The sequence below is a fragment of the Morus notabilis genome, unplaced genomic scaffold, assembly GCF_000414095.1.
Source record: "Morus notabilis unplaced genomic scaffold, ASM41409v2 Scaffold112, whole genome shotgun sequence".
Taxonomy (NCBI): domain Eukaryota; kingdom Viridiplantae; phylum Streptophyta; class Magnoliopsida; order Rosales; family Moraceae; genus Morus; species Morus notabilis.
In genome coordinates, this window is record NW_010367100.1 from 32,690 (window position 1) to 103,133 (window position 70,444).

At 33.4% G+C, this 70,444-nt stretch overlaps 9 protein-coding genes and 1 pseudogene across 10 annotated transcripts in view; 3 read left to right on the forward strand and 7 right to left on the reverse strand.

The window, feature by feature from the left end:
* Positions 1-1,356, forward strand: part of LOC21399809 — a 5,023-nt gene extending 3,667 nt beyond the window's left edge. The window contains exons 3-4 of the mRNA XM_010111852.2: positions 225-336; positions 822-1,356. Coding sequence (XP_010110154.1) covers positions 225-336; positions 822-1,063 — 354 coding nt within the window. The 3' untranslated portion in view covers positions 1,064-1,356. The remainder of the gene's footprint in view (positions 1-224; positions 337-821) is intronic.
* A 3,442-nt stretch (positions 1,357-4,798) lies between these two features.
* LOC21399810 lies at positions 4,799-11,435 on the reverse strand. Its single transcript, XM_010111853.2, has 4 exons — positions 11,116-11,435; positions 8,412-11,014; positions 5,649-5,959; positions 4,799-5,449 (listed from the first exon to the last, which is right to left on the reverse strand). Exons 2-4 carry the CDS (start codon positions 10,820-10,822, stop codon positions 5,091-5,093), a joined length of 3,081 nt encoding a protein of 1,026 aa, XP_010110155.1. The 5' UTR covers positions 10,823-11,014; positions 11,116-11,435; the 3' UTR covers positions 4,799-5,090.
* A 3,564-nt stretch (positions 11,436-14,999) lies between these two features.
* Positions 15,000-17,940, reverse strand: LOC21399811 (sm-like protein LSM3A). Its single transcript, XM_010111854.2, has 4 exons — positions 17,796-17,940; positions 17,336-17,499; positions 15,934-16,029; positions 15,000-15,318 (listed from the first exon to the last, which is right to left on the reverse strand). Exons 2-4 carry the CDS (start codon positions 17,453-17,455, stop codon positions 15,238-15,240), a joined length of 297 nt encoding a protein of 98 aa, XP_010110156.1. The 5' UTR covers positions 17,456-17,499; positions 17,796-17,940; the 3' UTR covers positions 15,000-15,237.
* A 2,240-nt stretch (positions 17,941-20,180) lies between these two features.
* On the reverse strand, positions 20,181-20,985 carry LOC21399812 (annotated as a pseudogene).
* Positions 20,986-22,387: 1,402 nt separating this feature from the next.
* On the reverse strand, positions 22,388-27,114 carry LOC21399813 (cytochrome P450 704C1). Its single transcript, XM_010111856.2, has 5 exons — positions 26,551-27,114; positions 25,611-25,895; positions 24,400-24,738; positions 23,366-23,566; positions 22,388-22,676 (listed from the first exon to the last, which is right to left on the reverse strand). Exons 1-5 carry the CDS (start codon positions 27,073-27,075, stop codon positions 22,488-22,490), a joined length of 1,539 nt encoding a protein of 512 aa, XP_010110158.1. The 5' UTR covers positions 27,076-27,114; the 3' UTR covers positions 22,388-22,487.
* A 6,519-nt stretch (positions 27,115-33,633) lies between these two features.
* LOC21399814 lies at positions 33,634-35,110 on the forward strand. The gene is made up of 4 exons (XM_024174636.1): positions 33,634-33,912; positions 34,313-34,423; positions 34,617-34,697; positions 34,901-35,110. The coding sequence occupies exons 1-4, from the start codon at positions 33,670-33,672 to the stop codon at positions 34,973-34,975; spliced, it is 510 nt and encodes a 169-aa protein (XP_024030404.1). The 5' UTR covers positions 33,634-33,669; the 3' UTR covers positions 34,976-35,110.
* A 2,265-nt stretch (positions 35,111-37,375) lies between these two features.
* On the reverse strand, positions 37,376-44,912 carry LOC21399815 (acyl-CoA-binding domain-containing protein 4). 2 transcript variants are annotated; one of them, XM_024174625.1, is made up of 16 exons: positions 44,835-44,912; positions 44,605-44,702; positions 43,241-43,379; positions 43,114-43,142; positions 42,916-43,012; positions 42,769-42,824; positions 42,552-42,659; positions 42,362-42,418; positions 41,939-42,030; positions 41,257-41,341; positions 40,709-40,861; positions 39,221-39,318; positions 38,494-38,673; positions 38,294-38,397; positions 38,075-38,165; positions 37,376-37,608 (listed from the first exon to the last, which is right to left on the reverse strand). In XM_024174625.1, exons 1-16 carry the CDS (start codon positions 44,894-44,896, stop codon positions 37,549-37,551), a joined length of 1,509 nt encoding a protein of 502 aa, XP_024030393.1. In that variant the 5' UTR covers positions 44,897-44,912; the 3' UTR covers positions 37,376-37,548. The 2 variants fall into 2 exon arrangements, with proteins under 2 accessions (XP_024030393.1, XP_024030394.1); XM_024174626.1 differs by lacking the exons at positions 43,114-43,142; positions 43,241-43,379.
* A 4,419-nt stretch (positions 44,913-49,331) lies between these two features.
* On the reverse strand, positions 49,332-51,251 carry LOC21399816 (beta-D-glucosyl crocetin beta-1,6-glucosyltransferase). The gene is made up of 2 exons (XM_010111859.2): positions 50,516-51,251; positions 49,332-49,963 (listed from the first exon to the last, which is right to left on the reverse strand). Exons 1-2 carry the CDS (start codon positions 51,249-51,251, stop codon positions 49,332-49,334), a joined length of 1,368 nt encoding a protein of 455 aa, XP_010110161.2.
* A 9,527-nt stretch (positions 51,252-60,778) lies between these two features.
* Positions 60,779-66,613, forward strand: LOC21399817. Its single transcript, XM_024174621.1, is given in 6 exon segments — positions 60,779-61,174; positions 61,771-61,897; positions 62,099-62,523; positions 63,811-63,928; positions 63,931-64,167; positions 65,322-66,613. Coding segments are annotated over 6 exon segments (2,064 nt in total). The 5' UTR covers positions 60,779-61,139; the 3' UTR covers positions 66,444-66,613.
* A 605-nt stretch (positions 66,614-67,218) lies between these two features.
* Positions 67,219-70,444, reverse strand: part of LOC21399818 (zinc finger protein BRUTUS) — an 8,031-nt gene continuing 4,805 nt past the window's right edge. The window contains exons 9-15 of the mRNA XM_024174629.1: positions 70,366-70,444; positions 70,033-70,233; positions 69,232-69,369; positions 68,114-68,354; positions 67,945-68,004; positions 67,523-67,711; positions 67,219-67,440 (exon numbers count right to left, since the gene is read on the reverse strand). The exon at positions 70,366-70,444 is cut by the window's right edge and continues 45 nt beyond it. Of these exons, the coding sequence (XP_024030397.1) occupies positions 67,219-67,440; positions 67,523-67,711; positions 67,945-68,004; positions 68,114-68,354; positions 69,232-69,369; positions 70,033-70,233; positions 70,366-70,444 (1,130 nt within the window). The remainder of the gene's footprint in view (positions 67,441-67,522; positions 67,712-67,944; positions 68,005-68,113; positions 68,355-69,231; positions 69,370-70,032; positions 70,234-70,365) is intronic.

Consider the following 70,444-nt stretch of genomic DNA (forward strand, 5'->3'; position numbering starts at 1 on the left):
ATTGATGATTTGTTGCGAGATACCAAATGCTTATGATATATCATACATATCAGTAACATATAGGCAATTTCATCATAGATTCTTATATCGATGTATTTGATTGCCTTCGTCCATGTTCATCATTTTTTTTTTTTTCATTGTATTCGGCCTTTTATATTCATCATTTGAGGTTATGCTGATTGGGCTGACATATGTTCAATCATCTTTGACGGTTCCACTGGCAGCTGTATCAAGGAAGGAGAACATTGGTTCCGAAGCCTGCCATTCGTAAGAAAAGATCCTTCAATCGACAACCAAGCCAAGTTGGAAGAGGCAAACAATCCAGTTTCTTGCAAGGTATTTTAATTTCTTTTTTTCCCCCCTCAAAGATTGTTAGTTATGAACTACTTATTTTTACTCTCTTTGTTAACTTTTATCTTAATTCCCCATGACATGTATTGTAACATATATATATATATATATATATATTAATATATATTTTAAACCAAATAGGTGGCTTAACAATACCCGCGCTTCATCCTTTATGAAGAATTTTAACATTCAATCGTATTTTGATTGTTAGTTATCTTTCAAATTGGAAGCTGTGGGCTGTGTAGGCTCGGTGCAAATCGTACCTAAGATAGACTTATGTGATTGTAGATAGGATTTATTATAATGCTCTGATATTCATCTGTTGTTACGTTCAAATTATCTGGTAATCAAAGCCACAATATTCAAACCCTCTTTTAAAACGACTATGCAACTTGTGTCTTCTTAATATTATTTCTGGGTACTGCTTATAAATTGCTAAAATGGTATCTGATCTTGTCTGATGATTGCAGCAATGGTAGCTGAAAGAGACGCCGCTGAAGAACAGAACGCGATGCATAGGGTTGAAGAAGCTAAAGCCTCGGCAAACAGATGCGTGGAGCTAGCTGTTGAGAGCCGTCAAAGGGCTCAGTTACTTATGAACAACGCGGATCTGGCGACTTACAGAGCTGCAATGGCACTTAAAATTGCTGAAGGAGCTCAAGTTTGTGAATCATTGGATGCCGCTGCTGCTCATTTATTACTTGATGATTGAATCTTTTGTGGATTCCTGAAAACGACCCATTTTTAAAAGTTAAAAGGGGATGGATTTGTCATTACACAATGCATTCTCTATGGCTTGTTTGACGTGGCTGTTGGGGAGATGTTCCTGGAAGAAAAGTATTATAATTTTGTATAGGTTTTTTATTGGTATTGTACATTCTGTATTAGTATAACCTCACACCAATAGTGTACAAGTGGAATTAGTTGATTTCCTTTTGGCCGAAAAAAAGATGGGAAGAAAAAGTAAGAAAAAATTACATAATACATTTGAACCTGAGATGAGTTTCTGCCTTTTCTGGTGTTTCTTTTAGAAGTTCGCTGAATCTTTTAATTCTCAGTTTCTTGCACTTGTTCATGAATGTGGTTGAATGATTGATTCAAGTTTTTTGACATTTTAGTCCTTGAGTGCCGCTATGGGGCTCTGGATTGTACGCATATAGTGGGTTTCGACGTTGGGACTCACTCTGTGGGACCCATCTTATGGAGCTCAACAAAGCGGAGTCCTACCAGGCCACTACACTACAATTCCTTGATTTGTCTGCAAGCGAAAAATTCTTGATTTCTCATGTGTAAATGATTGGTAGCTGTGATAAGAATTTAATTTTAATAATTATTATAATTTTTTTAGTCTTAATTATTTAATTTATCGCAATAGTTGAATTAATATTTTATAATTAAAATAATGATACATTAAATTAATATTTTATAATTAAAGTAACGTTGAATTAATATCTTATAGTTACTTATTCAATTCATATTTTATAATTAAAATAATAATATTTATTGATAGATAAATAATAAAGTATATATATATATATATATTTGATTAGTGCGACTGGGGAATTTAGTATAACAGCAAAACTAGAAGACGTTCGGCAAGTGCTAACTAAAAGTGTTATGAACCACCTATACAAATCACCGTGGCCACATACGGCCAAAATACGACACTGTTTGCTAATTAGTTATGGAGCATCATATATATTACCTTTCCAAATAATACCGACTAACAAAGTCGGTCCCACTTCAGCAATTCACATTTTATGATCGTGAAAAAACGAAAATAAAAAGAAACATGCAAACAATATAGAGGACGGATGAAACAGTTTTTGCTAGAGTTTGTCTAATCCACGCACAAAAAACTATTTTATGCTATGCATTATAAGCATATAAAAAAACGGATAACATCATGGGTTTGCACGTTTTCAATATTTTACCTTTGAATTTCAATTTTCAATTTCATATCAAAAATATACCTTCTCCTTGGTTAGCTACTAGTTTAAGCTATTGCCTCACAACTAGTGATGTTGTCATTTAAATAGTCAAAATCAGCATCTGATTGAGAGAAGCTACAGATTTAAAATGAAATTTACAATATTGAGAACATTCTTTAGTTTCCTTCTAGAATTCTGACATTTTTAAACGACCTGAAACAATCAGTTCCTACCACGCAATCACATGCAACTGTTCATCTTGGATCTCCATGGTCACCAATCAATGGAGGAATAGTACTCCATTTTTCTTAGTGGGGTCTGTAGAATTCCCCCTATACATATATATATATATATAGATATATATATATATATATATATATACACACACACACTAATTTATGGGAACACCAAGATGATGGTAGGGTAATATTTTCGAAAAAGATGATAAATAAATGAGTAAATAAAGAAATAGGCTTAAAGAAATGCTTCTGATTAGCACTGGAAGTAGAAGAGCAAGAAAGTTTTAAAAAAATGGCGATAGTATTTATTTAATATAGTTATATATTTCAATTAAGTGGGATACAATTCGTAGAATCCCCTGTATATATGTATTTACATACTTTGTGGGGACACCAAAGACTCAATGAAGTAATAAATGTTGGAGCAATATTCTGATTGAATAATATTTCTCTTTTCAAGCCAACGCTGTACGCTTTCCAAATAAAAACTTTAAAAGTTTGTTAGGAAGATTGAGATTCCATAAAAATTTACACCAAGGCCTGATGCATTTGTTATCAATGATCCAAAGAAGCAGAAAGCCAATAGAGACCTTTTGTGGTGATAATGCCATATGAGCAGAAAACAAGTTGAGAGGAACCTGTGAGAATAAAAGTTACACGGTTACCTCCTGAATTATAGGTCTCGTTACAAAATATTCCTAAATTTTGATTTATAACATATCTTTTCTCTGAACTGTAAATTTCCTACTGTTAAATTATTGACAGAAATTAACACGTGACACTTATTTATAACAAGAGTACTAGTCCTTAATGTGTAATTACAAAGCTGTCCTTAGTAATTGATCAGCCATCTACAGTTCTCCAGAGCCGATTTATTTGTTTGGGTGTCCGATTGCCATACTTAGAAAATAGTTTTTCGTTTTATTTTTTATTTTTATTTTTTAAGACTTATTGTTGATGAATTAGTGCAGTGGGTTCATTTTAGTTTTTTCTAGATGCGTGATTTTGGTATTATATCTGGCTGAGATGATTTCTAAAACTGATGAATTGAAGTTTTTGCACTCCTTTGTCAAATGTAATTGAGGTTAGCGATTTAAGAGTGATCAAGGGGAAAAGAAACTTTGATTAAGTAATCAATACAAATCAATATTTTCTTCTTCCAGTATCAGACTATGAATCAATGATTTTATGAATGCGTTTTCCCAAAGTGAAGGATTTGGATCTTTCTTTCAAACCAAGTTAATTACACAGAATGAACAAGTTATGAGATATTTTGTGTTTAGTGCTTCTTTTACTAAAGTGCCCTCAATTCCGTTAAAAATTAAAACAGATGGGGAAGATTCGCAAGACTTCTAAAGTTTACGGGAACGAATGTTACAAATTGAAGTTGAGAGACATTTTGTTACACAACCTATAGTTTGATGGGCAACTGAATAATTTGTCTTAAAAGCTATATATTATCATCTTTTGTCAAAGAATAGATTAAGCTCTATCAAACAATAAAAATAAATAAAAAAAGAAAGGAATTGATTGAGTTTATCAAGATCCCATGTTCTCTGTTCAGTGATAAAAATCAGAAACTGCAGTAGCCATACTAAAATTAGGAGAAAGCGTATGATTCGCTGAATGTAGAAACTGATTCACCAGAACCAAATTTCCAACGCAAAAAACCATGAAGAGATTTTCCCTATAAAAGAGCGAAGACAAAGCGCACCTACTTGTTCTGGAGTACAAAGTTTCTTCCAACAAAACCAATGAAGTTTATTGTTTCCCTGAAGAACCCTGCCAGAACTTTACCATTAAAGATATCTTATGACACGATTCTTTGGGCAATCTGAGACATAACGTAGCATAAGTAGGAATTGCTTATAAAACAGCTTCAAAAGGACTTCTTCAACACCTTGTGACCAATTCTCTCTTTCCAATTGGAGAGTTGATTCATGATCATGATATTGCTGAAGCTGAATAAACTTTTTTTTTTTTTTTAATTTTTTTTTAAATGATTTTCCAGAAATAGATGGAAGACCCAGGCATGAATTGCCAACACGTTTTTACTCAAACGAAATCTAAATATTACTATTCTCAAAAGCCAAAGATAACCAGGGTTTTTCCCTTTTTTTTCAGCCACAAAAAAAAAAAAAAAAAAAAAGGTGATAGAGCTGGAAACATCTGAACCATTCATGGTTTGAAAATGACAAAGACAACCTCAATACCATAGGTAATATTTATCACACGGTAGGTTTAATAATAGACATAATATGTTCCAAAAGGAAAAAATAAAATGAAGTTACATCAAGTTTGATATTAGGTAACTTCAAATGTCACTGAGACGCTTTTATCTACAGCAAATCACTATCAAATTAGATCACCACTATATTTATCCGAATTCCTATTAGAGAAGAAAACAGAAAAGATCAACATAAGACAGACAAACACCTCTCCTAGCACGATGGAACGAGGTGTTTCTATGTAGAGGGTTTTTTTTTTTTTTTTTTTTTTTTCCAGATATTCTTGCTGCTTATGGAAATAAAACTTAAAGCATAAGCCTAATCTTACTGGAGCAATGCTGCTAAGTCTCCTCAGGTTTGACAGGAGCATTTGCCAGGTCCAGAATCTCCTTTTTGCTCTTTACTAAACCGGTGTTCCTGGTGTTGTAATCTACTTTGTCCAAGTCCTCGGAAATTCCCAGGTACCCATATAACATATGCTCTTCAACTATTCCTGCTTCCCCGTTGATGCTGATTTCTCTGTTATTTGACGTTGCCAGCTCCAACTCTAGTCTTCCGCGGTTACACTCTGCAAAATACTTGTGAAGTTTCTCTGCGTCTCCCAGGCCGGTAAAAGTCCCCAAGAACTTCACCACCATAGTACTTTGGTCAGCTGGCTTTCCCAGGACAACTTTGATTCTTCCCCTGATAAGACCTTTGCCTGCCATTTCGTAGAGCACTCAAGAGAGCCAGATTATTATTCAGTAACAGAAAGGTTGCCACATTTAAACACATATTCTTGTCATTTTAATTTTTAACTTGTTATAGAGTTTTGGAGATCCTGGTTTATTTTTCAATTCCATGAATATATGTTTCTTAAGAAATTGTATCATGTGATGTAATGTCAGAAAACCACGCACCTCTTATGAAGGCCTCAAGTGCTTCCATGGTTACAACCTTCCACTTTTCAGGATTATTGTGCGACAAAGATATGTTGTGGATGATAATGACGGGAGGCCAAAGAATTAAATCCTCCTTTTGAGCCAAAGCTTCTTCCTTGGGCAATACCTGGGGAACCCATGTTATTGTGTCATCGGGAACAACAGTGCTCCATCCCAACAGAACAGAAATTGCCCTGTGCAGACCCAAGTGTTCTGCTCTCAGCCCAGCCTTGTGAGACATAAAAGCATGTGTCACCAACCGTTGAGTGTCCATGAACTCCTTCGAGGCACTGTAATAGAAAAGATAAGCAAGAAGTAATGAAGTGAGTTATGACCTACAAGAGTTGCTAGACTTGTAAATAAATAAATAAACCATGACTTAAGGTATCAATGCCTCCACAAAAAGGTACCATGGGGAATCTCAATTTTTCAGATTCTTGAACACTAATGATTAGAGTAAGAACCATGCAAGTACCTAACTAATGATTAGAGTAAGAACCATACAAGTACCTAGCTATGATTCACCTAAAATATATCTATTCTACAATCTTGCATACTTATGCTCCTCTAATTTATCAAATTCAATACATATTCACTTTATGTGTGTGTGTGTGTGTGTGTGTGTGTGTATACATATTCACTTTATATATATATATATATATATGTATATTATATACAAAGAAGAATTCCATCAACGAGCTAGAGTAAGTGAGAGTAAAGTTACTAATAAGAAAGATGAACAATTTCCCAAGTTCAGATGAAAACTCTGATGCTTGGAATAAATGATCTTGCAAATCAGCACAGCTTTACAAACTTGGGAGTAAAACAAGATATCCACAAAAGTAAAGATGGTTCTGACCAAATGCACTCCTAACATTTGGCCAGACATAACCAAATGCACTCCTAAGGTATGTGTGTGTGTGCGCGCACGTGTGCGTGTGCGTGTGCGTGTGTGTGTATGTGTGTGTGTCAGTGCGTGTGTGTTAGTGTAGAATAGGCAGAGAATGTGTGTGTGCATGTGTTGGCAGATAGTGTGTGTTAGTGGAGACTAGGCAGAGCATGTATGTGTGTGTGTGTTGGCAGAGAGTGTGTGACTGTGTGTTAGTGGAGAATAGGCAGGATATAGACGGAATTGAGAGATGAATGCTGAAGATAATACTAAAGTGAAAAGAGAGAGACCGGCAGATGGAATTCAAAGATAAAACAATTGTGAACAGGCCAACATTGATGCTTCTATAAAATAGACCCACTACATTCATCAAAAAGAAAGGTAAACCCACTACAGAAAAACCTACTTCTGAACTTAGCAGCTCAAAGAAGTCAACCATTCCCACACATGGTTCACAGTACTTTGATGGCTACCAGAACAAGGCATCATCCTTGCAGCAAATAACAATGATTGACATTAGAAATTCCCTACGGTTTACAACAAAAGTCATAAACTCCACCTCATGATTCCACCGAAGACCCATGTATTAGAATTGCTGGTCTCTGAGACTGACCAACACAACATAACTTCTTTAACATAGGCATGTCCACATAATAAATTGGCCAAACCCAAAAACTTCATAACTAATTTGACCGTTGAACAAATCTGAAAAACAACCATTTTTCCTTTTCCCCCAAATATTCCATTTACTTCCTGCAGATCCAACGTCCATGGCTAAATGGTTTTCCTTACCATTATAAATCTATACCATCTCCATAAACAACTACTCCTTATTCCAACATCTGCCCAACACATAAGGCTTTAGTCTTACAGGAGAGTCTAAATCTCTGAAACATCTATACCAGCATTAGGTAGCATCTTATTTTATCACTCAAATTTTCATATATCTCATTCGATCGTAAAGGCAATCTCCTATCAATAAAATGATCATAAGTCACTAAATTTTGTTCCAAACACCTATATGCAACAACTATCCCTATTTAGTCAGGCTTGGGCTACATATAATTCCAACGTATGGTAGACAACAACCTTGTTGAAGTTGAAGTAGCCACCACTTCAGGGATATAACATGAGAACCGTACAACTCTTAATCAGTAATTCTATATTTTTACTTTCACAACCTTCAAATGGAATGGTTACCAACATCCAAACACATTAATGATACACGCATATATACAATGGCAAACTAAACAAATACGCTAAACATTTTTTGCAAGGTGCTTAGGATGTATTTGGTGTAACTACAATGCAATTAGAATTTGTTTGGTGTAACTACAATGCAATAAATATCTACATGCACTAAACTCAGTATAGAAATACAAAAACCTAACACGACTACCACCTGTACGGATGTCCTTTATCACCATAGCTAAAATGTGTTTGTTGCTAATACTATTACGCCCCATAAAAATAAAGATTTCACTTTGTAGTCTCAAAAGCTATTGCTAATATTACTACCACCACCAGCATGAGGAACGGACAACAGTAATTACATTCCCTGAAGGTCTATAGTTTATGAACAATTATTACAAGGATAACCAGCCCATTAAGATTCAAAGTGCACTACCTCCGCACTTCAGTTATGTCTCTATACCATGAATGATGAATGTGCCTATATACAAACTCCTAATGAACGTAACTCTGCTAGTTGCCAAAGAATGCACGCATCTCATACACCAATCTTGAGGGTAAGTCTACTTACTTGACAGCATGACTAATACCACAAGCGCCTGAATGAAAACATGTAAAACGTGCCCCACTTTAAGAAAGAACTTACAGAAAAGAATACACACCTTCTTCCACACACAATGCAGAACAAACTACCAGCTTTCCCTTCTTCCTTGTATCTTCTCTGAACAGCTGGGTTCACATTCACCATTTTAGAGTATTTTAAAAAAGCTTCATGTACCAGTTGCTTAAACTCCTCAGTGTCCTCAGTGGGCTCACTCTCTTCAGGGTTCACCCAATCTTCAGATGGATCACTGTTATTATTGCCATCTTCTGCATGAAACTCTTCATTATAGCCATCATTTCTTTTCCAAACTTTGTGCTGTCTGTAATGCTGATTTTTTCTATCATACTGGTTGTACTGTCTGTAAACAGGTTTTCTTTTGTCATACTGGTTCTGCTGTCTGTAAGGATAATCTTTTCTATCATAACGTTGTGAGTTATGATGCCTTATATAACCAGGTCTTCCGCGACCCCTTATATGTCGACCATAAGGTTTAGAAAATCCAACAGAATGTTTACGTGCATGTGGCAACTCCTGAGATGAGAGCCACTCATCAGATACAAAATCTTCAGGAACATCCTGTACATCATATTTCCTCTCAGCCCTTCTATATCCTGCATGCTCAAATCCCGTCGACCTGGCTGCATATAAATCATCCGCCTCCTCATCAATCCACTCCTCACCAGTTTCATAAAAGTCCTCGTACTGTCTAGATGAATACAACTTACCTGACAAAGTTGTTCGAGAATTGTAGGCACTTACATCATCCTGAATACTATATTTTCCTTTGACCACTCTATCATGTGATTTATACATTCCATGCTCATCCCTCACATTTTGCATTCTTGCATTTGGCCTATTCATTTCACTCTGATACTTAGGAGCATGTGTGTAGAGCAACCTTCCTTCTTTAAACTGTGGACCAGCATTGCTACCAAAACCATAATTTGCTTCTAAACCTGTAATTTGCTGGTCTTTTGATGCTCCTGTATGCAAAATTTCACGATCTTGAGGCATTGTCCTTCCAAGCTCAACATGTGTAAATCCAGAACCCAAATACTCTCCATCCTGCTTTGATATATGTGGCGCTCTTCTCATATCAAAGTAGTCTGGATCTGTCTGTTTCTCTCTTCCCATATCAAAGTAGTCTGGATCTGTCTGTTTCTCTCTTCTCATATCAAAGTAGTCTGGATCTGTCTGTTTTTCTAAAGCAGGATGGTAGTATGCATTTTCCTTTCTCAGATTTCCATTGAGACCATCAATGTTATCATTCCTGTCTACTACAGGTTGCGCAATACCAAGCCTTGACATATCTCTGTGATCATAAATAATTTGAGTACGACCATAGTCTAATTGACCTCGTGGAGCCATGATTTTATGCAAATTATCACCTGGATATTCACGATCATCAACCATTTCATGTGATTTAGAGTACAAATAATTTTCATGCTCATCCCTCTTAGGGCTATATGTCCTCGGGTAAAAAGTTGGATTTCTCTGTGTATCTTCAGGGTCTCTTGCAGAATCTAGAAGTGGCCTTTCCCTATAGGTATTCAAACCTACCGGTTCAGTTTGCTTCATGGGGCTTTTAAATTCATTGGCATGGGGCAAATGCAGGCTATCTCGATAAGCCATAAACTCATTTCTTGATGTTTCCAATGAGGAACTGGCAAGCCCCTTGGAATTTGATCCTGATTGCATGTGATATGAGACATCCCTTAAATAGTACATGGGTTTTTCTCCATCTTTGTAGGATTGAGCTACTGGCAATCTAGCAAAAGAGATGGGGTCCTGATACTGAAGTCTTCCATGCTCAAACTGCTGGGTTTCCATATTCTTTGACAATGATGGCAGGTGCCTAACAGCAGTATCCCCGTAGAAAGATGTAGGGCCAAGGTTTGGTGGTGAACGATATGCTTCTCGTGCCACAGAGTCTTCCACAACCACTGCCTTTTGTTCTAATGACCGATGTTTATCACCAGCTGACAAACCAATATCACTGAAGTCCTCTTTACTAATCCTAGGATCACTATGCTCGTATCCATAGCCGCGCATAGTGTGCAAACCGGCATCCTCATTATTGAAATTTGAATTCTTTTGCTCAACCAATTCACGACTCAGCCTCAACTCAGTTGATGGGGTCGGCGAATAGTTCCGAGACGAAATCCCAACCCCATCATCAAAGTGAGGCCTTTTCCGAGCATCCTCCAGAACCAGTGACGGAGGCGACCTAGACCGAACCCGCACGGAACCCGCCCTGCCCCGATCCAAATGCCAACCATATTCCCTCCCTTCCACGGAAAAACCAGCCCCTTGACTCACATCCACATCCTGTGGCGCCAACCCGTGAGGGCTCGCACTCCTTTGTGAAGATCGATGCGTTGCCTCACGGCGATCGATATTCTCATAAGGATCACGCAATCTCGAATTCAAATTTGGCCTAATAAAGCCCTCATTCCTTCTATACTCCATTATATCGATCAGTCAATTAAACTGCAACGAAACCCTAGATTTTTCTCCGATATACTAAGAAGTTTACAACCTTCAACCGTTGATCCAGCGGAATCAAATTCTCAAAAGATCGACACCGAATTTGTTCTCAAGAAGCTAAAAACCCTAACTTTGACGATCTAGGGGACCGATTCAAGGGGGTAAACTCTAACCCTAGCGAAAATCAAAGCAGATCAGAGCAGCACCAAGGAAAGGCAGTTGAAATCCATGGAAACTGAGAATTGAGAAATTCGGAGAAATGGGAATTTTCAAACCTTTTGGTGCGAATTCATGGAAATCGATTTCTTGAATTCAGGACTCTTCTTCATCTTCCGGTGAATCATGAGAAATTGAGAATAAACGAACAGTTTTCGTTTGATCTGATTTACGTGTCTGTGATTTCTCTCTTTTTCTCTCTCTTTCTCTTCCTTTTTTTTTTTTTTTTTTCCTTTCTGTGAACTGAATTTCTCTTTGTTTTGGGTTGGATAATAAATAAAGTAAAAATCGAATGTGGAACACAAGAGGCGCTTTGTTGAACTCTTTGATCTGATTTTCTTTTTTTTTCTTTTTTTTTCGATTGTAGAAAAAAAAATTAATTTTTTAATGTGAAACTGTGGAGAAAGTAACCGGGGTTATTAGATGGAATAATCTCAACCGTAAAAGTTCTATTGACTTTATGGAAAGAGCTAAAGATCCGTTTTTTTTTTTTTTTTGTTTTTTGTTTTGTTTTTTTGTTTTTTTTTTTTTTTAGTGAAGTTCTCTTTTTGTTTTTTGAAACGTAAGATAAGATTCTATTCACGAAAAAAAAAAAAGAAAAAAGAAAGAAAATGACCGGTTCATTTTGTTGATTTGAGTTTGTAATTCAAGTTGAGATGTGATTTTGTGTGAGAGCTTTTTACTATAGCAAAAAAGTTAAATGTAATTGTTTCTGAGAGCTTTTTACTGTAGCAAAACTCGAATCGACGAAATGAGCGGGATTTAAAGATTCTTAGAGTAGAAAAGAAGTACATTTTCATTTTTTTTTTTTTTAGGTTCTAGAGGCACTACATATGTGGAGGACTAGGACCAAGAGGGAACAAAAAAATTCTATGTCAAGAGAATAGATATTATATCACACACTTAATCCTAATTTATCATTTGTTTCAATTTTAGCCTTTCCTATTAGTTAAATGTTTAAAAGAATAGATATTATACATGAGATACTAAAGAAAATAATACTATGTCAAGAGATTACATGATATGCTCGTGATCTTGATGACAACTAGAACACCATCCATATTTTGTCATATTTTTTACATCCAATTGACGGAAGGAGTAAAATTTAAGGTTAAGTTTAGGATTTTTTAAAAGTTAGGGCATGTTTATTTCAAATACTCAAATTTAAATCATTGAGGGTATGTTTAGAAAGTATATTCAAATCATTATTTTGGTTTATTGGTGGGAACTTTGTGAGAGATGAAATTTTAGAATTCAAACTCTTTATGAGATAAAAAATACTGTATCAGAATCATGATTTGAGTTTGAGTATAACTTCCAAACAATTCCTGATTTTATTATAGTGTTTTTCTCTTAGAATAAATTTAAATTTCAAACGTCAAAATTAAAAATTATAATTTGAGTATACTTTTCAAACGGGCATTTAAAGATCAAAATAAGAATGAAAGTAAATTTTAGAGATTGTTTGTAAAATTAACGCAAACATTAGGAATTTAAATAATATTAAAAAAAGAGGTTGAGTACCAATTTGTAGCAGAGATAAAAGGTTTGAGACTATTAGTGCAAATAAGCCTTTTTTGCTAACATGTCCTCGCTAAGGGCATGTACAAAACAAGAAATCAAGTAGACAAGAAAAGCCAAAAAAAAAAAAAAAAAAAAAGGGTGTAAGAATCCAAGTACAACACGAGTGTGAAGTTAAGGATTGATTAAACAAACAAGGCTTTTATATTATAAAAGAACATCAAACAAAAAAAAAGTGGTTTTCCTACAATGAAAATAATTAGGTCCGGAAGAGCATGTACTGTTTCGTCCTGTGCTGTAGAGTTTGTGACTTTGTCAATTTTTCAGCTATGTTTAATAATGTAGGTTGTTCACTTCGCTGATTCGAGTTTAGAATTTGAATTTTTCTACAGTAAAAAGTTCTCATAAATAATCACATCTAATTTTTTTGTTATAGTAAAAAACTATTACATAAAATCACATCTCAACTCGAATTTTAAACTCGAATCAACGAAGTGAACGGGGCAGAATAAGAGCCACTTTGACATTATTTTCCCACTCCACAAATTCTTTTTGTTTTTGTTTTTTAAAACAAAAAAAATTTAGAGAGGATCTTTTTGGTGCATGTTTATAAGGATATTTTTCATTCTTCTCCCGTTTAGTTAATTGATTCGAGTTTTTAATTTAAGTTGAGATGTGACTTTATATGAGAGCTTTTTACTGTAGTAAAAAAGTTAGATGTGATTGTTTCTGAGAACTTTTTATTGTAACAAAACTTGAATTATAAACTCGAATCGGTGAAATGAACGGGATCTATTCATCTAAATGACTCTAAATATAGAAGGTCTTACATGCTTGAGTAGTGTGGCATTAGACCCATGATAGTTAGCTTGAATATGAAACAGCCTTTATGTTTACATTGGTGTGCCCTGAGATTGGTTTTTATAGATGATGGAGCTAAGGAGCGGAATGACACAACGATCCAATTTTTGTCAGGAAAAAAAGAAAGTAATTACAACTTTCCTTTTATCTCTTATACGTATAACGACTTAAAGACTCATGAATCTTTATCAAGTCGTGGAAAAAGGAGACCAAACCGGTTGCAACTTTGTTGTCATTGTTTCGATAGTTTATTAGTTGCCAACTGAGATCCAACTATAAGTTTCATCGCATAGTTAAAGCTTGAAATGACCACCCTCAAGGTCCTAAGTCCAACAATTTCACTATCATATTAAACTTATTCCAGCAAGACCAACACTACTATCCCCATCTAAGGGTTCACATGTGCATGAACACACTTTTTTCTTTCATAATGAACTCAAAACCTTTTCATGGTGAACTCCCCACGGTTCGATTGTAATATGATTTTATAAACATCACCAAATCCTGCGGAATTATTAGATCGAAAATAAACACTTGAGCAACAATAAGGCCACTATGGATTCCTTGAACCCTCCCTTTTTTTTTTCCTTGAACTTAGGGGTAAGGGGATTTGAACTCGTCACATTATGGTGGAGTTCAGGGTGTTTATCAGATCCAATCAACCGATTAAACCGACCAGTCCAATATGATCCAATACATTTTTAGTGGCTAACCGACCTCAATTAAAATGGATTGGATGTGAATTGTTAAAAACCGACTTGGATTGGATTGGATATTAACCCAATCCAAACCGATCCATCCTCTATATATATGTTATAAAAAAACATACATAAATATACATATTTATACATTATTAGTCCAAAATTTAAAATCTATTTCTTCCTAGTCACTTTCTTTCTAAATTTTTTTTTTGAACTTTTTATGTTTATCAGATTGTAATTTTATTTTCATTTCTTTTATTTAAGTTGTTTGTTAGATGTTTAATCAAAGTAATTTGGAGTTTATATGCCTTTTTTTATATGCTTGGATCTATGAATGTTATTCTTGCTTCATTTATTTGGAGTTTACATATATGAATGTTATTCTTGCTTCATTTATTCAACTGTAGCATTTAAATTTTGTCAAAAAATCTAACAAATAAATCAAACAAGAAAATAAAAAATAAAAAAAGTACAAAAAGCTCAAGTAGAAAACTGATTGGTCCAATCTAATTCAAACTGACCTTTAATTAGATTGGTTGTTATATGACCAAAATAAATTGGATCGGATTGAATGAACACTCCTTATGGAGTCAAGTGTGAAATTACTACTAAGTTATGCCTGCAACTATTAAACTCTTATTTTTATTTATTTTTTAATTTAATACAATACGGAAACGAAACTGCAATCTCCCTCAAACCCCATCCCACCTAAACACCCCCAGTGCCACTAGACCAACCGGTCTTACTCACTACTGATCCCTTGTTTTAGAGGCAACTACTAAGTTTTATCCCTTTATCTACAAGATGTTTACTTGCTGTTTTCCTGTCCATAAAAGAGAAAAATGCAAAGAACACAAAAATGTTTATGAAATGAGTAAGTTTGAAACTTAACCTATCCACATAATATATGTCAAGGTTCCAATCAGTAGCACTCAACAAAGAAAGAGCAGAAAACCAAGTTCATACAACAAAAAGCTTAAATATCTGCATGTTCTGAGAGTTTTTCTTCTTTCAACATTAATAAGGTACACTAACACAGTGATGGCTTTGACAAAATCCACCGTTACTGGTTAACCATGTTGAGAGGAGTTGAATTAATCAAGCTGTCCTCAAAGGAGGTGAAACAAGAATAACACCATCCCCTCTGACAAAGAGAAAAGGAACCGTGCGCCTTGTAGTCTGGAATACAATAAGATGAAAGAGAAGTGAATTAGCAAAAAAAAAAAAAAAAAAAAATAGAGTTAATTTCTAAGGAGAGAATAGAACAAACAACGAGCCTGGTTTTTTCCACCAGATGTATGTTTACAGAAAAAGATTGAAACTTCCAAGCATCATTATAGAATTGATTTTCTTTGGGCAGGCCTTGTTATCATGTATTTCAATGCTTTTATTTTTATCTTGAGCATGGAGCCATAGACTCTTAATTTTCAAATATAAACGAAGCCCCCACAATAATTTGCATTTAAGAGTGGTCTGTTTTTGCTTGGATGAAATCTCATATGATTTTTTACTTAAAAAGTTAAAAGGAATAAGAAATTGATTATTATAAAACAAAAAAGAACAAAGGATTATAATCTTTCAACTTTAAGTGCATACACGTCCACAGGCAATAAAGGGTACTGCCCAGGCAATATATAATTCGTAAACTAGTTACCAAACAATGACTGCTGAAACCTCTATCAACTAAATTCAAAATGACCAAGTATTTATTTATTTTTTTTTAAAAAGATTTCCACATCCACATTCTAAACTCTTTAACCAATACACCAACGTAGAACATGAAACAAAACGTACCCGAACAATCTCTTCATATGTCTCATCATCAATTTCTACAGTAGTGACTACTTCTTCAACATCACCGAGAATCATATTTAAATGCTGATCATATGCCTGCAAACACAGATGCAAACCCAATAAAAAAAAAGATATTAACCATATTTTTGCAAAAGCGCTTAAGCGCCAACCAAAAGGCATAAACACTTCAAAATAATATTTGATTTCCATCCACCTATATGCTATGACCTTGACACCCAAATCGTTCAAATAATTATGGTATAATGTTTCCTGGTTTACATGTTACATGCCACTGCAACAGAAATGAAGACTGAGGAGAAAAGAAGGCGGAGAGATGTCAGTCAAAATGCGATTATTGCTTAACTTAGCTCCTAAACATGTCACAAAAACCAAGCTTGAACATACAACTTCGTTAGTATTTTGAACTAAGCTTTACTTACTATGAGTTGTGCACTTATATACGTGATAGAACTACCAATCAAATAAATGATTTTATTATTATTAGGAGAATCCATTCTTTAGTGCGGAATGAAAAACTCCATTTCAAAGCTCTCAGATCAGATCAAATACAATTTTTAACCATGAGATCAAACAAAAATCATATCAAACTAAATTAATTTGAAGTATGATGATTTAATGGAATCATTATAACCTGACTGTGAAAAATTGTCCAACAATCTGCACGTGAGGAAAGTTAAATTTTTGTACTCTACCAAAGAATTCTCTTTTTAGTACTTAAAAAGGAGTGGATAATTTCGAACTTGATAACTCAAATTAGGAATATATATGTGTATCTACTATATATATGTATATGGTTTCACTGAGAAATTTCATTGGGCCTAATAATATACTAAAAGGGAAGCAAAATTACAAACAACCTTCAGCAATATTTAATCTTACCAAACAGAAGATATATAAATTCACAAAACTCACAAAACCCTCGCGCTATCTGAAAATTCAGCAAAGAATTTTCTGGCACAATATTTTAACATAAATAAATTAATTAAAAAACCAGAAACTTTCTATAGCTGAAGAAGTGAAATTATAATCATATTTTTCTACCAAACACCAATCGCCCGTTTGGTTCACGCCTTGAAGTCAGATTTTAATTCAAATTTTATGAGAAAACCCATTGACAGAAACTTTTTTATTCAAATTTTTTGTGAAGGAGCAAAAAGAATCATGAGTTCAAGTCCTAGAACCAAATGGGCCCTTTCACAAGGTAAGTATTAATACAAACAGAGCAGGTAATTGCTACTATTTTGTAGAGGTAAACCCTAATTTTGATTAGTGGGTGCATGTAGATTGAGATTAAGCAAAAGGGGAAAAAGGAAGTATCGAAGTTGAAACCCTAATTTGGGTTGAAAAGGGAGGAATAAAATAATAGGGTGAGGAGAGGTACATGGAGCTTGCCGCGGAGCTCGCGGTCGGAGCGGAGCTTGACGTAGATGCGCTCATCCAGGCTGAGCCTTATCAGATCCAACGGCTCCTTCACCGCGCTCTCTTCTTCCGTCGTCGCCATTCTCACTCTCTTTCTCTCTCTACTTTCTCTCTCTAGAGGTAGCCCTAAAACCAAAAAGAAATAGGGGACAAACTTCTTACGAATCAATACTAGAATCATATGACGAAACAGAAAACGGAATTTTAATAAAAAAAAATACCAGAACGAGCAACAAAGGAAATCGAAAGGAAGAAAAAAAAAGAGAAAAAAGATTACAGAGGGAAAGACGAAACAAATGATTTCCAAAAATCAAACAAATTCCAAAAACATCAATCAATAATGCCTTTCTCAAAATGCACATAAAAAAATATTAAATTCCAAAATCACAACTTTAAACAGAAATTAAAAACAGAAAACCAACCGCGGAGGAGCTTTGGCTCGCAAAAATGCTCGGGCGATCGGAGGGAAGGGCTGGGGTGACGCTACTGGAGATGGGGAACCGGGACACGCTCACTGACGACTCTAGGTTTAATATTGCTTTTTTTTCAAAATGCACTTAAAACAATTCATAATATTAGAATTCTACTCAAAATAATGGCAATTGTTTTTGGGATTCGCGTGTAGGGGCTGTTGGCAGCCCATTTTTTTAGTTAAAAATATAAAAAAAAAATAATTCAAATTATAATTTTATTTAAGTTCATATTCTTTTAAGTTTAAATTTGAGTTTGAGACTAAAACTCGAGTTTAAATTTCTACTTTAACTCAAGTTCAGTAACTCAAATTCAAATTAATGAATAATATTTTTTTTATTCTTAAAAATGCTATAACTTTTTCGTTTTAATTTTGATTGAGATGATTTTTTTTCTATGCGTTGCAACGAAAAGAGGAATAAAATCTCACCCATACACCCTATTAAAATTTTTCATCAACATTGAGTTTTTATTAAAAATACTATCTAAATACAAATTCAAGTTTTGACTCACTCAAACACAAACTCAAAAAGATTCTTATCTCAAACCATAACTCAAATGTACATAACCAAACACAAAGTCAAGTTACAACTTCAACTCAAGTTATAACTCAAACTCAACTCAAAATCTACACTTAAGTCACCTAACTCAAAAACGGCAAAAAAAACATCCCCTAATAATTCAAGTTTTATGATTTTCTCTCATAAAAATTTAAATTTAATTTTTTTATTATAATATTTTTCTCTCACGTATATAACTCAAAATTTTAACTGTGAAACAAATATATTTTAATAAAAAAATAATAAACATAAATAAATATATAATTTTTTATTGAAATTGATTAATTTTTAATTAATTTTAATTAATTATTATTTAATATTGATTAATAATAAAAAATTATCGAGTTAATCAGTGATTACTTAAATCAATTAGTGATTGATTGTTGAGTCAATCAATCAATCAGTGATTGACTATTAAGTTAATCAATAATTGACCATTAAGTTAATAAAAGAAATAATTATTTTGTAAATTTTTATAGAATTTTGATTATTTTTTTAAAAAATTCTTAAAAGAGGCCATATATGCTAATATTTTTTTTATAATTAAAATTATAATTGGATGCTCTCTATTTATATAGTCATTATCTCAAATATAGAGACTGCTAGTATCTTTTTGTGTCACTTTCTTTATCATCATTTATTTTTATTGTTTAACAAGTAAACTTCACTCTCTCATTTTCTATTTAGATAATAATACATACCAATATGCATTTTATATACATATATATTAAAAATAATTCTTTCTAATATTTTTTAAATGTTTACCAAGTTTATGCCTTGTTGATTTCTTCTTGTTACCTTGGAGAGGAGCTAGTTTTATGTAGATTTTTTTGTCGAATTCTTTGGATTTCTATTATACCAAGTGTTGGATTTATATTGATTGTTGAACTATGTATGAAATTTTCAGATGCAATCGAACGACCTCCACTATGTTGGTGCATATTTGGTATTATAAGCCGCAACCCACAAGATTTGTGCTTCTTTTTCTTTCCGACTTTCAACCGCATCGTCAAGCTTGACGCTTCTTCTGTCTGTTAACAAGAGAGGAAAATCACTACTATCCCGATTAAGTTCCATTCTTCAACATGAACATGAACCCACTTTTTTCTTTCATGATGAACTCGAAACCTTTTCACAGTGAACTCCTCCCCATGGTTGAGTGTAACATGATTTTATAAACATCACCAAACCTGTGGAATCACAAGATTCAAAATAAACACTTGAGCAACATTAAGGCTGTCCGCTCTGGGCCTGAGCCCGCACGGTTTTGCTTTTGAGTTTCATCTCAAAAGGCCTTATACCATTAGGAGATGATGTCATTTTTTATAAACCACGACTTATCTTCATCTCCAGGTGATGTGAGATTGCACAACGTACCCTTTCTTAGCCTTGTGTCTCAAGGGATTGATGGCTGTCACAATCACCCCTCCTCATGAAGGCCCAACGTCCTCCTTAGTCACATTTCTGGCTGCGTAGAGGTTCTGATACCATCTCCACCTGGTATAATATTGTCCGCTTTGGGCCTGATCCTGCACCGTTTTGCTTTTGAGCTTCACCCTAAAAGGCCTCATACTATTGGGAGGCGATGTCATTCCTTATAAACTATAACTTATCTTCATTCTCAGGCGATGTAGGAATGCACAACTTATCATTTTCTGGCCTTGTGCCTCAAGGGATTGATGGCTGTCATAGTATAGTATCAAATCAACCTTAACCAAGCCACGTAATATATCAGGGTTCAAGTCAAGTAGCACTCGACAAAGAAAGAGCAGAAAATCAACTTGATACAACAGAAAGCTTAAAAATCTTCATGTTCTGAGAGAGCTTTGCCACAATCATTGTCCCCTTCCTCAAGAGGAGAAACAACAGCAAAGTTAATACATCTTAATAAGCTAAACTATGTTCATAACCAGTGAAATTTAAACCTTCCTTATAAGAAGAAACAGCCTCTGATCAAGTTCATACTTCTTGAAATAAGATGGATCACCCTTCAACATCATCAAAAGACCCCCAAATGAAGCATCTATCTCCGCTTTACCGTGATGTCCAGAACCTTTGGCAATTCTATACAGCTTCCCTTGCATGACATACTCATAGTTGTCAGCCAGTGTCGGGCGTTCCATCCTCGTTCAGTGTGGAACTTAGAGCCATTGAGAATTTCTCACCTACCTTCATTGGATACATATCGGTGTTCACATCTAGGTGCGTGAACATGTCAAACTTCTCACTCTTTGCTTCAATTCGAGTAACCTTGTCAAACTTTTTCCCATCAGGGTTCAACCGATCAATCTTGAAAATATAAAAGAAACTCGGCCATGCTTAGGGTGATCCAGGCCTGGAAAATGCTTTGGCCCCTCAATAACTAACAGATAACAAAAACTAAAGAATACAAAATTTGTTTTTCAATACTCGGTATCATGGGGCAAAGGGACCAACATTACAAGTCAATGACTCAAACAGAATAAGCACTTGAATTGAGCAGATCAATTAACAAGGAAGAAAACTACATCCGCTAACAGAATCGGAAATAATGCAGCAGTAATTTCCTGATTTCCAAACCCATATAAGGAATAAGCTTCATTCTACTAAAAATTCAATGTATAAAAAAAGCTAAAATGAGGAAAATGACTCGAGAAACAATATCAACCAAAACAGCAAACACAAGAAAATAAGCATTCAAATCTAAAAATAAAGCTTTTATTTGAGATTGATTAACAGCTGGTAATGATTGATGCTCAAGAAACTAAAAAACATAATAGACAAGCTTTTGAAGAAAATGATTAAGCGATGTTTTCGAGTAAGGCAAACAGGCAAAGAACATACAAAACCACCCCATGGTCTGCTCTTAAAAATCAAATTCCCCCTCTGCTTTAGTATAACTCTTCTCCAAATTACACGATTAACGGAAAAACTGACGGAATTTCCAATTTCTATGCTTTTGCATCCTCTAAATGTGTTACATAATTGATGATTTAGACAAGATAATCTGAGGTTTTAGTAAATATATATGTTTATATATATATATATATATATAAAGACTAGATTGAAAAAGATAGAAATGGGAAGATGAACTCCATTGTAAAGATGAAAGTTACAAAGTCTAAAATTACATAGTTGAATGTTGTGGCCGTATTGCTTGCGATTCTGATATATACACAAAAAATAAAAATAAAAATAAAAATAAAACCATAAAAATCGAACACTTTACAACACCATAATCATACCAAATTCCAACAAATATCAACCTAATTTAAAAAATCTCTTCAAAATGGAGATTTGTAAAATCTATTAATGAAATCCCAAAATCCAAAAAAATCCCTCAAAATCCCAAAGAGCACAGAATACAAACTTCAAACAAAAGTTACAAACAGAAAACCAACCGTGGAGGAGGAGCTTGGCTTGAAATAGGCTCGCAAAATGCCCGGGGGGAATCGGGGGGAAGGGCTGACGCGACGGCGCTCGCACACTCCAGCTGGGGGTGGGTGCCGATCGTCACTGATGAGTGATGAGCTATATCTGAGCTCCAGGGTTTTCAATTTTTTCTTTCTTTTTTCAAAATGAACTTAAACCCAAAATATTAGAATTTTTCCTTTGAAAAAAAAAAAAAAACAGAATTTTATTTTCATTATTGTTATTTGTACAATTTTTTAGTTTTGTTTGGAGGGACCTTACTGCTGTGTTTTTTTTTTTTTTTTTTTTACCGTTAAATGTAATTAAAATCATATTAAATAAAAAAAATTTGATATAAATAAATAGATTTTTGATCATTAGAGCTGTCAAATTTTGATTCTAAAACTTTAGTTAATTTTAATTAAGAGAAATGCCAGCGTTATTTTTTTTATTACTCTTTTTTGTGATTATATGAATTTATTATTTAACACGTAGACTCTATTATATTATTTTCTGTTAAAATAATAACGTATTATGTTAATAGAGTTCACGTGTTAAATAATAAATACAGAAAATAATAAATAGAGTGATGCTAATATTTTTTATTTAGTTAATAGCCGATACTTTTACATTGCAGACTCTGTTTTTGCTCAAGTGGAGGCACTTATTTGGATTCACATATTAACCAACAACTTAGAAGATTGTTCTCGAAATTGCACAAAGAGGGAGGTCTCCATCAATGTGAAGAGTGAGCAGGGTCTTATAAGTCAAATCTTTTGTTTCCTCAGCTAATTTGAAGCGGTAAAACCGAAGGAGGGCAGTTGATACAATCTTCATCTGCCGATAAGCAAAGTCCTTCCCCAAACAAATTCTAGGGCCAGCCTGCAAAATGCAAAAACCATGTTATAGGTAATCATATAAATAGTTAACGTTTGAAAAGTGTTATTATCTCAAATTTTTCTATACAAATGTATGGCGAGTTGATTTCCTTTTCTCAAACAATCTATTTTTATAAATAAGTTTGATAAGATTTACGAATTAAAAAACTACTCACTTGTCACGTCCGTGAAAAATTAAGGATTCGTTTGGTATGAGGATTCAAATTAAGATGATTCTAATCATGATTCCAGAACCAAAACTATAATTCATGATTTTGGGTTCAAATCATTATTCTAAAACCATAATTCAGAATAAGAGGTTTGAATCACCTTGAATTAAGAGGAGAGGTGGTTTTAAAATCATAATTTAAACTAGTTTAAAACATCACATCAGATTTTGAATCATGATTCAAAATCATCAAAACTAAACACTGATTTTGAATCATGATTTTGAATCATGATTCAGAATCACTGTAAACAAACACTGATTCTGAACCAATATTCAGAATCATGATTCTAGATCTATCTACCAAACGCACCCTAAAAGGTAATTAGCATAAACCGCTTTGCATACGTTATTTAAACTCGTTTAAAGAGCTTGAAATTTCAGATGACTGATTGTCAATTCAATCAAACTTTCATATACTCTGGCATGAATCTTTAATGGAAAAATAAGTAAAATAGTTCACATACATGAAATGCTACAAATTTGAATGGTGACTGTGGTTGAAAAACTCCATTATTGAGCCATCTTTCAGGCCTGAAATCCTTTGCATCTTCTCCCCAAATGTAAGGCATTCTGCCCATGGCATATGAGACGTAAAACACTTCATCACCTTTTTTTACTCTAAAGCCATCGGGAAGAGTGTCTTCTACATCTGCGCATTTTCCATCCTATCAAAAAACCATAAATGACATTATCTACAAAACATTAAACGTCTGATCGTTTTGTTAGTTCGAATCATAACTTAAATTTTTGTTATAGTACTATTTTCTCTGACAAAAAATTAAATGTAACTTTTTTTTCTTTTCTATAATGTTTTCTTTCACATAATTCACTTTTCAACTAAATTGACAACTCGAATCAACAAAACTAACGGTAATATTGTTACAAGTTGATATTTCAGACTTAATTCTAATTTTTATTTTTGTGAAATAGATAACAATTCAGTCATGCAAAGGCGAATGACAAATTCTCTACATGATCTTAACGAAGTTGTCATAGATAAAGAGAGAAGGCCCCTAAAACAATTGTGGCATCAAGTACTATTAAGAAAGTTGAGGTTTAATCTAGCCAAATAGGCTAATAAACCATGCATAAATAGCTATTACAATCAAAATTAAAGAAATTACATAAGCAGAATCGATATAGAAACCAGGCAAATATGAGAGACGTTCTACTTATGCACATCGACTGGCCAATATGACAACGCAGTATCTAAATCTCCATCCATCAAAGAGATATAAAACTTCAGAGCTGTACGACGTTTGAAAAGTCAGAAATTAAAGTGAGATTGATGCTAAATTTTAAAGACCATTTATGAGATTAACCAAAAACCTTATCTAGTAAAACCCATTATGAAAATCCTCAACATATATAAGGTTTCAAGTGCTAGATTGGGCAGTTGATATATACATACACATATATATATATATATATAGAGAGAGAGAGAGAGAGAATTGCAATTAATGAAAATTGATTTGAAAGAGTTTGGGGAAGTTATTACCACAGGAACAGCTGGATATAGCCTGAGAGTCTCTGAGAGTGCAGCATGGAGATAGTGCATTTGCTCAAGATTTGCATCAGTTATATTCTCTATGAAGTCATCTATACTATTATCAAATCTGTCGCCAAAAACATCTCTCATTTCTTGTGCAACTTTTTCCTGTACAAGAGGGTTCTTGCACAACATGTAGAAGAACCATGAGAGAGTACCTGCGGTGGAATCTTTGCCAGCAATCATGAAATTCAGAACTATATCTCTCAGATACTTATCGTTCATTTTCTCTGGATCCTTCTCACTCTCCCTTAGAAACCTTGAGAGTATGTCTTCTTTGCCATTATTCTTAAAAAAAAAAAAAAAAAAAAAAAAGGGTTTAATCAATCATGAGACTCAAATATTCCATTAATCAACATTAATGAAGAAACACATCTATACTTTTTTTTGTTTTTTTTTACTCGAGTATATGTTATTAGAGGCTGCCTCTTGGTGACGTCTCACCCTGCAATCTATTTCTATTTTTCTACTAGTGAATCAACAAATTTATTTAAATTTACTATGCCTTGGCACTATTAATGTTGTTGCATCCGATATTTTTCAGTTATTTCTAACCATAAAATGATATAACTAGTTTATATAGACCAAGTGAAGAGAGTGTTTCTAAAAGACCCGCGAGTTATCAACATCACTAATCTCTAATAGCAAGTGGGTCAAAAGAGCACTCAGGGCAAACACCAATCAATTAAGAAATAGTAGGTCCGGTCCTATAAAGGTAAAAGTAAACCCGAGTCTCACATTTTTTAAATACAAAAATAAACACCAATTTATAAGAGCATTAAGACGCCTTACTTAACAAATTAACCTTTTAAGATAGAATCCCAAGTACTTAGGGTCCGTTTAGTTTGCTGATTTGAGTTGAGATGTGACTTTATGTGAGAACTTTTTATTGTAGTAAAAAAATTAAATGTGACTATTTTTTAAAACTTTTTACTGCAACAAAACTCGAATTGGTGAAATAAACTGAGCCTTAATAACTCCAAATTCCATCACACCCCAAAATGGCCGTGTCCCGTGTTCATGGAAATATATAATGAAAATCTAAAATAAGCAACAAAACAAAGACTCATACATAGAGGCAAATGTGTTTATGCGCAAAAATTAAAGAATGAAAGCGCAATTAATTAATTAGCAACTAGTTAAAATGTTAATTAACTCACAGAATCTCCTTTGAGTGCAAGCAATTGCCTCTTCTTCCAAATAAGCTGGTACACAAAATCGTCAACGATTTTAGCTTCCCTTCTCAAGAAGGCCTCAGAACCGATGTGTAGAAACCTTTTCAATTTCCAGAGTGGGTCCAAAAAGCGCCACAACACCAAAGCATTCAAAGCATCAAAGGACTTCATGAATTCAGTCGTTTCTTCACTTGAACCCTCCAAGCAATTCAATTCTACCCCAAACCCAACTTTGAATATGGAATCCAAAGTGCATCTCATGAGCAAACCCTATATCATAAAACGTATGTGATGATCATATATGAATGATTCATGTATTTCACATGCTCAAATATTTAAGCCGTGAGTAACAAGTAAATAATACGCCTTAAGGGCGGAGCTAGAAAAATAAATAAGAAAGGCGGACACATAATTTATAGGGTGTTTGGTATGAGGATTCGTACCATAGTTCGAATCATAGTTTGTAACTTGCTACAGTATTTTCTCTCACAAAAAATACGTAAATCGAGAATGGTTCTGAATCATGATTTTAAATTTATGAACCAAACGTCCACAATTTAATGGGAGAAGTGGGCGTATATTATTTTAGATTTTTAAGGGAGAGAACGGTAAGCAACAAACTTTTTTAAAATATACATATACAAAACTCTCAACCATGTGTATCTCCACCTTTAAAATTGAGAAACAAAATAAATTTTTTTCCCAATATTTGACATCAATCCGCATAATGTTAATATTATATTATATTAAAAAATATTTGCACTATTAGTTGGTGATAGAATAACTTAATTCTTGAATCACCGGAAAATTATGTGTGGTCGTTAAAAACTACTTTAGCAACTGTGGATAATATTTTGTACCGCATAAATAGATATCTTATCTTATATTATATGCGGTGGTTGGTTTCATATTTGATATCACTCACTTGCATGTCAAAAACTCTTCCTTCAACATCAGAAAATTGTGAAACAACTCGAACCAACTTGGCAGCGTTCTTCCTAAACACAGAGCAGCCAAAATCTCTGAGAATTCTCGTCGAAAACTCGGAGCTGGCGAGCTTCCTTTGATGCTTCCACTCCTCTCCGTCGGCCAATAAAATCCCCCGGCCGAACAAATCCGCCATGTTCTCGCGGCTGCTCTCGCCTTTAGAGTACTTGTTGAAGCTGGTCTTGAGGAAGTGCTCGATGTTCCTCGGCTCCGTTGTGTAGATGTAGCTCTGCGCCGGTGCAAGGATCCGGTAAGTCGAGTGCTCGGCGGCGATGGCGGCGTGGTAGTCGTAGAGGTCTTTGATGTGGATGAGAAGGCTGAAAACGGTGCCTTTCACAGGAGGGTACTGAGGGTTGTTTATGGATTTGCCGACGAAGATTTTTAGGGCTACGAAGGACAAAATTAGGAGGAGAGGGATTAATAGAGTTGAGAAGAGGATGATGATGGTGTTTAGAATGTCCATTTTGATTGAAATTTGATGAGAGAAAGGCGAAGAAGAGAAGTATTTACCTGCATGTATATTTATATACAAATATATATATATATATATATATATATATATATATATATATATATATATATATATATAGACACACATATATACATTATATCTAGATATTAGAAAATATCTTTTAATGAAAACTATCACCCAATAAAATTCAAGAACGTTCATGTTGGATCACCAAGAATCAATAGACCAATAAACGGAAGTGTATCTGAATCCATGATGATAAATTACTTTCTAGAGCCGTGCAGTTTGTCTTCCAGATCAACACGTTTTCTCAAAAATTCTTTAGCTTTCTCACTGCTCTCTATGATGATGGGATGTCAGAAAGAATAGAATATCACGTGCGATTTGAGGACCATAACAATTATATATAAATAATTTCTTTGTTATCTTTTAGTATTTCTATTTTAGTCTATCATAAAAATAAAAATTATCTTTAAGTCTCTACACATTAAAGACTCACAATCAGTTAATTTAGCAATTTTTAGTCTTCATCTATTTGGTGTTTCATTCATTTTAGGTTCTATCAATTTTATAACAACTATCTTCAACATGCGTGGACCTGGAATGACTATGCATAGATTACCCCTATTTGTGTGGTCTGTTATAGTGACGGCTTTCCTACTTTTATTATCACTTCCGGTACTGGCAGGGAAAATTACCATGTTATTTAACAGATCGAAACTTTAATACAACCTTTTTTGATCCCGCTGGAGAGGGAGACCCTATATTATACCAGCATCTTAAATTTATCCAAACTTTAACATATCACTTTTAAATTAAATGGACTTAACCTTACATAATTATTTATATATAAGCCTAAACACTAGACATATATATAGTATGTGTGATTGATAGAGAAGCACGTATATAAGTACGTTATATGCAGGTATATAAGTACATGAAGGAGATCTAGTGTTTAGCTAAGTTAATGCTTTTTTTTTTTTTTCATTTACTAAAACTCTCATTCAAAGTCAAGCTTCCTCACTCAATATAGTTTCGGTCCTTTCATTAACTAGTCGTTAATTATTTAACAGTATGTATAAAAATTAAGTATTAAAATTAGAAACACCTAAAGTTTAGAAACTAAAACAATAAAAAAATTAAAAGTTAATTTTCACAATTTTTTTTTTTAAATTTTAGTCCCTAATTAATGGAATGACCGAAATTGAAATAGAGTAATAAATTAAGGATCAATTATGAGAATTTTTAAAAGTCAGAGAAATAAAATTGAATTTAAAGAACTTCAGGGCCCATTTACATGATTTGTCAAATGAAAATGACATGAAAGGAAATGCTACGGTTTGCAAATAAATGAAATCTTCTTTTGTGATCACTATGGGTCGGTTTATATGGGCCAATGCGATAATAATTTTAAGTTGTGTGGTGCGCAAAACATATGCATTAACGTCATGAAAGGTAAGCATGAGAGGCATAATCACACACACACACGTATATATCTACAAAACCAATAGCCTTTGTTTCCTCCCCACACAAAGACACACCCCACATCTTTTCTATTTGATGTACGAGGATTGTTTTTTTGCCCTTTTTTCATTTCATATTTATGTATTTTTTTTACTAACGTTTCCATTTTTTTTTTTTTCATTTTTCATAAAGTTGAAATAATTTTTTTTTTTACTCATAGGTTTTTGTACTAGATTTGCATTTTCTTTTTGCATTTTATCTTTTCTGGGCGTATATCAATTGATATTATATAATTCCATTGTTTTCGTGGTTGTTTGTATTTAATTCTATTTATTTTAAAGTTGTTTTGCTTTTTTATTTTTCAATTAGTTATTTTTCCTTTTTCTTTGTTTTCTCATGTGATTTGGATGCTTTTTTATATACGATATTGTTTAGAAAGAGAGGATACTTTTAGTACAAGACAATTCAAAATGATTTTGCGCATATTTATTAATTTTAACCTACGTAAAAGGATTCTACTTATCAAATTAGATATGTACTTTATTTATCTAAAAAATATGATAGTAAATTTTCTTTATGTATGGGAAAAAGACTTCATGCCCAAAACTTGCGATAAAAAATAGACAGATGAAAAAAGTTGTTAGAATTAAAGCAACAAATTAAAACAGCCAGTTTGAAAAGAAAAATAAGGTGATCAATATTTAATAGACAATCTTGTGGAAATAGTTAAGGGTAAATTTGAAATATTAACAGTATGTAAAAAGTAAATTTAATCATTTAAAAATTATATGTAATTTATAGTTAGAAAAAAAGGTGTGAAGAGTTAAAAAAGGAGAAAGTGTGATTAGAACTACCATTATTATTATTGTTGTTGTTGTTGTGAATAGAACCAAGGAGAAAGTGTGAATAGAACTACCATTATTATTATTATTCTTATTGTTGTTGTAAATAGAATCAAGAAGAAAGTGTGAATAGAACTACTATTATTATTATTATTCTTGTTGTTGTTGTTATTTGTGAAAACCATCATGCCAACAAATGCATTAGACAATTAAAAATCATCGTTGAATGTGAATACTTAGAACATCTCTAACCACGCTAGCCATTTTATGTTTTTAATTAAAATGACAAATAATTTAACTTTTCTTTTGGCTTTGCTCCACTCAAATCACTAGCTAAACAGGTTAGCTATTTTGGAGAATGCATTTCATAGTAGCTAAATATAATTAGCAAGAAGAGACTTGCCATTTTATTTTTCTTATTATTTTATTCTTTCAAACAATAATAAATGCAAGGGTTTCTTTTTAAATTCAATAGAGTTATTAATTTATATTTTAAATTCTATTAATATTAAAATATTCTATATTTAGTTAAAATAAAGAATGTGATTAGAGTGGCTCATTTAAAAATTACTACATAAAACAACTTCGCAGCTATATATTTTAATTAAATTTAAGGAGTTATGCTATTCTCGATTTCATGCCAGTTTTTTAAACATCGTGAAATCTTTTAACAATGTTGTTTAAACTCATTTTATCTATATTTTCTACTATTTTCGGTTTTGCTTTGTTTTGATTTTGATTTAGGCTTTTTATTATTTGGAATTTGGAGTCAACTCGTCAAAAAACATAGAAATGAGGTTGAATCACCAAATTCGAACGAGTTGTTGTTTTTGTAAACAGGACAAATTTAAAAGGAAAAAGAAAGAAATATAACTATGTAATTAAGAAAAATTATTTATTTTAAATAGGGAGTGATCAATTTTCCCATTAACTAACGTAGTTAATAGTTTTGGTTTTTTTTTTTTCCTCTAGCTAGATAAATAGCTGAACTAGCATGTACCACTCTTGTTAGTTAGACTTTTTCTAATCTCTGATGAAGATTTGTGTTATAAATCGTTTTTAAGGGAAATTTCATTCAAACCAAGATAGAAATAATGGATTAAGAGTCACGACATTATAGCACAAAGGTCATTATCCACACTAGAGTTAACTCTCACGGGTTGGAGATACAACCTATAATAATTAAATAAGAAAAGAAAAACAATCGTAGAAGATAAAAAAAATTAACGTGGTTCGGTAAAATATCTATTTTCACGGATTTAAAAATAAAAGTCATAACTATAATAAAAGTAACTTTCACTAATATGTCCGCCCAAGAAGGAGCTCCATTAGAGATTCCAACCTTGGAATACTTTTTTTTTTCTAAGAAAATAAAGATATAAAAATAGTTGCATAGGGACAAAAATCGACTATATTACAGAAAGATCAAAAAGATCAAAACTCGTATGAAACTCTAATATTATATAATTATCAAATAAGAAAATAAAAGGAAGAATTCAAACCATGTGATTCAAATTATTTTCGATTTACGTGAATATTTTGTGAGAAAAAATACTGTAGCGAACCACGAATCATGATTCGAATCAGGAAACGAATCCCTCTACCAAACATATATGGTTAGACAAGATGCCTTACTTCTACTGACTAGAAAATTAAAGAGGGAGACTTCACTAGTAATGAGCATTACGAATGAGACTTCATATAAATAGATGTTACAAATACATAAGTTGGGTAAGTTACCCAAGAATAAAATAAAGAAACTTTCTAAAAATAAAAGTCAAAACTATAATAAAAGTAAGTTTCTCTGATAAAATGACAACCAAAAAGTGGGGAGACCACAATTTTTATTATAATAAAACATGAACAAATAGACAAATAGACCACGACTTTTTTTTTAATGTTTTGTTTAAGGAAGAAAAATATTAAATGCTCAGTAAAAAAGATAAATTTCAAATATAGGGTGATAAATATAACAGAGTATTCTAAATTAACAAATTTTTATTAGATTTTTCACATTTTTTTTAGACTTTTCACGTTTGTATATTACTATTGCTATATTAAAGAAAAGGAGAAAAATAGAAGCCTTAGACATGAAAGATCAGAAACTCGTTAGAATATGAAACTCTAATATTATACAATAATCAAATAAGAAAATAAAAAGAAGAAAAAAAGAAAAAAAAGATTTAATATGGTTAGACAAGATGCCTTACTTCCACGGACTAGAAAAAGAGGAAGACTTCACTAAAATAATGAGCATTACGATAAATAGACGTTATAAATACATAAGTTGGGTAAGTTACCCAAAAATAAAATAAAGAAACTTTCTAACAATAAAAGTCAAAACTATAATAAAAGTAACTTTCTCTGATAAAATGACAACTAAAAAGTGGGGAGACCACAAACTTTATTATAATAATTAAACATGGACAAATAGACCACGGCCTTTTTTTTAATGTCTTGTTTAAGGAAGAAAAATATTAAATGCTCAGTAAAAAAGATAAATTTCAAATATAGGGTGATAAATATAACAGAGTATTCTAAAGCCTCGTTCATTTCACCAATTTGAATTTAGAATTTGAGTTTTGTTACAGTAAAAAGCTCTCAGAAATAATCACATCTAATTTTTTTACTATAATAAAAAGCTCTCACATAAAGTCACATCTCAACTCGAATTATAAACTCGAATCAACGAGGTGAACAGACCCTAAATTAACAAATTTTTATTAGATTTTTCACATTTCTTTTTTAGACTTTTCACGTTTGTATATTACTATTGCTTGTACTGCGTTTTCATCATGATACGATGATTAGAAATAATAATAAAAGGAAGCTAACAAAAGTAAGAAAAAATTGCTAAAGAAAGGTCAGAAAATACTATTTATAATTACTAGTGATCACTAGAATTTCGGTCACCACAGCAATGCATCAAAGTCATCGTTATATAATTATACTTTTTACGTACCTCTACATATGGTGATGTATTATCTATGGCGATAAATAACAAATACTAAAAAGCCATCTTGACAATATTGCTCTGGGGTAAACTATACAACAACTTCTAAGAGTTATATATTCATAGAATTGAATAATTGATGGAAGAAAGAATTGCTGGAATAAAATCCTAAAAATTACTATTCAAGTATTTTCTTGATTTGATTAAAAGATAATAATGTGCACGGTAGTAAGTGGACGTTTGGTTCATGTATTCAGAATCATGATTCAGAATCATTCTCGTTTTATGTGTGTTTTTTATGAGAGTAAAATACTGTAGAGAACTATGAATCATGATTCAGAATTAGGAACGAATATATGAAACAAACCTCCATGCGTACATGAATGCCTTTTTTACTTGATTCAATTCATGAATGATGTAATGTCTTAAGAGAAGAGTTATACGGTAAGAAAGATGATTAAATTCCTTAATAGTAGAATTTTGTAAAAAAGAAGCTGGGACCAGTCTGATGTACAAAAAACAAAGCTAAAAAAAATTTATTTTCAGAATTTATATTACTAAAAAAAAAAAATTAGCTCGATTGGTCATTCAGTGATATAAATAAAATCATCAGTTCAAGCGTATCTTACTTTAATTTATACAAATTTATTTTGTACAAGATTTACATGTCATGTAAAAATATTTTTTATTTTTAAAATTACGTCGGGTACACCTGTAATTTTTTAATCTTTATATGCTTTTTTTTTTTTTTTTTTTTTTTTTTTAGCCAATCTTTATATGCTTTTTTTTTTTTTTTTTTTTTACCTTTAGCCAGAGAGATGATCAGATGAAAAAAAGAAAAGAAAAGAAAAGAAAACTAAAAAAACATTTTTCTGGTAACTGTTGGTACATTTCCTCTTGCTTCAAGCAAATGTTTTGGGAAATCTTTATTCGGTTTCTACTACTCCCACATGGCAAAACTGACAATTCAACTAATTTCCGGTGAAAAAGAAATAGTACTAACAAAACAGGACCATATAGAGATCTTTAGTTTTCATTAAAGTAGTAAGTTATAATGATGGACAAAACAAAGTAGATTTCTGACCTGCAAAAATTAAAACGCTTAATATAGGCATAATATTACATATAAGTATAGTAGTTATATGGGGCCTTAAACTAAAACATAACTTCTTTTGCTTACTTGGGGTTTTGCTTTCCAAAACCATATACCAAATAGTGAAGCAAAAGCAACACAGAAGAGGAGGAGATAAGAAGGAGAAGAATAAGGAAAGAATGTTGGAGAGAGAGAAGTATTGAGAGGAAAAAATAATAATAATAGTAATAATAATGCAAAAAATGAAAAACTTTGGGAGTGTTGGAAACACAAGTAGTGGGAGGCTATCAACGGATCAGGAATATCAGATCAATCAAGAGGATCATGATAATCAAGAGGTATCAAGATTGGCCATATCAAGTTTTCAAGCAAGAGAGGAAGAGATTGAGAGGATTAAAATGGAAGTGAAGGAGAAGGTTGAGCTTCAATTAGGCCGAGCTGAAGAAGAAACTAGGCGTTTAGCTCAAATTTGGGAAGTATGTTATTATTATTATTATTATTTTATTTGCTTCATTGCTATTTTGGTTTTTCTTTGGCTCGATTTCTAATAGCACTCTCAAAATAATATGTGGATTCGACATTCTTTTTTGGTAGAAACTTGACTCCAAACAATTGCTTAATGTTGAATTTTTTTTTATGTATATAGTGAAATAGATAACATTACGCATTAAAAAGGTTAGTTTTCTACGTCCCAACAAAGTTGACACCCAGAAAGAAGACTGAAAATCTGATCAAACTATGAAATATTAGTAGAGATAAAATTTCATTAAGAATTATCAAAATTTTTTGGGTATTCTTGAATTTATAATGGCTAAAATATGTGGACCATGCAATACTTTGTGAAACTGCTATGAAGAAAAGCTTTTAATCTTTCAGGAACTTGAAGAAATGGCAGATCCATTGAGGAAGGAAGTTGCAAATGTGAGGAAGAGAGTCGACATGGCGAATCGAGAGCTAAAGCCGCTGGGACAAAGCTGCATGAAGAAGGTGCAACAACATTTTGTGTGTGTATAATATATATATATATATATATATATATATATATATTTGTTTTCTTTGGTAATAACAATATTTTATGTGGTTTGATATTGCTATAATTGTGATTTAGAACCACAGAAAGCATGGAGAAAAGAAACAAACTAAGGATTATTTTTAATTCATGCTAATTTATTTGAGACAGGAAAAAGAATACAAAGAGGCACTGGAATTGTTCAATGAAAAGAGCAAAGAGAAAGCTCAACTTGTCACCACATTAATGGAGGTAAATTCTGCCTAAAATTTCTCTAAAGAATCTTTTTATCCCAAGTCTACCTTTTTTTTTTTTTTTTCTTGGAGAAATTATCCTGATTTCCTTATAATGGAAATCGATTATTCTTTTGATATAGATTTCTTCTTTTGTGTCATTATTATTATTATATCTTTATGTCCTTTTTCATTGTCTAAATGAAGTCTTCTTATTACCAGCTGATGACTGAGAGTGAAAGAATGAGGATGCAAAAGCTAGAGGGGCTAAGCAAGCACATAGAAAAACCGCACTGAGATAAATACATGTGCTAATTTTACTTATTTGATTTGTGTGTTTATTTAGGAATATTTTAATTATGCCGTTTTCAAATAACAATTTGGATGTATGGAGAAGATTTTCTTGCTCTTTAAATATTGGACATACTTTACCAAAGCAAATTTCGGGATTGCCAGATTTCAATGCTAGAAAAATTCTTCAATCATTTCACAGTATATTGTTGCAGCTCTCTTGTAAATTCTCCAAACCATCCGAATGCGTTTGGTTCAATGATTCGTATCATGGTTCATGGCTCACTATAGTATTTTTTCTCACAAAAAATATATGTAAATTGAAAATGATTCTGAATTATAATTTTGAATCCATCAACCAAACGTCCTCTAAAAGTTAAACGTTTCACGTCAAAGTTCTTGTTTTGTTCAAGAACTAGATTATGTCAACCAAATGTGAAGCCTTTAACATATCATCCTTGAAAGATTAGTTTACCATGAAAGTTATCAAAGCAGTTTCGGTACCATGAAATTACAGCAAATAGGTCATTTTTAAAAATATATCCGGTAATATTTACAATAAAGATAACTTTATGAACCAAATTTATAAGGTGATTAACCATGATTCAAAATTATTTTCGATTTACGTGTATTTTTTATGAAAAAAATACTGTAACGAGTTACGAATTATGATTCGAACTATGACACGAATCATCGTAAAATTATAAAAATAGTTGTTTTTATTAATTTAATGGTCAATCAAAAGCCCGTTTGGTTGGAGGATTCGTTCTCTGATTCGAATCATGGTTCATGATTCGCTACAGTATTTTCTCTCACAAAAAATACACGTAAATAAAAAATAGTTCTAATATCATAGTTCTAATCCATGAACCAAACGGGAACGGTCAATCATGATTGACTATAGTTTATTATTGATTAACTCGATTATTCTTTATTATTAATCAAAATTAGTTAATAATTAATCAAAATTAATTAGTAATTAATTAATTTCAATCAACAAATTACATATTTATTAAGGATAAACTATTGATAAATTAATAATGAATCAGTCAATCATGATTGACTGTGAATCAATCACTGATTGAATGTGGTTCATAACTCAATCATTGATTGACTCATATAAACAAAATGGTCATTTTCATAAAATAAAAAAAAAATCAACCATTTATGAAAAAAGTAGTTAAAAAAGGCTACCAGTACAATTTTTTTTGAAGAAAAATGCTTATTAACGCCAATGTTATGAGATTAAAAGTTGATTAAATATTGTTGTACTTCTTGAAAACATTCTGATTATGCTTCCAATAAGATAAATTCCCAACACTGATGTGGAATGTAGTTGGACTAAGTAACAGACAGTTTTAGAATCTTTTACCCTTAAAGAGAAAAGTATATGATTTGCCATAATTTTATGCAAATTTATTATTTATGTCATTCTAAATGATCAAGTGTCATTGTGGTATTTTATTTTTTTATTAGTTGAATAACAATTATTAATTTTTTTTTAGTGAAGTTATATAAATAATATTTTAGATTAATTATAAAAATTCTTCTTGAACTATACCCCTCGTAACACTTTGCTTCTCGAATTTTAAAACGTAACATTCATTCCCCATGAACAATGAGATATTAACAACAACAAAAAACCCCCTTCTGTTAGGTTTTTAACAGAAATTGTCATTTAATAAGTTATTTTGAGAGTATTTTTTGTAATTCTATGGTTTAAACCTTAATTTGAATTTAAAATTAATTTAAATATTAACAAATCTGCATAAATTTTTTTATTTTACAAAAAAATACTCATAAATTTTTAACTTACATTCAATTAATAATGAATGTTTCACAATTAAAAGTTTAAATTTGAATTAGTTTTAAATTCAAACTAAATATTAAACCATAGAGTTACTAAAATACTCAAAAATTACATGTCAATTCTCGTTAAAAACCTAACAGATAGTGCTTTTTTATTAACATTTCATTATTAAGGAGAATAGATGTTACGTTTTAAATTCATGAGACAAATTATTACAAAGGGCGTAGTTCAAAAGGAAACTTTTATAATTAATCCAAATATTTTTTACCATCTTAGTGGTATTTCATTTTTTCCCTAGCCTAAGCAAACACACCCTGATAACCAAAGTAGCACTAAGAGTGACAAATAGTGGGTGCGAAAAAACTACATAAGAAATATGCACTACAAGCATCAAGCTTTGAAGATCAAACATATAAATTATTGTTACTCAATGCCAAAATCTGTTGGAAATGTTATTTCAGATTGATGCAATGAAACTTGGAATCCCTTGTATTGCCACTTTTTTAAAAGAAAAATGTATATATATATATTAATAGACAAAAGATCTGTAAAAGCCATAGTGGCAAGGTAGCTACAAAAAAGGCCACAAAGGCCGTTAAATAGAAATGGAGATCAACCATCTACGCATTGATAATGTGCATGTTCTTTGTGAGAAACTAAAGCAAGCTTAAGCGACAACTTAGTTGCTATCTATCTATCTATCTATCTATCTCTCTCTCTCTTGCTATCTCTCTCTCTCTCTCTCTCTCTCTCTCTCTCTCTCTCTCCTTTAATCAGACGGTAGCTGTTTGTACTCTGCCAGCAGCTTTGGTATATCATTCATGCGCAACTGAAAACGATCGAAACAGCGATCAGCAAGGTGAAAATAGAAGCAAAAGATAGAATATCAGAAGATGCAATACAAGTATATAGGCTTAACAGGATTATATAGACGGTTACATTCACGTACAGCAAAATAAACAGAAAATAACTAGAAGGAAAGCTTTTCTAAGTGCCTCAAAATAGGCAAATGGTTGCACTTGAACGTTTATGCTGACCCAACAATCTCATAGAACCACTAAATTATTTACTTTGAGTAGCACTAAATGTTACAAACTAATAACTAGTAGTAATTGTGTAAACGTGCACAAGACGCAACATGCCTCTGGTGGGTTTTTTTTTTTGTTTGGGTTCCACAGGAAAGGAGCTTGTTCTTTATATGCAAGGATGGATGAAAATGTCCTTGGAGTCGGAATATGATTAGATAAATCGTCCAAAAAACAGAGAGCATTTACATAGCCTCACAAGACGTTTACCTGATGAGCATTTCTAACATGATAGAAATGATAAGCATCTTTTCCAGGAATACTGAACGCCGAGGACTGCATATGTGATGCACCGTTTGGCCTGTGATTGTAAAACAGTTTTAATGCCAAATAGAGAAAATTAGTCTCCCCTTCTGGAAACAACCATAGTAATCTCACATTACATAAATTAAGCATATAGATTTAAGGGGTGTGAAATGCTGTTCTTACAAGTGATGACGAGTAATAAGTCGCTGGTAGTCACGAAGAAGGGGCCCTAGCTCTTTAAGTCGTACCAAACTTGGTGTGGTGTTTCTCCAGTGGTCACGTAGTATCTGTGTTGCCTTATTTTTTAGCCATAGAGAAGACAATGCTTGGAAAATATATTGTGGGTGGCTAGAACAATGCATTGCTAAAAGTTCCAAAAATACCTGAATATGTGAAAGCTGTACATTGCCAGAAATTTTTTCTCCAATCAAACTGGACGCTAGTTCTATAAATTCTTTATCTTCTAATTCATCCACAATTGGAGATCTATTACCAGAAAGTGAAACTGAAAGCCCTAACTTTTTCTGTAATTCTGAGACAGCAGATTGTTCTTGTTGGCTTTCCTGTTAAAGAGTACAAGGTTCGATAAGAAAAGCCTAAAAGTTTAAGTAAGCATACTGTCTTATCATTACACAATAAAGTGAAAATAAGAAAGACACACACACACACACTCATCCGTGGATTAAGAACATTGAGAGAATCCCAACACGGAAAACTTGTTCCTATCAGGTAACAAACTTCCCAACACTGAATTTATGTTGGCCAGTTTTGAAGTAAAATCACATAATAAAGATCCAAGAATATCAAAGACAAATATAGTGAGAAAATGCCATAACCAAAAGATGGGTTTCTGTCCTCAGTAACAAATTATTAAAAACATATACATTAACCACATGATTGATCACTATCACCCATAGAATTCAAGAAACCAGATTTTCAGGTCATGCACGAATGATATACTTCTGGAAATGATCGCAACAAAATACTCATTCATTTAAATACATCTCACTGAGATCTCAGTCAAATAGAAGCAACTATAAGCTGACATGAAGCAGCATACTCATTGGTTACATGTAAAATACGAAATCACATGTCATGATAGGCACTGACCCTCACTCTAGATGATACATCATAATTTCCAGTTGCTGCATCCATATCTTGAGAAACATCATTTGGTGATGTTGTCCATCTCTTTGCAATAGGGTCGTCTATTTTACAAAAAAATAATAATAATAAAATAATAATAATAATAATAATAATAGCAACAACAAAAATGAACATTGATGAAGTCATTGGTTAAAGCACCTCACTTAGACTCATGGTTTTAAAAAGCGCCAAAGGCGCACGCCTTGAGGCTCGCCTCATGGCGAGGCGCTGGAAAAGCGCATCAACTCCTACACCTTACAGGGTAGGTGTTGAGGCGTGCGCCTCAGCCACTTAAGGCGTGCGCCTCAGCCACTTGAGGCGCACGCCTTTGAGCGGCGCCTCAGGCGGTTAGTGAGGCGTCTGCCTCTTTGCAAAGGGTCCTCTGGTGGGCTATTTTAACATGCTAGCCCAAAAGTTTTAAAAAGCCCAAAGTACCCACGCCTTTAATGACTAAGAAAAAACCCTAATAACAAAAGAAGCAGCCAGCCACTTGCACAGCCGTCTCTCCTCCTCCTTCTTCCTCCTTGCACGGGCAAAGACTCTTCTTCTTCTCTTAGTAGTGATGATGATTGGTGACTTGGGAGATTAGACTTTTAGAAGTGCATTATTAACCTTATGATATTAGGATTTGATTTAGTCTTTTTTACGCTTGTAGTAGTGAAACAGACCTCTCTTTATGTGGATGTTTGGTTAAATTTCTTGTTTTTATATGATTATTAAGAATGGATTTAGTTTTTGTTAGTATTATATTTTTTTCTAAATTTTTTATAGGCATTTTTTGAGGCTTACGCCTTGCCTCGTAAAAACAAAGCGCCTCGAGGCCGGATTCCGCCTTTTAAAACCTTGCTTAGACTCCACTGTCTCCGAAACTTGGGAGAGAAAAAAGAAAAAAAAATACTTCCCCCTGCAGTCAAACAAATACCAGGCTTCTTGACCATCTCCAACTAAGCAGAACAATGCCTCAACTATTTCGTTCTTTTACTTGAGATTCTATGCACCCATTAAAACAATTTTCTACCTACTTCCTTTCAAATCTCTCTCTTCCATTGACAAGGTATAGATGGTTGAGGAATCGTAGCATCAGCAAGAGGTTCTAAACTAAGTCACAAAGGTTTTTGAAGGATCAAAGTGATGCAGAATTTTCCCCTCATTCATTGAAGTCAAATTCCTTTCTAAGCTTCTTTCTTTAAATAATTCTCTCTTTCATTCTACATGGAGAGTTTAGAAATTCTCCGATCATGGAATCACCAAGAGGATCCAAGACAACAAAGGTTTCTGAGTAGCTTCAAAATTTCTTCACTTCCACAGATCTCAACCTAACAAGCAACCAAACCTCACCAGACTTCTCTTATCACATGAACAAAAGCCAAGGCATATTACTTCATGTAGGACAAATCCACAAAAAACATACTCCAGAAGCATCAACAGAAAGTAAACCAAATATTAGATTACCTTCAGGAACCAACCACCATAGATCACCAAATGTTGTTTTCCCGTCAAAGCCACCAAATAACAGATAACATGAACCTATGGAAGTCAGAGAATGGTATGCTCGAGCAGCAGGAGGTTCGTTTCCAATAGGTAAGCGCTTCCACTGTGCAGACACTGAATGGACAAAAAAGAAAAAGGATGATAAGAAACAGGGAGAGACTGAAAAAAGTAGATAACATTAATCAAAGTATCTCTTTGGTTTAAATTGTTCAAAGTTGTACACTCTCAAGCACTGATCACTAAATGATATGAGCACCTTCCGCGTCTTTTACCGATTAGGGGATCATTCACTTCGACGTGTCAAAATACATGTCACAGGGCCTCATTTCCCTTCAACCCTATCCTTCTTTAGCAATGTGCTTTTCATTACAACATATGGATACGTGTGTCCTAGATTCGTCACTTATGTATTCCATATATATTAAAGTTAAGAGTTAAAAAGTTCTCTTCATAACTGTAATGACACACACCATCTAAAATTTCTCTTAAGTTCTAAAATATGCACTCACCCCTGTCTAAAACAATACAGTCATTGTAATAAATGTCGTACCGACTCAACCAACCACCAGTCCCATGTCCTCCAAATAACAGCAGCTGCAAGAAGTATCAGTCAGATTTTGATAAAGTACAAGAACAAGGGAAAGCACTCTGGGGCAGAAGAATTCAGTATTATGATCTCATTTTTACCACCATAAATATGTCCTCGCAATGACGCAACCTTATCATGACCAAAAAGTTTCTTTAAAGTAATAATGATAGCTTTTAGAATGACTTTATTCCTCTCTCTTATTAAGTGTGAGAGACAATTTTAATAAGTGGCTCATCATTCTATAACAATTCAAACCTCTTACTTTAATAGTTGTACACCATTTTTGCTCTGACTGAAATACTCCTTTTTGTTCACTTCTCTTCTAATTTAAGGCTGGACCTAAAATAGGTATAGTCACATACCTACCACAATCCAAAGAGCAGGATACTGTTGCTACAAATGGTTTTACATACCAATATAAGGATCCAAGTCTTTCTATTTTTTTTTTCCAGGCCTGAGGATTACTTTTCACAACCCATTCAAAGTTACAAATTTACCAAGGTTTCCATTTACCTAACATACACAAATCTAAACTATGAACAAAAGAATTGCAAGATAAAAAATAATAATAATAGTAGGGGGATCTTGTAAGAGTCAATTACAATATGCCCTCCAAATGTAACTGTGTGTCCACAACGAGGAGAAGGGGCTTGTCCAGGAAGCTTAAGCTGTGTCCATGCAGGTGTTTCATTCTCTTCCTTCCACAACAAAGCCCGAACAAAAACTTAACTTAGTTGAATCACAAAAGTATGCTAGCATAAAGAAAATTTAAGTATCTTTCTTTAGAATTGCATATGTAAATCTAGCACTATTTAAGTTAGATTATATAGAAAAAGAGTCATGATGGAAGAAAGTAGACCAAAGTGAAGTAATCTTATTGGAAAGATAGATATGTGGGAGGTGATGTAAAGCAGCATTTATCGGAACGAAAACTCATGTTCAACAAGTTGATAATAAAAATAAAGCACCTTATATGAGATACTGACAAACAAAAGACATAAAAATTAAGGAGTTTTCCAATTAACCTTCTTCAATAAGACCCTTCAATGCCCATAAATCACCCATGATTGGACCTCCACCTCCTACCACAATAAGACAAGCCATGTCAAGCAAACAAAAAAAAAAAAGTTTAGGAAACCCAAAAGTCCTATCAATTTGTATTATGTAAGTACTTGTATGATGGAATTACTCAAGCATAGTAGTGTGCAACTTCACCTCTGCCACCATAAACCAGTAATCGTTTCTCGACCATGGTGGCTGTATGACCACATCTAGGCGGTGGTAATGATCCAGTAACAGGCAGCTCCGTCCATTCAAGTGATACTGTTCAAGGAAGAAGATATACGTATAAACTAATTTAAGACCTATCATCACGAGATTGATGACTCGTTATTTACGTCCAAATGCATCTACAGAGATAGAGAAGAATTACTTGTGTCCAAGACATACACATCTGACAGCCACTTCTTCCCATCCCAGCCACCATACCTGCATTAAAATTAAATTTCATTCACTAAAATACATAATAGAAAACCCAACAACAGATGGCCAGCAGAAAGATGTTATGCACCATACTCACATAACAATTTTCCTATTAGCAATAGCAGAAGCTGCTGCAAAGTCCCGTGGTGATGGCAAGTCACCGAAACTGGTCAACTCTGACCATTGCCATATATCTGTAACACAGACAAACTCAATTGATCCTTGACGTTCAAAAGATTTAAGCCAAACTGTAAACACTAATAGCTTTTTCATTGTTTAGTTAATCTATTCTTACCAGTATCTAAGACCCAAAAATCTCCCAACCTGAACATCCAATATCGACATTATCACCACTTGTATAAAAATGTATATGAGGATAGGGATCATAACGTCTAAACAGAAGATAGTGGTGATGGACATACCTATTGCTACCTAAACGCCCACCAAAAATGAACATATGACAATCAATTGCAACGGCAATGTGAAATGCACGTGGACCTGGACCTACTTGTCCATCGGAGCCACTGCCTGTGCACTCTGGCTGAAACCATTCTTTCTTCTCTGATCAAATTTATAAAATAAAAAAAAAATAAAAAAAAAAGAGATTGTTCCAATTCATACTTAAAGCGAAAAGCATTTGAGAGACAAAAGTGAAATCCAAGAACATATTTAAAACCCATGAATTCTCCCATTTACTAATGAAGCTAATTTATATCCGCTAAAACCAAAAACAAAACAATCGAAGACTCTCAGAAATATTATGAAATATATGGCCAAAATCCTTGACTGAGACATTATCTAGATACTAATATTAACCACAATACTAAATCACCTGAAACCAGATTTGAGTTTCTAGCAGAAGATGAAGCCCTTATACAACATAAGTTTTAGAACTCTAGATGTGCCATCATTTAGTTCAGAAGAAAACAACTAAACTCATATTAAGTTGTTAAGTGGGTAATGCAATAAATAAACACATTTGATTTAATACTTCTTATATTTAGAAACAATCAATTTGTATCATTTTTTTAATTAGTAGCCAACAGGTACTAGCCCAGTTGTTAAGGGTGGGGTGGGTTAAGGGGAAGAACCCATGCTCAAATCCTGAGAACAATTGGCATTGTATTTTCTTTTCTTCCTTGAAAAAGAAACGAGAAACTAACATTGTATTAAAAAATAGCTAAACAAATTATAAGTAATGGTATTATTAGAGTAATATTGTAAGTGATATTGATACACAAGGAAATATTGAGTCAATTTATTGTAAACTACAATATTTTACAATTTTTGTCCCCTTTAAGGAAGATACTAATCATAGCAAAAATGGAATCTCCAAATGACTGTGGTTTGAGAATACAATTCTAATTGCATCCAAAAAACCTGGTTTTGGTTTGAATCACTAGCAAACATAATAAAATGATTACGTTGATACATTCGAGAAATTAAACGTTTTATGATTAGTAACCTAGATTGATTGTCACAACCCACATTTTCCAACAAAATCTGTCCATTTAAACCATGATCATGAGCAAATGCATAAATATGCTCTTGAAAGCGGTCATGTTTCCAAAATCTATCGAGTTGATCTCGACTACCAAAAAATTCAACAAACTCAAAGAGACCTAAAAATTCAACAAACTCAAAGAGACCTAGATGAACAATGCCAATCAAAAGTGCATATCAGGGCAAAATTGAATAAGAAACTAAATATATACATATATTTATATTATGTATATATATATATATATATATATATATATATGTATGTGGAGGAAAATAGGAGTACCTATATCATAGACGACGATGTCGCTGAGAAACTTCTTGTCAAAGAAGCCGCCGAAGACGACGACCTTCGATTTCCCGATATTCACGGCAGTGTGACCACTGTGTATTACAACGAATTCAAACACAGGATATATAGTGATGATAGAACTGAACAAAATCTGACGGAAAAAGGAGAAAACAAAAAAAAAAAAAAAAAAAAGAACGAAGAAGAAATGGGAATGGGATTATTGCCTGCGAGGATGGAGAAGATTTCCACCGAAGTCGGAGGAAGAAGCTCGAACCCAGTAATGCATTTTTTTTTTTTTTTTTTTTTTTTGGGGCCCCCTTCTGTGTATCTAATGTCTATCACCGAAGCTTAACGTAGGAACTGGAAACTGAGAAGGAAAAAAAAAAAAAAAAAAAAAAAAAATCTGTTGGATTAATTTCCAACTGTAAAACTAAACATAGCAAAATCTTTTTAAAATACTTTTGGATTATTAGTAAAATTTTAATAATAGAAAAAATTAAGCAAATTATCATTTTTTGGCCATCTTTTTTATTAAATGTGCAGACTTTTATTTCTTAAATAAATAGAGGAACTTTTTATTTATCTTTAAGGAAATTGTTGTTTTTTTCACAATAGTTAATCAGCAATAATCAATCAATAACGAATCAGTTTATCATCAATTTAGTAATGATCTATTGTTAATATTTCGGTAATTTATTGATTGAAATTACTCATTGATATTGTTTAATCAATTCAACAGTTAAAAATTACTAAATTAATGAGTGATAAACCACCAAATTAATCATAAAAAAAAAAAAAAAAACAATCGTTTCCTTAATTTTGCAAATGTTCGGTCATTTGCTTAAAAAACCCTGAAAAGTCTTTTTACTCCGAAATCTCTGTAAATATTATGTAGTAATTATTCATGCTGATTTTAATTTTTTTTTATAAAATATTTTAATTTTTTTTTGCTGTATTTGAACTAAGATACGCTTCTCATAAAGTCATATTAACTATTTTATACTATGTAGTTTGAGTTTATCAAAAAACTGACCATGTATTTTGAACGTTCTTGAAACTATACCTCTGAATTTTATATCAATAGCATATTTGTACATTTCCTATGCCAATAACTGATTTTGACTTCTGAATCGATGAATTTACCTTCTCTAGCTTTTAGCTTAAAAAATCCAATTTCTATATTTTTCTTTGTTTTCTTAAATATTATGTTTGATTTATTTTTTATTACAAGATCATTTATAAGCTACCGAGGTTAAATTATTCAATCTAAGATCAAAATAAATTGTTGACTCAAAAAAATTACAAAGTCGATATAAAATTGACATTCAAAAGTATAATTTTGAGAACATCCAAAATATAGGGTTATTTAAAAAAAAAAGGAGAAAATTATTATCATGGGATACATAAAGTAAGAGCAAGTTTTAGGGCCCGTTTAGAGATGTCAAATGGGCCAGCCGTCCATGGACGGCCCGGCCCAGCCCGTAATAGTGCCTGATTCGACATGGCCCGGTTCGCTACTGTTACGGGCCGTGCCGGCACGGCACATGTAATGGGCTAGGGCTGGGCCTCAGCTTCTTAGTCCGCGGCCCAAGCACGTAGGGGCCCACGGCACAGCCCTTGTTTAGCCCGGCCCAAGCCCTGATTCGGCCCGGCTCAAGCCCGCGAAACGGCCCATGAAACAACCCATTTCATTTGGTCCAGGGGGCCCTTCGCGGGCCCAACGGCAAAAAACTGAAAATTCACCCCAAAATCCCCAATAAATACCCCTTAATTCCACCATAAATCTCACACAACAATTCACTTTCAACTTCTCATCTCACTCTCATTCTATCTCTCAACTTGTCTCTTTGATTTTGATTCTAAGCTTTTCTCTCGCGTTCATTCATTTTCTAGCTCTTTCATTTACAAAGTTCAATCAAGTTCTATCAATTTCCAGAAATGGCCGCTTTAAATTTCCCTGATTTCACTACTCTTCCTGAGCTTGGTATGAGGCATTTTTATGAGGATGAAATGATGCCTCCCAACTCCACCCCCACTGAACCAGAAAATGGTATGGTGGATAATGCTTCAGTACACAACGAGGAAGCTGGAGAACGCAGCAGAGAAAAAAGACCGCGAACTTTTCCAGCATGGCAGTATTTCACCGAGGAGCCCCAACCAAATCCAAAAACAGGTGAGATGAAAATTCGTGCGGTATGTAAATATTGTAAAAAGTACTTTTCTAATAAAAAGAGTGGGGGTACTGGTCATCTAGATAGACATTGAAAAGTATGTCTACCGTTGCACCAAGGTGGGAGTGTGGACTCCCGTCAACAAACACTATAACTCACATCACAGGGGTTATAAAATTTTACATACGATGCACAACATGCTCGTGAGGCACTAGTTAAATTTCTAGCTAGTGTCAAATTGCTTCTTTCTTTTGCAGATGATGTCTCGTTCGAAGAATTCATTCAGACAGCCTTTTGCCCACAATTTAAATTGGTAAGTAGAAACACAACTCGTTCTGATTGCATGAAAGTTTTTTATGCAATGAGACAATCTCTTGTTGATAATTTTAGGACTTTTAATGCTACTGTCTCTTGCACTTCTGATCTGTGAGAGGGGTGCAATAAAACTGGATATTTATGTGTCACAGCGCACTACGTTGATGACGATTGGGTTTTACAAAAAAGAATAATTGGTTTTCGTTTATGTCCATACCCTCATAACACAACAGCTATTTTTAATACAATAATGGAAATTTTTAGGTTTTATGGGATAGAAGATAAAGTTTTAACAATTATTTTTAATAATGCGTCAGCTAATACAGCTGTAATTAATCTGTTTAAACGTAGTTTGAAATCAGCATTTGGAGGGGAAATTTTTCATCAACGGTGTGTATGTCACATAATTAATTTAGTAGTTCAGGCAAGAATTGAACATATCTCAGCTAATCTTACAAATATTAGAGAATCATTATCATTCATATCTAGTTCTGGAGCTTAGCTCCAAGAATTCAAACAATATTGCAGGAACAGCCAGATGCGCCCAAGACAGTTTTCAACTGACGTGAGACATAGGTGGAATTCAACATATTTAATGTTGAAGGCAGCACTCCCATATTCACAGCTTATCACGACATACGTAAACAGTAAGAACGATCAAATTTTAATTTTCGATCCTGATTGGCAGATTGCTGAGTATTTTTTTAAATTTCTAGAAGTTTTTTACAATGGTACTGAATTACTTTCTGGAGTTTATTATCCTACTGCACATTTAGCTTTACATCAACTATTTAATATTTCAGAAACATTTTCTTATTATAGGGATACATAACTTTTTAGAAATATAGCTAACTTAATGGAAAATAAATTTAAAAGTCATTGGTCAGGTTGTCCCATGTTATATGCATTGGCAACCATTTTAGATCCTAGGTGCGGAGTAGATGAAACTGAATCATTGATGACTGTTACCGCAGAGAATTTAGAAATAGATATGCAACTAAGTATTACTGACACTAAGAAAATGTTAGAAAAAGTTTTTAGTTTGTATGAAGCAAAATATAGCACAGGTAAAAAAGAACAGGGAACTTCGTCGTCAACTACCAGTTCGGGGCCTAAAGGATCGTCGTGGAGTTTCTTGAAGAAGAAAGAGAAAATAGCAGGATCGTCCTCAACACAAGCGTCTACGGAACTAGTCAAATATTTTGAAGCAAATTTTGTAATCGATGACGACAAATTAGACATCTTACAGTGGTGGAAGAGCAATACCGATCGTTTTTCAACACTGTCCATAATAGCTCGTGACATTCTTACAACTCTAATGTCAACAGTAGCATCGGAGCAAGCTTTCAACGCAAGCAATCGAATTCTTGACGAGAAGAGAAGCAGAATGTATCCAGATATCTTGGAGGGACTAATGTGCGTTAAAGACTGGGAAGATGCCAGAAGACGAAAACAACAATACTGGCACGTTTGACAACACTAAGCCCGTTTAGTTCGTTGATTCGAGTTGAGCTTTTACTGTGAGAACTTTTTACTGTGATAACAAAATTAAATGTGACTGTTTTTAAGAACTTTTTATTATGATAAAATTTAAATTTTAAACCTTAATATAAAATACGGACTACAAAAAGAACCTTCTATACACTATACCGAAAGTCAGTGCAGGCGGTAGATCTCATATTAATGAGTACCTCCAAGATCTTTTTGTGTGTGTGTATATATATATAAGAGTCCAAGATCAATTTGACTTTAGTAATATCTTTACACCAATGGTGTACTGTATCAATATTCAATAGTTATCACAACGCATGGGCTTTTTTTTTTTTTTTTTCCTCCCTTTTCTCTTTCGGAAAGAACGCAATTTTCTGGTGTATTAAATAGTGCCAACTAATAATGTTATGTCATATTATTTGAAAATTTCGATATATATAAATATATATTTTGTTAGTAACTTTTTGATGCTCTAATATTTGAGTCCATCAAAAGATCTAATACAAAATATGATCAAATTACTTAAATAATTAATTTCTAGACGTTTAGTTTATAGATTCAGAATTATGATTTAAAATCATTCTTGATTTATGCGTGTTTTTTATGAGACAAAATACTATAACGAATTACGAACCATGATTTAAATCATGATATGAATATATTAATCAAACGCATGCTAAGGATCTACAAAACCAAAAAAAAAATTGAATTTGACCATTCATACAAAGCCTCTCACTCTTAATGCTACACATTGAACTGCAAGTTTTCTTTCCCACAAAGTTGCACAAGCTCCTTCACCACTTCTTCCATCTCTTCATCTCCTCTCCTCCTCATTTTCTCCCCCATTTCCACTGCCTTGTTCCTCACACTCTCCCCGCTTTTTTCCAACACCACCTTTCGAACCGCCTTCGCCAATTCCTCACTCTGAATCCTCCCGTTCTCGTCTCTCTCAACCTCAAAACCTACACCAACCTCCTCCACCAATCTTGCGTTAATAGGCTGGTCAAGATGCATTGGCATTGCTATTATAGGAACCCCAAATTTCATGCTCTCCATTACAGAGCTCCAACCGCAATGGCTCACAAACCCGCCAATGCTTTTGCTCTTGAGAACTTCTCTTTGGGGTGCCCATTTCTCTATTATCATTCCCTTTCTTTCAACCCTTTTGAGAAAACCATTTGGTAAGGCTTCTTCAATGTTCATTTTCTCTCCCACTGGGAATCTAACAACCCAAATGAAACTCACTCCACTGAGTTCTAAACCATAAGCTATCTCTCTCATCTCATCTTTGGACAGAAAATACTCGCTTCCAAAGGAGACAAACACCACCGAAGACTTTTCCTTGCTATCGAGCCATTTTATCACATTATTATAATCTGTTACATCAAAAAAATGATGAACAAAGAAAAGGAACCTTTGTTAGTTACAACAATATTGTTCATAATTGGGACTTCTATTATTGTAGAGTACTATATATATGTATCTATATATTAGTTTTATTAGGATAACTCAAATCATAATTTTGCGACACTGTTTTTCTTCTAAAGAAATTTCCGTCAATAGTTCTCTCATAAAAAATTTAATCAAAAACCTAAATTATCGTTCAAATACACTTCTCAAACGAATCCTAAATATCAAATCACATTTCTATACATATATATAAATATAAAAAAAAAAAAATTACCCTATACTAAAGAATTCTCCCCATAGTTTATGTAACAAATTTTCACGATCATCACCAAAAAGTATTGTGATTTTTCTTTACCTCTGTGGCTACCGACTCACAACTATTGTTTTTTTTTTTTTTTTTTTAATTCAAAGCATAGGAATGGTGACAAAAAAGAATAAAAGTCAATTATGTCATCACTAAAATTACTACTAAATATTCTGATTAGTTTACTGATTAGTAAGATTTGTATGATGATCACCTTGTAAATCGTTGGAATCTTTGCCATCATCAACAAGCGAACCGACCGGCACAATCTTTTTACCCAACAGAACAGAAAGATAGTCGATGTATTTGTCTTCAACATCAGAAAAAGACTTCACCAAAACAATAGTGCAAGATTGTTCACTGCACCGCCGTACCCTATCTTTGTCCTTGACATCATTCGCCGACGACTCAAGCAGATTGTTGAAGCCACTAACTTCATAACCCTTCAAATGAATCGTCGGAAAAGGAAACTCAACGCCTCTTTTGCTCCTCCAATGAAGACAAAACGAAGTCATGCTCGCACTGCAGCTCAAGAACTCGACCGCGGGAATGTTCCTCTGAGAAGCCAGCGTCGGAGCCCATGGCTGAAGAAAGTCGTAAATGAGCAACTCCGGCTCGAGATCATCGAGGATTTTCTCGAAAGACGGGCTTGACATGTCGAAGGCCTTCTTGAGAGTCGGCATGAGATGTGGTGGGAGGCCATTTGTGGTGTGGTAATGGCGAGGAAGGTCGGGTAGCTCGGGAAGATGAAGCTCCACAAGTTCAATAATGCCAAGAGAGTGATTTTCGTGATCAGAATATTTGTTAGGTATTTTGGTTTTGATAGAGACGAGATTTGCCGGGGTTGAGCAGAAGTAGACGTGGAAATTTTTCTCCGCCAGCCTCTTGGCTAGCTCTAGGTAGGGTGATACGTGACCATGAGCTAACCATGGAAGCATTAGAATGCTCATGAAATGTTGGCTAGGCTTGATCGCTTGCATTTCTAAACTTATCAGTTTGTATAATACTGTTCTAGCAAGGTTATTAATGATACATATATACATGTACATACATATATATATATATATATATATATACACACACACACACACACACACACCAACATGATAAAGTTTGAATAGTCATGACTTATAACGTGGCCAAAAAGGGAGAGAAAAGGTGCCGAGGGTTTTGTGTCACGTGGAGGCTTGGAAACAGTGACTCGTGGAAGTACTGCATGTGGAAGATGGTGAATTATACGTATACATTATTGATACGTATGACCGAGTTTTATGATAATTTCTTTTTATCATGGGAGCTACATATGTCACGTAGCTAGCTTTGGATAAGCTTTGATTCTGATGCAGGTCTAGTAAGTAGCACAAACTTGCTTTGATTTGCTTAGGTTGTTCTTCCGTGGGGATGCTAGCTTTTTGCTGCGTGGTCAAAGTAAATTAGAGAATAGAGATCAAATTTTTGTCTCCCATATTTCATCATACATATGTCGATTAGGATCACCTCAAGAAGACAGTCAACTCGCCGGCTGAGATTGACTAGAAAATGCGAATCGACTAGAGCACCACGAGATCCATCTCCTACGATTGGAGAAGACGAACTTTCTAGAAAGGCACGACCCGATCATTTAGTGGATGTTTAATTAATGGATTCATAATCGTGATTCAAAATTATTTTCATTTTACGTATGTTTTTTTGTGAGAAAAAAACACTGTAAAGAACCGTAAATCATGATTCAAAATAAAAAAACGAATATAGAAAATAAACATTCCAATTGAGACAAAAGGATGGAATCTAGTTTGATAAGGAAGTTACGCATATCCGATCAACAGCCCCATAAATATGAGATCATTCTCTTTTTTTTTTCCCCATCATACAATCGATATATTACTTTATATATTTCTCTGGAAAATTCCTTCTCCTGACTATCCCGTTCTAATTCGCAAGTGTAATTTTACACCTTTCAAACATGGTAGTGAAATCCCAAGACTCTATAATAGTCGTAGTCTTCACTTGCATGAATCACTATAAATTTGTATATTCATATAAATTTGTGTGTTCATATTTTTTACCTATTCTTCGTAATCTTATTTTCTCGTTCATATGTTTCGTCGATTCAAGGGCTACCGACTAGCCACTCCAATCGATGCCTAGATCTGTCCATTTGTCTTATTATGCATTCAATTTGATTTTCACCCTCTATAATCTAGATTTGGGAATATGAAAAGTTTTGGTTCCTAAGAAACTCTCCTAGAGTTTGGTTCAATACAAAGTAAGCCTAGAAGATGAATGAGCAAACACAAATATTTGATGTAAATTTGGCTCAAAGCACAAAATAATTGTTGGAGGAGTTTAGATACATCAAGGCTTCGTTCATTTGACCGATTCGAGTTTTCAGTTCTAGGTTTCTACAGTAAAAAGCTCTCAGAAAATATCACATCTAACTTTTTCTACTACAGTGAAAAGCTTTCAGAAAATGTCACATCTCAACTCGAATTGAAAACTCGAATCCGTGAAGTGAACGAGGCCTAGGGTTTTTCTTTCACTCTTAAGGCTTAAAAATTCCTTAAATGAGTCGATTTATATTGAAAAATCCTGTACTGACCGTCATATAACAAAACTACTCCGGGCCGATATAATTTAATAGTCTAGGGGTGAACATCGGTCGAAATTTGTTTTGAAACTAAACCGACCATAAAATTAAAACCCAAAACCTACTGATTAAGAAGAGAAATCGGTCGGTTACCGTTTGTGGTAAACTTTTGTCGGTTTACCGAAAACAATAACCCGCAGATCACCAGTAGTAATCAAATAGTATCCTTACAAAACAACTTTTGCACCATAAGCTTTAACTGAATTTCTTTTCTTAAGCAATCACTTTTTTAATATTAAAAAAGTTCTATACTATCACTTTTTTTTCTAACCTTAACATTTAAGATTGTTAAATTAGAGAAAAAAAAAGTTCTAATGCTTGAAGCCCTTTTAAATAAAAGGCATCCAGCATAAAATATTAGAGGCCTCAGCGTACGAGTTAAAATAAGCTCATAACCCACCCTTATATAGAGCAATTGGAGAAAGAGATTTCCATTCCTCTCCAAGGATGTTGTGGTTGTAGATGTTCTCCTCTTATTACTTGGCGCGAAGGTTCAAATCCCATGAAGGTCTCATTTATTTCACCGATTCGAGTTTTTAATTTTAGGTTTATAGAGTTAAAAGTTCTCAAAAAAATATCACATTTAACTTTTTCTACTACAGTTAAAAGTTCTCAGAAAATGTTAACTCAAATTGAAAATTTAAATCTGCGATGCGAACGAAGCCTAAAGCTTTCATCTTTTCTTTTTAATCAATTAATCTTTCACTGGACTTTCAGACTGTAATTTACGATTTTCAACAGATAATAAATATACTAACTTGACTCTTCAGATTTCACTTTATTCCACTTCTCGGCTTTTAAGTTTTTAAAACGTAAAGCCTTAAAAAATATTATTTGAAAGAAAAAATATTTTGTTTTGATTTGGCCTGTAATCATATATGAAATAGTGGACGGTATAAATTTAGAAACACTTTTTCCTCCAGATCCATTGCAAGAAAAAGAGAGTAAGTCATAAATGACAATAAAAAACTAACAATTTAGTAGTAAAGTGGTAGGATGAGACTCTCTAGGTCATGAGTTCGAGTCTTATTATGCACCAAAGTATTCTTTTTTTGTAAGTGAAGATGGTGGTCGGTCGGTTCGGTTAACCGACCACCTGCACTATCAGAACTAAGAACCGAACTACCCAACAGTTCAGATATTTGGACGGTTTAGTTAATTAACAGAGATGATCGGTTTTTACCTGAAATCAAATTTTTTAGTCTTTTGCGGTTAGTTCATCAATTAGTGTCGGTTTTTCAATTTTTTTGAACAATCCTACGATATACAACCAGTCAAATCGATGGTATCTCGGCTTGGCTGCTTGATCACCTTACACTTTTTTGGTCATAACTAACTCAAATTTTATCGCAATTCAACAATTCCTGAAGCATTGTGAAACTAGAAGACTTGGCTATCTTAATATGAAATTCGACTAATATTTTAGCAAACGATTGACATTTGAAAGCTTACCAACACTTTTAAAGCTTTGGTATCTAAATCTAAAACTTTTCAATGTTTGATCGGCACATTTTCAAATTGAAATAAACCATTAATGTCTTTTTAGAATAATAGAAAACTCATAATGAACTTTGAGAAAACTAAGTCCAAATTTCTTTGTTTGTAAAAATTAAATTAATATGATTTTAACTTTTTGAGCCAAGTACGTGAATCAAGATTATGTAATGCTTAAACATACATACAATAAGTAGAAGAAATAAACCTATGTAAGATTAAGTCTAGTGAATTTCATCTTTATTCTTAAATGAAGCTCTTGATTTCTTAAATCTCCAAGTTGTCTCAATTTACATCTTCGAATTCACGTTTTGAATCTCGAAAGCTTCTTATACCCTTGTCATCTATCTCGAGTTTCTAGAATTTTGTTAATATAATTTAAGCTTTATACTCGAGAAAATTTAATTAAAAATTCCCAATAAAAAGTTTGTTACCGCCAAAATATGAATTGCTTAATCCATTTTGATTTGGACCTACTCTTGGGCAAGCTCATGACATAAAAGATGAAATTAAGTAAAAGATGACATTTCGATAAAATGCAAGAGAGGTTTAGGCTATTATCTCAATCATTAGATGATTAGGTTTTATCGATATTTTTAAAACTTTTTCCAAGTTTTTTTCTAATTTCCTCCCCTGAAGTTTCTACAATATATATGGGATCTTTTAAAAAAAAAAAAGGTATTGCCCTAAGTTTTAACTTTTAAAATTTTTAAATTTTAGGTATTCCTAAAAAAAAAAAAATGACTTTTAAATATACTCCTATTTTAATCTTAAAATCTTGAGCCTAAGACAAGTTGGTCTAATGGCACCAGGAGTTTGACTAGGATGAAATTTAAGGGAAGGTTGCGATTTTGATCGCGTATTGTATTAAAAGAAAAATCTTAATTAAAATCTTGAAGAAAGTGAAAGTCAACTATACTACTATAAAAACTCATATTTTTTTGAAAAAAAAAAAACCTCATAATTTCTGGCTCTTTATACTTGAAAAAGATTTTTGCTCAATTCATGTTTCTCTGAAAATTTTTTGGCTCCTCCGCTCATAGATTAATTTTCTTTAATTCGGCCATTTCTTAAAATAAGCTCATAAATTCCACCACTTGTCTAAATTATTATTATTATTATTATTATTGGGTTGTTTGGGTGAATAAACTGCCATATATCTCTAACCGGCGGTATAAGCAGTTTAGTAACAGACTAATGGTTAAATATTTTCAGCAAGAAAAAAAAAGTTATTAATATTGTTTCTATCATTAACTTTTGAATTTGTTGACTCATTTTTTCTTTTGGCTAATTTTACGTTACATAGATGATTAAACCCCCCTTAATCTCTTTATCTCTTCTCTTTCTTTCCTCCCCGAAACTCTGTACATATTTTCGTGTGGATTGCTACTACCTTCATTAAAAAAAAAAACCATTTTTCCAATTTTCACAGCCAAAGAAAAATAAAGCCAAATCATTGACGTTTGAGCATGGTACCATCTTGGTGAGCAAGAAACACCAAGTCATTAATGTGTTATAATCCCTGGGTAGAACTCATCCCTAAAAGCTAGTTTGTAGGGAGATGGTGCCCAAGTGATTATAAATCCACATGCTAAGTCCATACTTTAGCAATGCAAAACTCAACCAGAATCCTAACATACCACCAAGCTTCCGACACCGACGTCCACGGCGGCCCACTCTGGATAGCCCACTCTAGCCTTTCCAGGTCGCCCCTTCCGCAATGTGAGCATGAGGAGGAGTATGCTCTGATACCAATTGTTATAAACCCTGAGTAGAACTCATCCCCAAAAGTTAGCTTGTAGGGAGAGAGTGTCCAAGTGGTTATAAACCCACATGCTAAACTCATACTTTAACAATATGAAACTCAACAGGATCCTAACCCAATGCATGATTATGATTTGATTATCCTTCTCTCTATTGTTTCTTTCTTTCTTTATTGGTTTGAGAAAAAGAAAAGGTAATTTTTTTAAAGAACAAAATTAAAAGTAATTTAAGATGCCATGTAAGTTGGCGCACCCTGTCCTTAATTCTATTATCTATCTATTATTTATTACATTCTTCTTTTTTTTTTATAGGAATATTTATTACATTCTATTCTCAATTAATAGATTTTTATGGGGTTTCTTCACGCAAGTTTTGTTTTTCCTAATGTGTCCACACACAATTATATGTGATAAAAAACTTTTAGGGCCTGCTTGGAGTATATATTCAAGTTAATGATTCTGATTTATTGATAAAAATTTTATGAGAGAGAAAATTTTTGAATTCAAATTCCGTGTCAGATAAAAAACACTATTAGAACTCAAATCATGGTTCAAAATTCAAATATACTTAAATAAGCCATTAGTTTTTAATGATCATTTCCCTCAACAGACACTCTAAGGGTAAAAAATGACAATTATTACTCTCAACAAATATTTATATGTGCATCATGTGATTAGAATCGTTAAAAAAATGCCATTTTCAATTGAACTTTAATTTAAAAGGTTTTTAAAGTGAATGGGTCAATTATTAGGGAAAAAAAAGAATATGGACCGAATTGTCAAGTTCGAAAAGTTAAGAAGGTGTTTGTAAAAAAACTTTTTTTTTTTAAGAATGAGTTTTTATGTCGAGTTTCATCCGTAATTGAGTTTTTTTTTTTAAGAATGTTTTTTTTCTTTTCTTTTGTCATTTTCTTCGTTCTTGCCTTTTTTACCCTTATGCATTTTTTCTCATATAATCTTATATCTTCATTTTTAAGTGTATTATCAAAATACATTTTCCTTTTAATTTATTCCAATTAAAAAATTCTTTTTAAATAAAATTTGTGCTTACTTAATATGTACGTCCTCTGAAATATTATATGATCAAACGCTGCCTCCAACTATCATTTCAGTTTTTTTATTTGGTTTTTCTTGCTTTGTCCTTTTTTCCCCGTATTCTAATCTTTTAAAAAAAAAAAAATTTGAAACGTGTATCATCAAAATATTTATACCTTAAACGTGTTCTTATCACATAATAATTTCTTTCTTTAAATATGTCTTCCCTTATTTAATTTTTTTACATCATCTAAAATATAATTTTATCCAATGGCTATTTTTGTGTTATTTTGAACTGTATGAGGCAAAAGTAAGGCGAATCCCTTTTTTATCGATTAAATTTGAGAGTTAACCCTTGCTCTAAAGAATCCATGTGCGCCAAGCGAGCTTTTTATTAATATGTGTGTATATATATTCTATTTAATTTGCTAAATTTTTTAAACACATGAATGGATTTTTTTTATATATTTATTTTTCTTACAGTGCAACATTAAACGAAGAGTGTACAAATTCAATAAATAAAAATCTAAAGATTTGTCTTCGATAAAATCTCGTCTTAGTTCCTATGACATAACTCTCCAAAAGTAAAAAATAACAAAAAAAAAAAAAAAAATCAAAGAATAAGGTGTCTATATATATGTTTTCTCATATTAAAGGTGCCTATATTAGTATTACGCTATATTGTGCAACCAAATCATATCACGAACTATATTGGAACTAAAAACATGCAAATTCTCTAATAATCCAAAATTGTATGATATCGATTAGATATCTTATCGGGTATTTTACAATGGATAACGCTTTTTTTCGCTGGTACGTAAGGGATGATTCCTAGGTCAATTTTCAATCACGTGGAGACTTAGAGGAATTAATATGCTCATAGCATACGTGAGTATAGCGTAACATGAGTTTAAAACATAGAAAAAAAAAGACTTTGCTTGACTCTTTTTTTTAAATATTTTTAAGCAAAGACTAAGGACAAATGTTTTTCGCTCCACAATTTATGACCTCGAGATTTGCGTCGATGGTAATGAGAATTGCAACGCCCTTTCATTCAAACACAGATTAGTACTTGTACCTACTTTCATTATTTTCTTCCAACTCTAATCTCTTTGATAAGTTTGAAATGGTCTTTTACAACATATAGCAACTATTTCACAAGAAAAGAAAAGAAAATAAACCATCCATGATAAATAATATTCTCATTCAAAAAATCATCCATGGTTCATGATTCACTACAGTATTTTCTCTCACAAAAAACATATGTAAATCGAAAATAGTTATAATCCATGAACCAAACGGGCTCTTAGAGGAATTAATATGCTCATAGCATACATGAGTATAGTGTAACATGAGTTTAAAACATAGAAAAAAAAGACTTTGCTTGACTTTTTTTTAAAATATTTTTAAGCAAAGATTAAGGACAAATGTTTTTCGCTCCACAATTTATGACCTCGAGACTTGCGTCGATGGTGATGAGAACTGCAACGCCCTATCATTCAAACACAGATCAATTTAGGAAGAGAAAAATTAAGGAAATCTCTTATGAGTGGAACGAAATTCAATCAAGTAGAAAAAAACAAAACTTTAAGCTTTAATTTAATAAATTATTAAATAAATTTTACATTTTATTTTTTGTTTAGTAGTGACCAAGTAATTATTTAGTTTATAGGAATAAAAGTCAAAATCCGACGAGGAGAGGAAAAAGAAAATATTATTTATTTATTATTATTTTTTTTTATCAAATGTAACTATGTGTATTCTATACATAGTACGTTTGGTGTATATTTTTAAACAATAGATACCAACCTATAAAAAATTTCCTACCATAAAGTTTCCTTTTTTTCTTTGGTATCTACAAAACAACTCATCCAATATCATCACCAAACTCCGATCCTATGGTTTCTCCCTTATTTCTCTTCTTGTTTCTTATTTTCACCTCAAACTCTAATGTTCTTTCCACCGGGGAGGGAGATCATAAGATTTTCCTTTCCGATAGGATTTTTTCTTCTCTTTTCTTTCATCTATTTTATAATTTTAATCTTTATATAATAAAAGAAGATACGGTCCACTTACACTTTGATTTACAATGAATCTCGTTTAATAAAACTTAATCTAATTGTGTTTTTACTTTTTATTTTGTTGCATTCATGTGTTTTTTGTGCAGTCTTTTATGAGATTTATTGCTTGGAAAAATTAAACTTTAGAAGCCTTTAAGTGAATGAACATTGACATACACAAATAGATTTGTCATCACGTCAGGAAGATGACCCTGCGCTAGGTAGAGGAGGTTCTGAAAGAGAGAGTAATTTATTTTTTATGGAGCTCAATTTTATCTCAGTCCCGTAATTATATGCACACCATTTAAAAAAAAAGATTTTTCTAGTGGGACAGTTCGATCGATTGTGTCAGTTATGATTATTAGATCATGTTAAAATCACACCAAATTAAAAAATATATACATAATAGATAATTTTTAATATAAATTTGATGACTCAAAATAAAAATCTACCAATATTTTATTTTTCCTGGTTCTATCAAAAAGAAACTTCCTTTTAAAAAAAAGTGATCCCCTCAAATTTGACTCTTTTTTGCATGGGCACCCTTCAATTTTATAAGTTTAGTAAATTGGTGCCTTAACTTTTTTCTTAACAATAAACCCCTTAAACTTTGAAATTTATTGTACTGTTGGTCAAATTGAAAACGAAGTTAAAAATTCAGACGATATTTTTCACGTGAATGTTTGATAAGAATAATTCTGAGGTTTTCTCTCAAAATGGTTAACTCCCAATTCTAACAAAATTTCCGCTCATGATGCGTTTATGAGGATCAATTCGATATAAAAAGATATTAATTACTTTTATTAAATACTCACATAGAAGATATCATCTAGATTTTTAACTTCATTTTTAATTTGACTAATATAATTTCAAAATTTAAAGAGTGAATTATTAAGAAAAAAATTAATAGACTAATTTATCAAACTAAACTAAATTAAGAGGTGTCTATAATGAATCGTTAAGAAAAAGTTAATAGACTAATTTGTCAAACTTATCCGTACAAAATAGCTTTTTTATTTACAATATATTTGTTTCGTTAAAAAAAAAATTTTTTTCTAAGAAAAAAAAAAAAAAAATATATATATATATATACTATTTTATTTAATAAAAGAAACTCCTGAGAAACAAAAACAAAAGGAAAGTGGACGAAGTAAAGCAGACTTGAATGAGCTTCACAACACCAGATGAAGTAGAAGTAGTCGGGACCCACAAAAGAATCATTGCTATTGGTTGAAACTTTTCCATTTCCCATTCCCAATCCACTGGTCGCGTGGAGAAAGAAGCTTCCTCTGTTCATTCTCAACGGACAAGAAACTCCTGAGAAACAAAAACAAAAGGAAAGTGGACGAAGTAAAGCAGACTTGAATGAGCTTCACAACACCAGATGAAGTAGAAGTAGTCGGGACCCACAAAAGAATCATTGCTATTGGTTGAAACTTTTCCATTTCCCATTCCCAATCCACTGGTCGCGTGGAGAAAGAAGCTTCCTCTGTTCATTCTCAACGGACCCCCGTTCTCTCTCTCCTATCTCTCTCTCTCTCCTCTCTCTTTCTCTCTTTCTCTCTCTAGAGCTGTACTTCTCATTCTCAAGTCTCAACAGTGAAAGGAGGCCATAAAATGACAAAACAAAAAAATGGGTCTCCGTTAGGGTTATTAATGGCGTCTTTCTTCTTGTTGTTGTAACGATTGGCCCTCCCATTTCTCTTTTGCTTTTCGGCCTTTTCGTGCGAATCTCACACCTAGGTTTTGTTCAATTCCACGTTTCCGAGGCTTGTAAAGTCCTGTTGTTGCGGAAGCTGGTTTTTCTGAAGTTGAAATTTTGATTTTTTTGGTCTTACAATGGCTGATTCCAATCAGGAAAAGCAAGATCAGAGGTAAGGATCATCTGGGTATCTTCCAATTTGTTTAGTTATGGTGTTCTTTAGCTTGGACTTTTGAAGTTTAGTACTTTTTTTATTTTCCTTTTATTTCTTGGGCTATTTTTTAAAATTTTTTAGTTCATGTACTGAAAATTTGAATTTAAGCATGAATAGGGTTATGTTGTTAGTTTGAACCATTTTGACTTTATGAGTTGCAAATTAGACTTGCCCTTTTGCTGCTAGTTGGGTCACTTGAGTTAATTTTTTACAAATTTTCCATGACAGTGGCGAGAATTATTGAAAATATTTTTATCTAAAGCTTACGTTTTCCTTGATTTTAAATTTGTTTTGCCTTCTCATTGTTGATGCGTGGATGATTAAATATAGGAGTTTAATTATTGACAACTCGGGGGGTATCTTGTATGTCATAAGTTTGAAAATGACTGCAAGGAAAAAGTGAATTCTGTTGTTGTTTCGTTTTTGTGTTGAGGCATTATGAGTGGGCATTTAGAAAATAGAAAGACAAGCTCCTGAACCATATGTTGAAAAGTTTGGCCTTTGGGTTTTTGTTTTTAGTCATAACAAAGTGGGTACGTATTGTTATTGATCAGGAGTAGTTCTAGCATGGAGGATTCTCAATCTACCGCAATGACTATCGAATTCCTCCGTGCGCGGTTGCTCTCTGAGAGGTCTGTCTCGAGAAGTGCGAGACAAAGAGCTGATGAACTGGAAAAAAGGGTATGCTGAACGTTACTCTCTGCAAATCTATGGAGTTTCTCTCTATCTCTATTTCTCTCTTTCGTTCGCGCTCTCACTTGTCTCACAATGTTGTTTGTTCTTTTATTATCTCTATTTCTCTCTTTCACTCACTATCTCACTTGTCTCACAATATTGTTTGTTTGTTTTATTTATTTGTTGTTCTTTTTTGATGCAAATTAGGTAGAGGAATTGGAGGAACAACTTAGAATAGTTTCTCTTCAAAGAAAGATGGCTGAGAAAGCCACAGTGGATGTTCTCTCCATTTTGGAGAACCATGGAATAAGTGACGCTTCTGAGACCTATGATTCAGGCTCCGACCAAGAGACCCACCAGGTGGCTAACAATTACGCAAATGGAGAGGAGCGCTCTGTTGTTTCCAAGAGAAGAAGTGTCTTGGAGGAACTTTCGGGTTCTGACCTTGATTCTTCTCCAATCAATGGTAGAAGCTTGTCTTGGAAAGGCCGTAGCGATTCATCACGTTCTCGCGAAAAGTATAAGGATTCGTCAGTGAGAAGACAGAATGCTTTGTCGTCATCCTTTGGTTCTTCTTCTCCAAAGCATTATGTAGGTAAATCATGCCGCCAAATAAGATGCAGAGAAACAAGGTTAGTCTTACCTCTGCCTTCTGCCTTCTCTTTAGTTTTAGGTAGCGGTATATATTCATTTTGTCCCCACTTCTCTTGGTAAGACACAAATTATTTGGTATTTGTGAGTTCTTGTGTTTTGCAAATTTGTTCTGATAAATATGCTGTGCATTTATAGACTAGTAACTAGTGCAAGAACTTGGATCAAACATAAAAACTGAGCTATGTAACTTTCCAATATCACCTTCACCCGTTTGACGGTTCATCGAATATCTAGCAACAATTAAATGTAACGAACGAAAGACTGCAGCCTAACATTAGGAAAGAACGATTTTAGGGGTGGTGTTAGGCAGTAATTATAACAAATATAGTTTTATTTTGAGCACAGTAAGCTGCAAATTTTCCTGTCATCTTGGAGGGTCGTCTTCCCCTACACCTTTTAGGTGCATTTTCATGCATTTTCATTATTCTTTTTGCACCACAGCTGTCCTTGTTAGAAATCTCATGTTTGGAAGATCTTTTAGGATCTGGATTTTGGCTTTTTGAGCCCAAAAGCAGCATTTAGAGGTTATTTTTATTTGTTTTCCCTCTTGAAGGAATATACCAGGAGCTCAAATTGGATCCTTCCATTGATGGAAGGATCCAAGCAATTTATCAAATTTAAGTTTTAAAAGATTATTTTACCTTTCAAAGAAATTATTAACAAATAGTTTAAATGGACAATTAAGTAATTCAACAGATAATTATCATCCATCCTCTCAACTCTCCCTCCAACCTACCAAAGAACATGAAGGATTACTATAATCCTCTCCATCCTTTCCATTCTTTATCCCTTCAACCAAACGGATTGTAAAAGTAGGGGAAGTTATTTGAATTTTATTTTATTTTTTTTTAAAAGAAACAAGGAGAAATTTTATTAAAGAAAACGGAAAAGAAATACAAAGAGGAAGAGGTTTCCTCACAATGACGAAATAAACATTTTTCACTTATATCTTACGTTTCTATTAATGAATGGCAAAAAGAATTTCTCATTTATGTCTTAGAAAGCTCTTCAACATTTTTCTTTATCCAACTTCGAAGCCAGGGATCTTAATTTCTGTTCTTCAACTATGTAAAAGCACAAGTGGCAGCTATGCCATTTTTTTCGATAATAACGAAGAAACTTCATTGAATAAAATAGTTTACAAATGAAGAGGATCCTCAGATATGCTAGATTTCTGTTCTTCAATATTTTGTTTTGATAACAGCTATGTCAAATGGGTCATATGTCTTGCAAAATTCTAACTTTGACTTGTTTTGTATTTTCAGAACGGTGGTTGAGGATCATAAAACAGAACCTCTCAAGTTTGATTCTCAAGAAAATGGAGCTGCTACTCCACCAGAAGGTGCTCCAGATTGCTTGGATTCTACGCCTGAGATCGGAAGGAAAAAATCGGAAGAGGTGGTTCTGAAATCCAGAAATTACTATCTGAGGATCCTCTTCCAGGAAGTGTTAAAAATGACAGAAGAATACCCAATCACCTTGATGTCAACGGCCATGGTCAAGAGAAAGATATGAAGAAGGCACTAGAACATCGGGCCCAACTTATTGGCCAATATGAGGAGATGGAAAAGGCTCAGAGAGAATGGGAGGAGAAGTATAGAGAAAATAACACTAGTACACCGGTATGCTTTATCAACGTCTGTTTATGTCATGGAAATTTGCATGCTACTCTAGGTATTGGTCTATTCCATGCCAAGTAGAAACTATGTTTTCATGAAGACACATGAATGGACTGTGATGATATTTATTGAGGGGATAGGATTGTAGACACTATGTGTGGTGATATCCAATTGGGTTTTTGCAATATGAAATTGCTATTTGGTAATTCATTCTCATAAAGGCTTTTTTCCTTTGTTAACAAGAAAAGTTATAAAATGATGTGGATAGTTGCATTTATTGTCAGGATCTACTCTGAAATTCTTCTTCCAGTCCAGTCAAATAAGGAAATCAAATTAGCAGATTTATTTTTCTAGGAAAACTTAACCTTGAAAGGCAATACCATATCACGAGACTAGTAGTATTCTGCATGCAAATAACTTTCTGGGATATAACTCTATGATATGTTTCATGATTAGGGTTACACATCCGTTTGGTGTTTTGATCCTTTTACTTTTGTAGTATGACAAATAAACATATGTTGCACTTTTTGCTTTTTGACGTGGACTATTTTGTTTGAGTGGACAAATTATTTTCGATGGGACTAAAGCAACTGTCCAGGTCAGGATTAAAAAAAGAAAAAAAAAGGCATATCTCTGCTTATTGCAGCCATTTTTTATTCTATCTTCTTTTCGGTTTAGGCATCATGCACACTTCACAATGTGAGCGCCTCCATTGTTTTGCTCCTTTAATCCCTCCTCTGCTTGTCCTTGATCCTTTGGTGAAAGTATTTCCTAATACTCAAAAACTTGAAAGTTGAATATGAAAATTATTTTATCTCTGTTAAAAAAAGAAAGAAAATCCTTTGGCTTGACGTATCTGGATTCAGTTCTTGAATAATCCACCTCTGTGACAAAATAAAAGGTACTGGCTTTGGTTGTTCTTTTATTAAAAAATTAGAGGACTTGATATTCTTTCCCTTATTATATTAATATGTTGCAGTTGGCAAAATTAAATCCAGACTTTCTCCTCCCTTCTTATGATTTAAGCACCAGTTATGCTTGGTCTTATGTTCTATATAAATGATTTTGTTCTTAATAAAGTTTACTCCCATTACCTATATTAATTTTTGGGATTTTAGTTTGTCAAATTCTAACTGGGTGATTATTGGATCATGCAGGATTCGTATGATCCTGGGAACCACTCGGATGTAACTGAGGACAGAGATGAAGTCAAGGCTCAAACACTGTACAATGTAGGGATAGATATCGCACAAGCTGTAGATGCAAAATCAAACAAGGTAGATCTGTCCAAGGAATCATCCAAACCGCAGTCTAATGGCTTTCTACACCCTACCCGTACCCGTGCAGCTATGGGAGACTTAAAGGTTCAGGCAAGCAGCAACATCGACCCTGTTGCTTCCAGATTTCAAGCTCAAGAATTTGCCTTCCCCACGGCAAAGGAAAAGGAAGCCCAAGAGAGCCTGGAAAACCGTGATTTTCGACCTTCAGAAAGCCCCCATCACGGCCAACTTTTGCACAGGTCATTGCCCAACCAGCCTTTTGATAGAGGCGCTTTATCGGACGCTGGCAGTAGTTCCCATAAAAGGGATTTTTCAGGGAGCCAAAATGATCTCTATGCATTGGTACCTCACAATCCACCTGTTGTGTTAGGCGGCGTGTTGGATGCACTCAAACAGGCAAAGCTTTCGCTACAGCAGAAAATCAATAGATTGCCACTAGAAGGTACTACTACACAAACCGTTGCTGTTAATAGATCCATTGAGCCTACTCAACCTGGTACAAGGGTTGGGGACAGATTGGAGATTCCTGTTGGGTGTACTGGGCTTTTTAGACTACCAACTGATTTCGCCACGGTAGAAGCTAGTACTCAAGCCAACTTCCTCAGTTCCGGGTCTCGCTTATCCTTAGAACCGTATTATCCCGATAACAAGGTTGCATTAACTGCGCCTGATCGATTCCTCACCAGCCCTTACATTGAGAGTCGATCAGAGTTTCCTCCTGATGTCCGGTTTCTCACAAGCAGCTCTGTGGTGTCAGGATCAAGGGCTTCTACTTTGAATTCACGTTTCGATTCTCACTTTGATACTGGCCCATCCTCAGTCAATAGATATAGCAACTATCCTCCTCACCCCTCGTATCCTCCATTTCCAGACTCCATGCCACGGATACCGTCTGATGAAGGTTTACGGAGACCCTTTCGTAGTAGTAGGTCATTTGGGTTGCCTGAAGATAGATTTTCATTTTATGATGATCACGGTAGACCCAATATGTATAGGTAGTATTATACAAGTTGTACTATTTTGTCAAGTGTCAAAATTGTATCTTAGAAAAAACCTTTAGTTTTGTAGATTGGTTTTAGAATCAGGGTTTTGTGTATTATAGAGGGGAGATTGCATTTGTACACTATAGTCTATTCAAAAGTTCAACATATTTATGTGTTTCTGGATCATATTTTGGATTCTCGTTCCTGATACACAAATCTAAATTCTGGTATGTTTCATTTTTTTGCTTTTCCTTTTCTTGAGTCTGAATCTTGTGACGGCGGATCCTCTTATGTGGATAAATATTTCAGCTGAACACAAGTCCCATATTAGTACTTCTTTTGGTAGAAAGTACCAGATTAGTACTTGTACCTACTTTCATTATTTTCTTCCAACTCTAATCTCTTTGATAAGTTTGAAATGGTCTTTTACAACATATAGCAACTATTTCACAAGAAAAGAAAAGAAACCATCCATGATAAATAATATTCTCATTCAAAAATTTCGAGTTTTTGATGATTTATGCGTACACTTATTAAAAAATTATGCAGAGAGATAAGGGAACAAAATTGTTAATATGACCTCCCAACAATTCGCATAAATTGCAGCTGTAATAAAAGGAAGTTTAAACGTTCACATATCTTAAAGAGGATAACAAAAACAAATTCAATATAACGCCAGTTTTCCAATATTTATTCTCCTATCCGGGGCAACTTTATTGAACAAACAATCAGAATCCCGGATAACTTTTCAACCTCAGTTTCTTGTGAAACAAGCAAACACAGAAATAAATCTACCATGGGAAAATATATTTGTCTCCTCTCACAAGCTTGAGAGAAAGCAAAATTACAAGACTGCCCATGACACAAAGCACCACCAAAGAGCACATCACAATGCAACAGAGCAAAAAAGTGTCCTTGGCTTTGTCTCCTTCAACCACCTTCTGTATTCCGTTTCCGATCCTTTGTACTCTTCCAAGACCGAACCATAACATAAAAGAATATAATCTCTTTGCCTGCAAATATAGAGTGTAATTAGAAATACGTAGTTGTATCATAACAAAAAGGCATTCGTATTTCAAAGAAAGTTTGGCCTACCCAAAATCTTGCAAAGCTAAAAGCACGTTTCCACGAGTTTTCATTAGTCCATGATGAGGTTTCCACTGTTCCTATTTCATCATGGTTGTACATTTTCATCTCCCCGTCAAAACCCACCGTAATTGAGGATTCTGCTGATGCCTTCTGCAATTTTGGTTGGAGAAATCTCTTCTGAGATTGAGGATTCTGCTGAGGATTATGTTTAAAAAAAAAGTTTTAACATAAAAACTGAAAGGAAATCCATGTAGATATTGAATCACAAGTAAAATAGAGCGTCGTCATTAATCACTACGGGTGACGCATCATCACGTGTGTGACAGTTGAGTTCGATATGTTATGTTACGCTTCTGATACATTGTCACATCTATGGTGATTGCATCACCAATAGTGATAGTATTTTTCAAATCGGTAAGTTCTTTTACCATTGTGTCTTCTGAAGTCTCTTTGCAGATTAAGCATCTATAGGGACTTGACGCGCATTCCTGACAAGATACAATAGTACAACGTGTAAGATTAAATTCAATCAATCAACTAGGAGAAAGAGATGTAACATTTCAAAAATTAAAATAAACAATATATTGAGACAAGTACAGTTACGCCAAAGCAAGTTGAATGAACATAATGGCCACAAGGTAGAGCTCGGACTGGTGTGGTTGATGTGAATAAGAATTCATTGCAGAGTGGGCAGCTGGTTTCTAGGCAGTTCTTCTTGCACTCGTGGCTCAACAATCTTATAGAGAGACAGCAGTTGCAGGTCATACAATGAAAATAGTCGACGCCTAGACCCTTTCCGATGCGGCATATATTGCAGAATGGGCAATGATAGACATTCCTGTAGTAAGAAAAGGCCACCAATGATGTCAATGCCTGTTAACTGCGTGCAGAGACTTAAGATTAAACTTAGAAGCCAAAATAGCAAGCCAATATTTTCAATTTTGTTTTCTAGTTTCATGATATGTTTTATTAAGAAATCTTTAATTTCTTAAGTAATCCCCATGACAAGAAGGTATGCCTTTAGTCTTGGTACCTTTTGTTTTACCCCTGCCCAACTTCTTAAACCAGCATTTCCCGTTTACTGAGAAGCTTTAGGCCTCATTCATTTTACCGATTCGAGTTTTCAATTCCAGTTTCGTTACAGTTAAAAGCTATCGCAAAAAGTCACATCCAACTTTTTCTGCTACAGTTAAAAGCTCTCATATAAATTCACATTTCAACTTGAATTGAAAACTCAAATCAGCGAATTGAACGAGACCTTAGTTTGTGAAGTTATTCTTTTATGTAGTAGTAAAAGAAAAGGAAAGTGTAAAACATCATCTTCGTTTATGTTATTTAGATTTTAACCTCTTAGAATGTGCAATTGTCTTTTTTATAACTTTCTATTTCAATTTTTTTTTTTAAGTTTCATTATAACAATCTTATGTTTTTGCTTAAGCATAAGATTGTTATTATGAGTTTAAAGAAACGGCGAAGATAACATGGAAGGGCACCAACCCCTATTTCACAGCATCATCTTGGACATCACAAGATTGCAGAGAGTTTTAGCTACAGAGGATATATGATGTCCTTATCTTAGGAAATAGTACTTCAAGTTAATAGAAAAGAAGTATGGAATGTGGAGAAATCTTAGCGACTTAATTATATTAATTTATTGGTTCCTTTAAGTGATTGAATTGTGATAAATTCAGAATTCACAAATGGAACCCATCTACCTTTCATCCTCAAAAAGTTTGCATATACTGCAATAGTACTTGGCCATTGCAAATCCATTGCATGAAGGTGTCTTGCACTTTGGCCCTAGTGGCTGAATATTCAAGCATCTCATGCACATCATTTCTGTTGTTGCTTCCCTGCAATGGCAGAGCACGACATCAGTTATAGGACCCGTTTGGCATGGCTTCCTGAAAGATGCTTTCAACTACCCAGGTTTAAAAGTTACTTTTGAGAGTGTTTGAATGATATTTCAGAAGTTCTTTGTGCCAGTTTGGGATTGCAGTGCTTTTAAAAGAAGTGATATTTTTACTTATGGCAAAAGGAAAAGTAGAAGCAACAAGCAAAAGTTAAAATCTCATTTTCTGCTAATAACTGTAAAAGTGCATTGGTGCTTGTGCAAAGTACTGTCTGACACTTTTACCAAACACATCACTTGCATTAGGTTATGTGAAAAGGACTTTTGGGGGCCTCCAAGAGCAATGCCAAACTGCCCCCTTGCCTCCAAAAGAGTGCCCAATTTAAGACATAAAATGTGGCTTCTCAAGAAAGTACTTAAACTTGTACCCCAAATTCAATAAGATTTTGTAAACTTCATTCTAATATTTTATTGCCTTATCAAAAATAAACATCATTTTAGTCTCATTCTGCTAATTCAAAAATGTGGTTCCAAAAAATACCTCAAAAACAATAGTGTTTACTTATAATCTTCTACTATCTACAAGAGTAAGCAACAACAATACCAAATAGGCCCAATAAAGTAGTCCCAAATTGATACTTAAGTAGTAATACAAGAAGTTTACCTATCCATTGAGTGGTCACTCATTCTGTCATGGCAAAAACTACAGGTAAACAACTTTCCACAACAAGCAGCTTGGAGTTTGCAGTTTCTTTTGTAATGCTCACACCCAAATACATCTCCCTCGAGATCGCGAAATGACAGCAACTTTCCTTTTAGGTTTTCACCTACTTGAGGAAGTCTCTGCTGAGCAGCCATCCAGTGACTAAAAGTGAAACAGTTAATAGTAAGCGACTTTAGGATTCATGGTCAGAAACATTACATTGGGGATAAGAAATTGTGAACTTCATAAAAGAGTTAAGAATCATAAGAAAGAAAATTTCGGTTGGACACCAACCTAGCCATATAATTCCGAAGACGATCTGCCCTTCTCTTATGATCAGAAGTTGAGTGCGGATAAACCCTTTTGATGTCAT

What these genes read in the sequence shown, in the direction of transcription:
- LOC21399810 (XM_010111853.2), bottom strand. Translation starts at nt 10,822, where the DNA reads ATGGAGTATAGAAGGAATGAGGGCTTTATTAGGCCAAATTTGAATTCG. An exon ending in TGCATTGTGTGTGGAAGAAG is followed by an intron (nt 5,960 to 8,411) that starts GTGTGTATTCTT and finishes TTTCTATTACAG; the next exon opens with TGCCTCGAAGGAGTTCATGG. An exon ending in ACTTGAGGCCTTCATAAGAG is followed by an intron (nt 5,450 to 5,648) that starts GTGCGTGGTTTT and finishes ACGAAATGGCAG; the next exon opens with GCAAAGGTCTTATCAGGGGA.
- LOC21399811 (XM_010111854.2), bottom strand. Translation starts at nt 17,455, where the DNA reads ATGGCGACGACGGAAGAAGAGAGCGCGGTGAAGGAGCCGTTGGATCTG. An exon ending in AGCTCCGCGGCAAGCTCCAT is followed by an intron (nt 16,030 to 17,335) that starts GTACCTCTCCTC and finishes CTGTGTTTGCAG; the next exon opens with GCATATGATCAGCATTTAAA. An exon ending in CATATGAAGAGATTGTTCGG is followed by an intron (nt 15,319 to 15,933) that starts GTACGTTTTGTT and finishes ATTGTATTCCAG; the next exon opens with ACTACAAGGCGCACGGTTCC.
- LOC21399813 (XM_010111856.2), bottom strand. Translation starts at nt 27,075, where the DNA reads ATGGACATTCTAAACACCATCATCATCCTCTTCTCAACTCTATTAATC. An exon ending in TTGCACTCAAAGGAGATTCT is followed by an intron (nt 24,739 to 25,610) that starts GTGAGTTAATTA and finishes TTTTTTTTTAAG; the next exon opens with AATAATGGCAAAGAAGACAT. An exon ending in TCAAATTTGTAGCATTTCAT is followed by an intron (nt 22,677 to 23,365) that starts GTATGTGAACTA and finishes TGCATTTTGCAG; the next exon opens with GCTGGCCCTAGAATTTGTTT.
- LOC21399814 (XM_024174636.1), top strand. Translation starts at nt 33,670, where the DNA reads ATGCAAAAAATGAAAAACTTTGGGAGTGTTGGAAACACAAGTAGTGGG. An exon ending in GTTTAGCTCAAATTTGGGAA is followed by an intron (nt 33,913 to 34,312) that starts GTATGTTATTAT and finishes TTAATCTTTCAG; the next exon opens with GAACTTGAAGAAATGGCAGA. An exon ending in GACAAAGCTGCATGAAGAAG is followed by an intron (nt 34,424 to 34,616) that starts GTGCAACAACAT and finishes TATTTGAGACAG; the next exon opens with GAAAAAGAATACAAAGAGGC.
- LOC21399815 (XM_024174625.1), bottom strand. Translation starts at nt 44,896, where the DNA reads ATGCATTACTGGGTTCGAGCTTCTTCCTCCGACTTCGGTGGAAATCTT. An exon ending in CATCGTCGTCTATGATATAG is followed by an intron (nt 43,380 to 44,604) that starts GTACTCCTATTT and finishes AAATTTGATCAG; the next exon opens with AGAAGAAAGAATGGTTTCAG. An exon ending in TTTTTGGGTCTTAGATACTG is followed by an intron (nt 43,013 to 43,113) that starts GTAAGAATAGAT and finishes TCTGTGTTACAG; the next exon opens with ATATATGGCAATGGTCAGAG.
- LOC21399816 (XM_010111859.2), bottom strand. Translation starts at nt 51,251, where the DNA reads ATGAGCATTCTAATGCTTCCATGGTTAGCTCATGGTCACGTATCACCC. An exon ending in AGATTCCAACGATTTACAAG is followed by an intron (nt 49,964 to 50,515) that starts GTGATCATCATA and finishes TTGATGTAACAG; the next exon opens with ATTATAATAATGTGATAAAA.